Source organism: Struthio camelus, chromosome 10, assembly GCF_040807025.1.
Source record: "Struthio camelus isolate bStrCam1 chromosome 10, bStrCam1.hap1, whole genome shotgun sequence".
NCBI classification, from domain to species: domain Eukaryota; kingdom Metazoa; phylum Chordata; class Aves; order Struthioniformes; family Struthionidae; genus Struthio; species Struthio camelus.
In genome coordinates, this window is record NC_090951.1 from 8,844,862 (window position 1) to 8,916,950 (window position 72,089).

Genomic DNA, 72,089 nt, shown 5'->3' on the forward strand with positions numbered 1-72,089 from the left:
CATTAAGCCTGATGACATCAGCCATAAGAACTGGCACTGGTGGAAAGCTCAGCCTGAGCAGCAGTTTCAGGAGGTGAACTGCACGGTCTCCCCTTACAGAAAGATGGACAATTGCCAGCGAGACTGGAAAAACTTGTCATGATGAACTGCTGCTTTTTACTGTGTAAGACTTTTGGACGTTGGTCTTTTCTGCTGTTGAGATGAACTGCTAGGCTCAACTAAAAGTGTTCAGTAATATCTGTTCTTTTCCACATATAATTAAACTAAAATAAGCTTGTACTTTCCAACTGTGTTACTTGTGTGTCAGGTCTGTAAGGAAGGACCCTGTGTGTCAAATGCATGCATATGTATACAGAATGTATACATACACATACAGAAGGACACATCGAAAAAGGAGCATGATCTCCTGGAAGTAGAGCTCTCTAATACTGCTCTACTGCTTGGGCATTGTGGCCAGGCTAGAACAAGCCATATAGGAAAACTTGGGAATTCAGCAGACTTAATGCACTTCCAAAGCATGCAAATAATATTTCACTAAGGACTAAATGAACAATTAATTTCTTCAGCCTGCTTCAGTAATTCTACAAAAACCCCTTTCCACATGTATGAAACAGCATCTTACGCACATAGAGAAGCATGGAAAAACAAAAGACATAGCAAATGAACTTATTTCTCCTACAGGTTGGAATAAAAAAAAAGGTTTATTATCTTTTTTCACATATTTAAGTAGAAAGAATGAGACAATGCATTTGTAAAACAAAGATAAATAGAACAGAAAACCCCTTGAATTCAGGATCCTAGGTTTCAGCTCTCAATGAGCGACTGTACTTTTTGAAGCCCTTCTGAAATGTGGGTTTCGCATTTGAAAAGGTTCTTCAAGCTGTCTACTGTTGAGAAAAATAAGAAAAATAATTATTTGTTTCAATGCTAAACTGTTGTTTAAAGCATACTGACTCTTCAGAGTGAGAGAGAGCGCTACAGCTGGTGACCCTATTTTTATCAGGCCTGATCTGAATGGAAGCTTTTTCATTTTCCTCAGTGAGCTTTTAGCTGATGTCCAGAGGTATTTTAACACAAGATTAGCATTCAGGAATTTGCAAAATATAATCTGGCTGTGACCAGTTCTAGCTGTAGCTTTAGCAGGTCTTCTCAACTTTCTGTTTTTAGTAAAATTAATGGGAATTCTGATATTTACGCTCCAGGCATATTGTAAAAGCTAATTCATTGATGCACCTTGTGGATGGAAAGAACTGCTGAATGTTATTATCCTTAGTTTCAGCAAATATTCAAAGACTCCCATTCATGGGAGATTTCAAGGCTAGGAGGACTTGATCTTGCCTCTGATTAGCCTAATTAGTCTGCTTCCTCTTGTATCATTTTCAAACCTTTTAATTGCAGTTTTATGTTGTTTTGAAACAATAGTTGGAGGTACTTTTGAAACAGATTTTTAAATAATGTTCATTAGCATACCTGCGTATGTTTTCATATGTATATGTATGGGTAAACTAGTGAAATCACCAGTTTAGTATTTTTTCGTGATTGTCAGTCTGTGTTGCAAAACAAAGAGGAAAGGATTTGGCAGAATTCTTGTTCTCTCATAACCTTTCACTTTCCATTTCCCCTTTCCTTGGAGATTGTCATAATGCAGCTCTGTGCCTTTTCAGCTCGACTTTGCCAGATGTCTACTTCTTGCATATATTTGGAAGAAGTTAAGCTTAATTTAATTGTGCCCCAATTCAAGAGAGTATCCCTGTGCTGGCAAGTTGATTAAGCGTGGCGGTAATTTTAATTATCTTCTCATCTCTCACTGGAGTGCAGTTAGTGGAGCTGATGAAGTTAACCCCATAGATAAGTACCCTTTTTTAAAATGGGGCCTCAAACAAGAGGGATAAAGCTTTCTTTTCAACATCAAGAATTAGTCTTCACCTTTCTGTTTCTTCTCCACTTTGCCATCCCATCTGCAGATCTTCTTCTTCTTCCTTGAGAAGCTTGACATTACAGTTGAATCACCTTTATTACTGGCTTTTTTATTTCTCTGCTAGTTTTCCACTTCTCTGTGACTCATTGCTATCTTTTACATATGACAAGGCTAAGTTGGCTGCACATGCTTTTTTTTTTTTTTTTTCCCTTTGCCAGCTGTTCCCCTCTCCACCTGACTAATTCTGTTGTGTAGGTTCAACAGAAATGGCACAAAGCCAGCGTTTAAAGGATGCAAATTAGTGCATTCAAGATCTGAGGAGAGCTACTGTCCGTTTTACATGTCACATTCATGGTAAAATCATAGGGATGTACAGGGCTAACGTTTTGTTTAAGAATCAAACATATGAAGAGACCATTCTCAAACGTTGTATTTAAGTGCTTTGTAACTCCTTTAATTTTCCTTCTGAAAGCGTCCTGTCGGAAGCCTATAAGAGAAACAGCAGCCCAATTTAAACGTCGCTTTGCTTCCCAGTAATGAATTTCATAGTCAGTCGTTCTACACCAGTGACAAAACTCACAGCTCTGCTAGCTTGTTTCTGTTCGTTTGGCCCTGTTTTCAGTGAGGTGCGCACAGAAGCTGGAGTACACTTCTGTATACTTAGTAGTTTGGGTTTTAACGAACACAAAAAAACAACAGCCTGGAGAGACGAACAGAGAGGGACGCCATAAACGAGAGGTCATTCACTAAACAAAGGCACAAGGTGCTTACTATAGCAAAATTATAACCTCCCAGTATGCAGCAGCTGAACTTCTGGTATTTGTGGACTTGAAGCCATGGACAAGAAGCCATTTGTGGACTTCTTGTGTCTCTCAGACTATTAAGAAAGAACAGGATTCCTGCTCACATCATGGATACACACAGTCAGTATTAGGCTGCAGAGGCATTCAGCTTGCCCTGGATCTCCAACAACACAAAAACGCCTCCTGGAGAACCTAGCGCAGTTCAATTTAAGTCACTGCAAAAAGTAGTCCCTGCTACCTTCTGTGCTCCCTTCATGGGCATGGCAAGTCCCTCGCGCCCTGACTGGCACGATGCTGGTGGTGATGATACCCCTCCTTAATCCTGTCTCATTTTTTTACAGCGTTATTAATGGGACACAGCTGTCTGGGCTTGAAACTACTCATTTCACCCCTAAATGCTGTTATGAAAATGATTCACTTTCATCCGCAGTACAATTCTGGCTTACCTGTGGTGACCCAAAGCCTTTTTTTAAACAGCAAAAGGAAACAGTGTGTACCAGCTAAGAGGAAAAGCGTAAAGGAAAGTATTTCCTCCACCAGAAATCTGGGCAGGAACAATATCACTACTGACAGCACCACCTCACCCCTGGGATCAAACTTACAGTCCTGCACAGCACTGAAACTGCCACATGGATTTCCTGAATTCTTCCATTTTGCATCTCATTTACAGAAAGCTATCTCCAGTTATACAAAGACACAAACATAGTCTGAGAGGTTGCTTCAGGCCTGAGAGAGATTTGTTCCAGTTATTGATTCCTCATTACAATTTCTGCAGCCCCTAAGATATCCTCAGAGAGCTAACATTAGAGTACTGGCCAGGCCAAATCTTGCTTCACTTATAAGAGCTGATGCGTTTACCTCTTAAGGGACTATCGATCTACTGCAAATCATCTCTTTTTTTGTTTTGTTTTGTTTCAAGCTAGCTGAAACTCCAGAGGCGAGACAGGACAGCAGAAAGGCTGGCCAGAGCTTGTGAAAAAGATCAGGATATAATAATATTGCTTTGAAAACTTATAAGGTGAACCCAAAACTCAATGGCAAACATAATACAGAAGGCAAGCTCACGTATGAAGAATGAAATTTGTATACCGCACCTCTTCATAAGAGAGCTCGAGCAACATCTGGCACAACTAACCTTTTAAAATACCAGTGGTGTTTATTTGTTTACAAAGGACTTAAGAAGCTAGAAAAGAAAGGGGACATGCTAAAGGATAAACCCATAGAATAGCATCATAGCCTCTCACTGGTAAAGATTTCAGAGCAGGTGGTGTCGGCCTGTTACTGTTGCTATCAGCCAACATCAAAAGCAGTTGGCAACGCTCTCATCATGCAAAAATTCCAATCAAATTTCTCCGTACTTTCTAATTGCTGCAGCGGCACCTGTTGTGGTCCTAAATGACTACCTTGTCACAGCAGACAGGTCTGCCTTCTATTTAGCTTTTATTAGCTCTTAAATATTCTGCTTCCTCTAATTGCACATCTAATCTTAGCAAACAGATTTAGGAGTCCACATCTATTCTGGGCCATCTGACGTTTTAATCCGCTGCATGTTTAAAGTCATGCTGCCACCTCTCACCTACACTATGATTATGCCCATTCCAGCTTCACACCAAAACAGGAAACTTTCATTTCGTTTCCTTTCTATACATATTATCACTTGGCCAAGCGATTCATCCAGATAATGGCTTGTTCTGACGACTATGCTGATGATATCCATATGCAGCTATTTATCAGGCACTTTATACACAGAAACGTCATTTCCAAAAGCCTGTTTCTTTGCTATCGAGTCCCATATGAGGTGTTTTCACATAAAGCAGTTATGGATTGTACAGGTTGCTCCACCCTTATGTTCACTGGTACCTACCAAAAGCAACCGGCAATCATTTTGCAGAGACAACTGCCAAGCATTAACTGTGGTACACCTAATTGACATATGTCACTTCACTCAGAAATACTAATGTATCACACTTCTTTTCCTGATCCGGACCTGATTCAGATCATCTAGAGAGCAGTGTGCGCTTTCCCACTGGCTGCAGCAGATCTGGATCATACCCCTGAAATGTAGATTTTTTACTGCTGAAAAACAAACATTTATATACAGTAAGGTAGGCATAAAAGGAAACTACATTTTGCTTTCAAGGAAATATTTTAACAAGCATAGTGGTCAAGATGGGGGATAAGTAAATGAATACATTTAAAATATATTAAAAAAATAGACATATATTGCTGTAACTTCCATTCCTCATTTTGCTGAGCCCCAGTTGAATTTTACTCCAGATATTTAAATCTTTTGCTCATCATACCATGCATTATCTTTCCAAATTAATCCCCATGTACGTCTTTACTCACGCGATCCAGTCAACGATGCAGAATTGCTCTCCACAGTGGTACCTAACTTACTTAACACACAAATCCTTCTCGCACTATGACCCTGAAATTTGCAACATTTTCCTGTTGTGTGCTCATGATGGATATCTGATGCCCTGATAGAACTGTATCTCAAGCTCTAGCTTTCATGAGGCTAGCCATGCTAACCTGCAAATTGGTACCTGCAAATTCAGTTAAATTCTGTTAGTTTCAGTTGTGTTTCAAGATACCCTAAAAGTTGCTATAAAGATGCTTGAAATTACAGGTGATAGAGAACTGCAGTTGTGCATTTAAAAAAAAAGAAAAAGTTTCTACAAACCTCAGAGCAACAGGATCATTAATTTTTGTCCTCTATAAAAGTAAGGCATTTTTCCAGAGTATGAAACCTAAGTTACTTGCAATTTCCCGTAACTTAAACATGAGGCTAACTATAAGCGAACACGACAGCTGAATCATTGTCATCATCCAAGCTGAGAAAACTACAAAACCTGACAAAACTGACAGTACAGGGGCGTATACATTTACTTCACAAAAATAATATGCATTATTATTAGACCCATAGGTTAAAAAAAAAATACATTTTTGCTCCCACTCTGATTTACAAATTTTCCTTACTCCTTCAGTTTATTTTGTGTTAAGTAATTAAATACTTATATATTTTAAGAAACTGGTAGGTTTCACATCCTCCCTTGTTCCTACAGATAAAAGTAAATTTAATATCTACAATCATAATGCACACTCACTTCTCAAGGAGAAGAATCTTAGGTTTTGAGAGAATCCCCAGCCAATTTACACTATAAAATCGCCCTGCTTCCTTAAACTCTTTTGTGGACCGCTCACTCACAGAACACAGATGCAGAAAGCATTAATTGCTTAATGATAATTTACACAGTTAGATGATTATATCCCTTTTGTCTCTCCCTGTTCCTCAAAACACACTGTTCTGTCACAACATTTATTTAACATATTTTCTAACCATGCTATCCATTTCTGTCATTAACTGACTTCTCTTTGTATGAACGCTCTTCTATCAGCTCAGCTACTCTCTGTCATCTAATGCTGACTTAATGATAACCCAGACATTAATATTACTACTGCGTTTACTGACCAGTGATTTTACTATGGTGTGTGACACTGTAAGTTGAACCAACGAGATGATGCAGGCCACATCCCATGTAGCATGTATGTGCACAATAAAACGTTACAGAAATATGCACGATGTCATGTAGCTTCTATGCTCTGAGATCATGTAACAAGTTCAAAAGACAGTGATCATTCATTTAATCACCACTACTATTTGAGATAGGAAAGTAGAGGAGAAGACACAGTCCACGGTCTTCAAAATACATACATAAAGTGGCAGCTGAGTCACTATATTTAGGCTTGGGACTTCTTGCTTATTAACAAAATTGGTGCTGATCATCAGTCAAGTTGCTGGGTTTTTTGTATTGTTAATGTTCATTTTCTCCCCTATCAGTTTTAATTAATTTTCACGACGGCTAAGTAACTTTCGTTCTAGCTGTGGAAAGCATCATGGGTACACCAGAAGCAGGGGGCCTGGGAGTGCTTTCTAGCTCCAAAGTTAACGAGCCCTGGCTGCGTCCTGATCTCTCTGAAATCGGATCCAGAGCATATCACACTCTTGTTTTTGCCAAGCTGCCACTGGCAAGAAAGCCTCAGGCAGATGAGGAGGTGCTCCAGCAGGTGCCCTGGTCTGGATAACTGGTAGTCAGAACTGGAACGTTTTACAGCACACTCTCCTGCAGTTTAGACACAGCTACTAAGTACTGAAAATTTTGTATCAAACCTCTGCCAATTCAGGAAAGCAGTTAAGTTCAAAAAAGAGTGTGATCTAACATATTATGATTTGGAAGAAAGACAATTTTCGGTAGCAGAAGTAAGACTACACTTCAGTCTGTTATCAATGTTATTTTTAGATGTCCAGACTGAATTTAATTGAAGTCATCTAAGCTCTCGAAGTAAAGAATTCAGAGAAGCGTTTTTACAGATTCATACACAAAAGTACAATTGCTCCCCTGGAGCAGGATTTTTTTTTTTTTTTTTTTAAATCTTTAGACTTACCCAACTCTTCAAATCATTCTAGGTTGGTTTCTCTTCAATTGTTACTCATTGTGACGTTGGCTCTGAATTGAACACTGGAGTCAGGTGACCATCAGCATGGAGTGCTATTGTGATACGCTGGGATAGAGGATGGACGTCCTGCTGAAAGGATGGCCATAGCAGTTACACACACTGATCCAAAACGTTTTCACATGCACATACAACACACAATAGCCCACCATGAAGAAAGACGGCTTTAGACACATAGAGAAACGATGTCTATAAAATCTGTCTGTTACAGACGAGACCAGCTGTTTAAATGACTGCATTATGTACGGAACAAATAGGGGTGCCTCCTCTGCATAAAAGTGCTTTTTGTTTGCAGCTTTAGCATGACATTTTTTTTCTGGTGCTTTGGCCGTTTAGACAGCTGCTGTAATTTTGAGTTGACTATGTTTTACACAAACCATAGCCTTTACAGGGTTGTATAATGCTTTTTTGTAATTTATTTTGTTACCTATATGGACAAAATTATTAGTGAATGCTACCTTATTTCATAAACATTATGCTTTTGAGGAACCTTCAATGTAATCATATAGAAGCCAATGTAGAATGTATTTACTGTATCCTGACACAGCAATTACAATTCTAAGCTAGAAGTATACAACACATTTCAGAAAAAGCAGAAGGAAAAACATTTAAGGAGTTAATAATGAACCACTTGTCTTCATTTCCAGATCCTTTAATCCAGCTATTGTGCAGTTTTCACACAGTGCTAAATTGAATTACTGCATCATTTTTTACAATTTCTTCATGCAGCTGACCCAGTTTATAGCAGGTTTGAAAGCATTATCATTGCTTAAGGTTCAAAGATGCTGCAGTGTATTGCATTACAAGTCAATCAGTGCAGAAGCATTTTGATGTCATTTTGCTTTTGGATATAGAGGAGCAGCTCACAGGATGAAGGATAGTATTTGATTTTTGTCATGACACTGTCACAGAATACAGCATGCCTTTTTATATAATACGAGTATGGTCTCATTTTTATTATATTTTTTTCTGTATACCTCTGGCCATAATGAAGTGAAACCTCAGTTTATGCCTTTCAGCGTTTTTATTAACTTGTGCAAGAAGAAAATTGGAAAAGTTCTAAGATTTAGCATTTTATTATTGTGTAGCAGATATGTTAGTTCCATACCACTACAAAAACTGAATGCCGAGTATCTGAACATTACTCCACTTCTTAAATGCGCCAAGTGAGAAATTTTTTAATCTGAAATTTTCGTATTCTAACCGATGGTGCTTTCTACCGCTTTTTTAGCACATAAACATTGTGCTCAGTTTAAATATATTTAAAGCAAAGTGTTCTAGGTAAAGCATTTCATTCTTTTCAAGGTCATTCTTTATGCTTCGGGTGTTAATTTGTGTTGTTCTTGAAGCATTCCTATTATTGATAGTAGAGTCCTTGGTATATGTTATATTGAAATATTGCTAATGTATGAACTGTAACATTAAATTTTTAATCTAATCAATCAAATGGCATGCATATGCAGTAGATGCTTGGCTTTTACTAAGATTAATTACCATGTGCTGTGCAAACGAACTCTGTAAGGTGAAATACTGCATGCCTACAGACACACACAATGAGAAGAACAGAAAAGAAAGCAAATTGTGCAAAGGGATGAGCACTGTAATAAGTTAATGACTACTTCCATCATTCAAAACATATGCATAGCCTTTAAGACAACACAAAACAAAGATTAAACGCATGCTAAATCAACTATCTATTAAAGCATTTAGAGCTTTTCTCCAGATTCTACAGGAAAATTATGCAATCTGTTGCAAAACTAAACACTTGTCTCCCCAGATGGTGCTCAGAGTCTGTCTGAGCAAACACTCCCTCCATGCTCTGTGTAACAAATTGTGCATATTTTTCTTCAGTGTGCTTCATTTTATGTATTTGAGGACATTTACACTGAATACGCTATGTAGAGATGACTAAATTTGCATTGTAAAACCCAGTGATGTTGTATTACTGTATATTCCTGATTGCAGTCATGAAGTGGAAGATACTTCATCATGGAAAATGGCATTATCTCCATTTATGCTGGCTGGAACTTACAAATATATCGTACTTACTGCAGATACTGATCTGGGTTATAATTTTCACAGGCCATTGATAGTCCTCCATTAAATAATAAGTAGCTAATTGCTTTGTTTGAACTGTATTGCAAAGTTAAGCTTCTGTGACAGTGTTTTGAGGGGGGTGTTTTACTATGCCAAATAATATTTATGATTTGAAACAGGAATAAGATTAAAGCTTCAGTAATACTTTCATAATTTTATTAAAATGTACATTATTCATGTCCTAGAAATGTAGGGATTACCCTTCTAGCTGAGACTATGGTCCAGCTAAAGACATTAAAACCCAAAAAAGTCATCTGCAATTGATGAGACTTCAATTCAGTTTTTTTGTTCTTTCCACTTTTTTTTTTTTAATTAATAATTCTTTTGCTTTGGTGTCTATCTGTAAAGTGGAGATAATACTAGCTCCCTGCTTCACGGGAGCAAAGTGAAGATAAACACACTACTACTGTTAGTGAGTTACTCAAAGACGTGATAGGTGACTAAATACGCACCTGAGATTAATGGACATTCTTTTTGTGGAGAAGCCCACTGGGACAACCATTTCTAATCAGTTTCTCCAACCTTATCCTGCAGATACAGTAATGTCGTTTTCCTTTTGATATTTAGTCACCTATCTGGTTTACCAAGAAACAAAAATACAAGAGCGTTCATTTACTCTCGGTATCATTAAAAAATGTCACATCTATGTCTTTACCTTTTAAAAAGGCAAAGGTGCTCACACGCATAAACTGAATGTAAAACATAGCACAGAGGGTACTTGAAATATATTTGCCTGATAAAGTACTTTGCGGTATGTCTTTCCTTTGCCTTGTTAATTGTTTTTAGTTCCTGTCACAGAAGAAGCATATGTATTAAATGAATGGAAAACCAAAAAATTTAAGTAAAAGAATATCTCTTTGTAGTCCATTTCTGCAGCTTTTTATTACAAGAGTGTTTGGCCCCGTTAATCAACCTAACTTTTGTTAAACCCATGGGCTTTACAGCCACTTTATTATTCTCACTTCCATATTTTCCCTGTATAAAACAAGAAAATTGTGACGTATGAAAATAATAAAGTTCTGACAAAATGCATTTGTCCAGTCAAGAGTTGGATGCACGGAAATTAGACATATAATAAGAATTTAGATGGAAAGTCCTTCAAGGAAACTTTGATGTGGCTGAAGCATACTTTTTCATGCTTTCAGACTGCCGAGGGAGACTGCCAGTGCATCAGATAGCAATATTCCCTATGATGCATCAAAGCAGGATTATTTTCAAAGTTAGAGCAGGGCTTTGGTCCTTTTAAGGTCTGAGTATCCAGAAGGATGGACATTCCACAACTCCTCTAGGCAACCTGGTCAAGTGCTTTAACCACTGCCTTGTGAATAAAAATTTTTCCTTGTATCCATGGAATGTCTCTTGCTACAACTTTGTCTTCTTGTCCTTTTGCTGTACGTTTGGAGAAGGATCTGGCTCCATCTTCTCTATAGCTCCCTTTTGCATCGTTGAAGACAGCCAATTAGATCCACCTTCAGCCATCGTTTCTGCAGGATGAACAAACCTACTCCCCTCAGCCTGTCCTTGAATGTCAGCTGCCCCAGGCCCCGAACCACGGTGGCGGCTTTCTGCCGGACTTGCTGCTCTCTCCTGTCCGTGGGGCCCAACGGCGGACACAGTGCTCCCGAGGCAGCTTCAGGAGTGCTGAGTGCAGGAGAAAAAAAAATAATCACTTCCCTCACCCTGTGCTCTTAGCAGCAGCAGTACGCTGCTGCCTGCAGCCCCGTATGCAGCTGGCCTGGGCTGCCACGTGGATGCCTCGCTGACTCCTGTTCAACCTCCCGCTCACCAGCGCCACAGGGCCTTTTCTGCAGAGCTGCTTTCTAGCTAGTCAGCCCCCCTACCTGTACCCCCGCTGCGCGGTTGTTCCGTCCCAGGCGCAGAACTGTTGTGCTTTTGCCCAATTAGGCTCTCCTGCCCAGTTCTTCAGCCTGGTAACGTCTCTGTGAATGATAGCTCTACTCTCCAGGGTAGCAAGCACATCAACTGCCTCACCCCATTTGGTGTCATCTGTGAACTTGCTGAGGAGGTATTCCATGCCATTGCCTGGGTTGTTTAAAGAAAAAATTAAAACAGGATCATCCCAGTGTCAACCTCTAACTTATATCACATAACTGGTTGCTTGCTGGACTTTCAGCCACTGACCAAGACTCTACGAATCCAGCAGTACAGTCTGCTTTCACCCCTGTAGTCCTCCTATCCAGTTCATATCTACTTGATTTGGCTACACGAATACTACAGGAGACTTTTGAAAACTTTGCTGAGTCTAGGTAGGTAGGCACCCACTGCTCTTCCCTGATTCACAAAGCCAGTCGTTTCATTGTAAAAGGCAAACAGGTTGGTCAGGCACAATTTGGCCCTGGTAAATCCATGCTGGCTGATGCCAATCATCATCTTTTTCCTTAACGTACCTCAAAACGTCTTCCAGCAGGCCACGCTTCATAATCTTCCCCTTGGCTGAACTGAGGCTAAACGGCCACTAGTTCCTCAGACCCTCCGTAGTTCTTTGAAGATGGGTGTAACATTTGCCTTCTCCAGTCCCTGAGTCTTCTGACTTTCCAGACATGATAGCAGCCTTGCAATGACATCAGCTAGCTTGCTCAGCATCCTTGGCTGCATTCTGTCCAGCACCATGGACTTGGAGATATTCAAAATCTGACTGGACAAGGCGCTGAGCAACCTGCTCTAGCTGGCCCTGCTTTGAGCAGGGTTTGGGCTAGATGATCTCCAGAGGTCCTGTCCAACCTCAGCTATTTGATCGTTGTGCTTATGTCCAGCTTATTTAAGTAATTGTTGACTTTCTATTAAATCCTTGCTGCCCTTGTATAAGCACAGCTGGAATTGCACTGCAAAGCAGATTGCCCAGTATCCTGAATACAGCACTTCTAATTCTTCATAATCTATGCAATTTGATATGCCTGTTTTAAATTTATGAAGCTGCAAACCAATTTCCTCTACTAATAAACACCTTTCTTTTCATTCCTATTTATCTCCTTTTAAAATTACTGGACTGCATTGCTCTCTTTCTCTTGTCCTTGTCTTGTAAGAAGGAAAGAGAGAGAGAGAGAGAGAGAAAAAAAGGCAGTTCCTACTAAAAAAAAAATTGGACTTGGGGAGAATCCAAGATCAACAGACCAGCAAGCCCACTCATTGTTCTTTATTGTTTTGGCTCTCTTCCAGCCCCTCTAGGTTTCCATCTCTTTCCAAACTGCTTTTTCACATATGTTATAGAAAGTAATACGATTTCAGAAAAGTGCTTTAATTTTATAACAGCTTGATCTGCAAAAGAAGTTGTCCAGTTTTTAAGGGAGAAGATCAGGGGAGCTTGTTGCTCTGTCTTTCCTTAATATATGTGTGTAAACTTGATTATTCTTAACAGGAGATCCATATGTGTGGTAGCACTGGGGGAAAAATGGATGCCTTTGCATATAATTAGTGGGCATAATTATCTGTAAAACTGTTTGGTTTTGGATTGCTCTGGCAGCACAATAAATATTTAAAATCCAGCACATATCAGGCCTGCTGACATCTTTGCAGTCAGAGCACAATAGTTCAGCTTTGCATTTTGTGACAAAAATGATCAGTCTTTCTAATGCAGCAGAAAGAAGCCAGAGTGCTGGTATAAGAAGGCATTGTTGAGAATATTTTATCTGTATTTCTAATAGATTCTTTCCAAACGTAGTAATCTTTGAAAATTACTGATAGGACCTGCAATAGTTACTAGAATAATTCAACCCTTCTGCTCTGTGGGGCTACAGGTTGGAAGCAGGTTTATAAATTAAGAGCTTAAGGCATAAAAGCTCAATTAATGTAGTCATTATTGGAACAATTCTCCAAGTTTAAAACAAAAAGATTAAAATATATCCTTTTCTCTATAGGTGTCCAAGCATCTTCTTAATGTTCTCTTTTGCAGAGCAGTACTTGCTGTGTATCTGTTAGAAACAAAAAGCTACACACTTTGGCACAGAACTGTGCCCTGCCAGGGCTTCCTTTCCTGCCACTGTACAAAGGACATTTCCAAGGGGAAGCTTCAGCCTGCAACTGCTCAGGTCCACTAGTCAAACTGCAGTGAGAGGGACATCAAAGGAAACATAAGCACAGTTGTCAGGACAGCATGAGCATCATCATCCCATTTGGAGGGAGTCCGAAAAAGGTCTGCTCTTGCTGCTACTCCTTTACCTGCTCCTAACGGGTTCCTACAGAGTTTCCAGAATTTGGATGGAGGTTTGCTGGAGTCGCATTTCAGAGCTGGAAGACGGATTGGGCATCGCAGACTTACACCTTACATTTATTATCAAAGAAATGTAAGCAACTGATGAATGCAGGTCAGGTTCTCCAGGTGAACTGGGTACCTTTCCAGGCATAGTTGTAGGCTATTACATTCCTACATTTTTACAAAATGTAAGAATGATAGCTAACGCGCAGGGAATGGGGAGGAAAGCCTTACAGTAATGTTGCTTAAGAAAGCCTGTTATGTTAGGAATTTTCAGGGACATTCACTGGACTTCAGGTCTGGCATCAGGCTCTGAGAGAAAGCAGACATATTTCGTGCCTGTGACAAAATTACAGATTTTCAAGGCTAAGTGTTCTTTTCTTCTCTGCTTTCATGGCTAAGCTGAAGCAAAGCGATCATTCATATGAAAACTGCACAGTCCAAGGATTACCTGAATGTGTAAAGATAGGTAAAAATACATATATTCAAAAATATTTGAAAAAATCTAAATCTTCAAACTTTTCTGTGTATTGTACTTCAAATAATATGTATATTGTACTGTTTCTCATAAAAACATGTAAATATGAGAGAGCAGCACTGGTTATTGTTAAGCGTGTTGTAAGACTTACATCTTCAAGAGACGAGAGAATGCTGTCAGCAAACCCCGATTCTCGTCTGCAGAGCCAGACTGATTTATACCAGCTCAAAGCAGAAACCAACCAACTCAGCAGAGCGTATCACTACCACAGGTAAATTAGTAAATAATGTGTAAAGCTGCTTTATATCCCAGCTGTCCCCATGCTCTTTCTTTTAGGGCTTTTCCATTTGTAGATGCAAGAAGGTTTCACAGTGACATATATTCTCACTTTGACTTCTGCTTCTCATTGCTTTTACTGCATCTCTAATAACAATAACAATCAGATAAAGTTGCTCATTTGACTTTCAGAGCCAGTGCTCAGTACGGCTGGAAATGTGCAGTTTTTGGATGTGGTCTGCCTTTCAATATTAGAAAGTGCATGTCACCATTACTAATTAAGTAAGTATGACATTTGCTCTCTTCATTGGTTCAAACTATGCACACCACAATCTCTGTAGCATATAAATACTGCAATTTACAGATGAGTGAAGAACAGATTCACAGTTTTATGTGCGTTGCGGTTACTCAGGTTTCTGTTTGGGGCTCTCTGCTTATTTGTTTTGTAGAAACGAAAAGCTACCTACTGACCAATTCTAATACACAGTTACAAAGCTCTGCAAATAAGTAGCAAAAATGAGAACCAGTCAACCTGACCCTTTCTCGAAGCTCTGGTCTGATGTTTCCGGAACATGTGACTAAAAAACTCTTCTCTGTTATGCGTCTTTGTTACCAACTAATGCTGCAATAACTGGGTTACACATTAATATATAAAAAATTATATATAAAATATATATTTTATATATATAAAGGGTGTGTGTGCGCGCACACACACACACACAAAAAAAAAGGGAAAGATATCTGCACAAGTAAACCAGCAATGTGTTGACTGGCTAGTTAGGAAAGTGAATCGTAATTTACTGCCTTGGAAGGTTTGTGTGTTTATCAGCAGGCCACAGGACGCTGGGAATTTTCCCGGTGGTTTGGTAGCCAAAGTCAAGAGAAAATAAAACGTGAAGCAAGTAGCTTGAGGGACTTTCAAAAAGGAAGCATTTGTAAAGCCTGATTGCTAGCACAGATAGCTACATGTGATAAGCCTACTTTTATGTCTCTATTTACATATTAATTGTAATTCATCTGTGGCATAATTAAGTAGGCTCAATGCAAGGTTTTCTCCAAACATCAGCTGCATCATCAATAAGCTGAAGACTTTTGAGGATTGGCACTGGGTTCACTTAAAATGCTGCGATGGTCCTTATTGCTTGGTTTTTGTGACATGTAACTTGCTAGTTTAAGGACTCTCTCACTACAGCTTTTCAGAGATTCCTTTACAGAGCTATATTAAATAGAAATGCCCACTTAAATGAGTGTAAAATGAACAACCTAGAATAACACATTATTATTACTATTCTTACTACTTCTGCAATTACTATCAAGCATATGAAATGCCACAAATATAGGACAGTGCAAGTCTCCCAAAGAGCTAGCTGTATAAAAAAAAAAGACAAGCACATACTGAAAGGAAAGGCTTGCAAAGATAGACAGACCCTCCTCACTCATAAAACCTATTAAGTATATGTTGTATTTCAAGCATGTAAGTAATTTCATTGACTTCAGTCAGATTTTTTGTAGTAGATCTATAGAGCAAAACTGTATACATAGTATTTCTTACCCAGGCACTAACAGACACAAGCGAAACTGTTAAAATTTGAAGGAGAACAAAGGGAAACTATGTAAACAGGAAACCTTAAAAGACAAAACAGGGATTTAAGGGAGAGGTGAATGACAGGGACAGTGAGGCAGACAATGGACTAAGACTCAGGCTGAAAGGGCACAGTATGACACTAAAGGGGATGAAAAAAGATTGACATCTCTAGAGCAGTACAATGCAAATTACAAGCGATAGCTATCCTGTCCATGGTACAAAGAACGTGAAGTCTCCTGGGTGCTGATCCCGCAAATATTTGCACGTGCCTATGACTTTTTACATTTCCCATGGAATTCATTTTGCCTCTTTCTAATCAAACCCTTGGAAGAATTTGCTGTCTGTTCCTAAGCCAACTGTCTAAGCTCCTTTTGCAGTCCACCTGCTTCAGACATTTATCTTAGCAATAGACGATTTGCCTTCTGAAGGTGTCTTTCCTTTCCATTGACTTCAGAGGCTGCAGCTAACTTGGATGTGATACAGGTTCGTGATAGTCGACCTGAATTCTCTTAAGTAGTATTTCAAAAATATATTTAGAATCAGTTCCACATGCAAAAGCAAACTTGAATGCACTGGGTAGGGGGAAGGCGAGCAGAGCTAGAGCATCTGTGAGCTCTTTCTGCCCTTCTCCCACTGTCTCACCTCACCCCAAGTTCCACAGAGGAGGCAGAGCTCAGGCTGGGATACCTCGCTGAAAACTTTGCCTTCACCTGCTTTCATGTCCTTGTTTTCCTCTAGAGGTACACAGTCTGATCTCTGTTCTTGGTCTTTTGTTCGATGAGACATTTAGTGTTCCTACACAGTCCCTTGTTTCTAACTCACCAATCATGCAAATTTTAGTGTCAGCACTAATAAATAAGAATTAGAAATTCTGTTGTTTTTTACAAAATCCGTCATATGTATACGAGACTCTCAAATGAATGGATGTTACATTCGGGGGTGGTAGAAGTCAAAGCTTCCTGACCTTGTGTTTTTTGACCAAGAAGATTGAACTACATATAATAAAAAACTGGTACATTTAAAAAAAGGTTCAATAATTAATATAACAAATTATTCAGAATCGCAGAACTATTTACATTCAAATACTTAATATTTAAAAATTAATAGAAAATATTAGCATGTTAATAATTGAAATCACAGGCATGTATAATGAGATGGCACTTACCACAGTACATTAACCATTATCTGCAGCTTGACAGGAAAATGTTTAACCTCAGAAAAAACAGACTGTGCATTCTGTAAGCCCCTAAGGCTTTGTCACTGTTAAGCCAATGTGCTCCTTGAACACACCACATACGTGTGTACAGCCTGTGTAAGCAGAAGTACAACATGCACTCTCACAATATTTTTCTTTGACTAAGAATAGCTCTTTTATCCATAGATCTGGGAGGGAAAAATAAAAGCACTGAAGAGTGACTTCACTACAGAATAACGCGAAAAATTAGCACTACATAAATGTCATTTTTCTGAATTTTTCACTGCCTCATGTCTTGTTTCCTTTACCTTTCACAAATTTTTGGTGTATCAGTTCAGCAAGCTGGCAACAGAAACAACATCATGATTTTTTTTTTTTTTTTGGTTAAATGCTTCAGGACTTCACACCTATACTAAAAGTCTTAACTTCCATCCCTATTTTTTAATATTTGTTCTCTGTTTCCTCAATTCAAATGTCCTTTCTGAGAAGATGGAGTTCATGCAGAGAGAAAATAACAGTCGGAACTCTTACGTCACATGCAGTAAATCTGTCATTTTTTTTTTTTTCTCCCCAGTAATGGTGGGTTAGAGAAAATAATCTCAGATTCTGGTACCTAAAATTTAATTCACATTCTTCCTATTGCTAAAACTATAGAAGGGAGCTGGGGGCGGTGGGCAGGAAGAGACACATTTTTTCTTCCAGTGCTATATGTTATTCAGAGCTATGAATGTTGAAATATTCATTTTAGAAAGGTTACTAAATTGCTGTGGCCCAGAATCAAGAGAAAACGTCTGACAGCATAATTATAAAGGGTCTCTTACGACTGTGCAGCAGACAACTGGTGCTACTGTTGTTTAAACAGGCAATCTAGAAAAAAAACCAAAGTAATTGGTAATATTCGTTAGTATAGGCACTTTCCAGTCATGAACAAGATGGGCTTGGAGCTTCTGTTTATTGCTGCAATCTGAAATGAAGTGAGGTGGACTGCAGGAAAACCTCTTGAACAATTGGTAAAGATGCATAAATTACTGTGAAATGCAAGTCAAAAGGAATTGGCATTCAGAGAGGCCAGGCAGCACAGACAGTCCATTATCCCTTTAACCACGTAACCGACCGAGACACAACCGCTTGATCAATCTGGAGGCAGATGCTATAGCTAGAAAACTATTTTCAACAGTTTGACATCTGGGTACTGTGATTGCTCAAAGAAAAGGGATTGGTACAATGTGATGAGGTGAACTGCAGAACTGCAGCCTGCTGTGGTCTTCAGCTTATAATTAGATATGCTTTCTTCATAAGCAAAAGCAGGTGAAGGAACAAATGTGATTAGAAAATGCAACTTGTGTTTGTCAATTATAAGCTATATGGCATGGAAAGCTAACTGTGTACTGAGTTTTGCCCGTTAACTCCTAGGAGAAATTCTAATAGCCTATGCTAACAATAGTTGACACATGCATTTAGGACTAGGCCCTGATTCAGCCGGGCACGTAAGAACAGTATCCTTCAACCACGTGAGCTGAAAGAAGTCCTACGGCAAAGACAGCATGCATACGCCTTGCTGAACCACAGACTACAACGGTACCTTGTATTAAGAATAGTAAGCAATAATACTGTCATGTTACCTGGCCAATTTTAATCATTTGTTCTTGTCTTTCCCATGCAGAGCAATGTTTGTACATGCTCTGTAAGCGCTGAGCAAACTCTCTTCTCACGTATAGTGACATCATCTGAGTGGCATTACATACGTGAAAAAGCAGAGATAAGACTGGTCCATATAGCACAACTGACACAAACCCATTATGGCTTCAGTACTGACTTATTCCAGTTTAAGGGCTGATCCTGTTGTGAAATATTTACATGGAGAAGTAACTCAAGTATAAATTTTTTTCGCTAATTTGGAAACGTGCAGTAGATCTACAGAGCAAAACTGTAGGAATATTATTTCTTACCCAGGCATTAATAGTCACAAGAGAAACAGGTAAAATTTGAAAACTGCAATTTTCAGGCACTGGTATTCATGTAAAATTGAAATTTTACATACTGCCTATGTCCAGTACCTAGGTTATTGTTTTGCTGTTGTGGAAGTGAGAAAATAATATTTTTTTTGAAATATTATATGTGGAACAATAGAAAGGGGCCAAAACATGCATGTTTCCATCTGCTATCACGTGAAAACTAAATGCTGCCTAAAATGGCAGCGTTCTGCACTTTGGGCTAGAAATGAAGGAAACACCTCTGCCCTCTGTTTTCCCCTCCCTCCAAAGGGCCGTGGTTTCTGGTGTCATACAAGGTCACTGTTCTATGCAGCTCAGTATCTTGGCTCCTGAAAGGACCGAGAAGTTCTTGGTGTTGAAGAGGATCTGATTCCTACTGCATGTGAATTCCTCTTAATTTCTGGTAAGCATTACTAAAATTAACGTACCCTTCCAAATCATGTTGTTGACTTCTGTTATTTCTTCGTTGTGTCCAACTCACTTTTCTGCTTTTAGATGAACGTAGACTCGATTTTGCTGCCATTTGATATCAGCAGCATTACTCAAGACTTAGAGGCATCTCTTTTACCCAGGTACACCTAGTGTGCTTCAGTGTGGCTGTGAGCAGAGGAAGGACACGGCAAGCTAAGGCCGTGTAAAGAACCTGCCAGGGTAAGAAAAAGATTAATTGATGATCTTCAGTCTCTGCACTTCAGTAGAAGTGTAATGCTGTTAAATCATAAAAGGGCTAAGCTTGGCCATTTGGTTTATTAAAGGTGCATATTCAGACTGGTGGCTAGGTGATTTTTATAAATGAAATCATGTGGCAAAAAATTATTATGGAGAACAGCACCAGACAAGCGAGCTGTATCAGACACCCAAAGCAAGAGGTAGAAGATTTGTATGAAGCATTTGCACACAACAGGACAATATGACGGGAAAAAAAGGTCAAGGAAAATTAATCGCGACTGTATAATACAAAGGGCTAAATTTTACTTTAAGAGCTGGTCTTCAAACTGAAACCTAGATTACATCACTACCTGAACTTGAAGACAAAGATGGTTGTTCAGGTTTTTGGGATTGGGGGAGGGGGGGTCATTAAATACACATTTGGGCATCACAATAATACTTTTTTCTTTTACTGAATATAGAAGACTAAATAAATGAATGCAGACTTAGCCTTAATTCTGAACTTTGCAAGCAAATGAAAATGAGGATGTAATCATACAAGTGGAGGTGTTCACAACTGGCGTTTATCACCCAGTGAGTTAATAACAGACAAGGAGCTTGTGTACATCAGTCGATTTACAGACACCTACATTTTCAAAACGACAAAACTGGCCTACCAATTTAATTGCACTGTTTTAGTAAAAATAAATAATGATTATAAATAATAAAACCAGAAATTAAATAAATAATGAAAATAAATTATAAAATGATGTGACAAATAATACTTAATAAAAAGCATATAAACAGTTACTTCTGTGCAAATCCTCATAAAAACACTCATATTTAATGGATTTAGCTTATATCTGATTATGGCCAAGTTATGCTGTCTTGGTATGAATGGATCTATGGGTGTTTGCAGAGTTCACAGTGATTCAGTTAATGCAGCCAAGCCAGTGTATGTTTAGATATATACATAAGTAAACAGCAACGTGCAGTGACCCTATCGTATGTGACACTTCACAGTGTTAATTATGATTTCACTATAAAACACTTCCTGCCATGGTTCTTCACTATTTTTGAACATTTTTGTTCACTAAACACAGCAGTGAAAGAGGAGACAAAGGTTTTTGTCAAAAGCTGGGCATCTTCTATTAGCTATCAAATAAATTTGATCTTCAAATACTTAATCACATTTTAAAATTATTAAAAGAAACATTAAAATACTTTAAATACTTCACATGTTCCTTAATTTTTCTTTTTTTTTCCAAGCAGAACTTAACTTCAGGTTTTCCAAGCAAAGATAGTTTACTTCTGAGAGATTTACTGTTCCAAGTGCTTCTGAAAGGGGCATCATCACCTTTCAGTCTTGTGACTCAGAATCCTTGATTTTATTCCCATTTCATTGATTCGATATTGTTGAATTAAGGACGTAATGTCCTTAATGCAGAGATGCACCAAATGTCTGTGATCCCCCCATCCCGTCTCATGTGGAAAATGACTAGTAGTTGTAATAAAACATGGCTTTAGTTTTAGGTCCTTATCTAGACCAATAGAGACTAGAATTGTGGAAAATTCCAAGCCTCTGTGCTTCAAAAGTCAACTTTTCTTGAAGTGCCTACATCAAACTGACGGAAACCGAAGCATCCACAAAAATTAGTTACTTCTGAAATGGCAGCGTTCCTCTTGTGTCTGAAATGCACTGAATATTTCTATTGATATCACAGACATTAGCCAACCGGCACATATGCCAGCAATAACAGTTTAGTATTAATGAAGTGTCTTTTTTTTTGCTGGTAATGAAATTCATTCTTGGCATTAGAACTGTGCCTTACATTGTGAAAGTAAATAGAAGATGAACAGAAATGGCATTTATTCATTAAAATTGCAAAATAGCAATTAAATCTTCTCCTCCTCTCTTTCTGAATAATCTGTTCCACAGTATCTAAATACCATGCAGTGGGAGACAGTTGTGGGTAAAGCTGATCAGAGGATAACAACTCCATTTTGTGGCAACCTCTGAGATTTCAGAACTTGTTTACGTTCAAGCATGGTCATGTTCGCAAAAACAAAACCCTTCAAACACATCCATAGCAAACAACAACCCTGGGGAAGGTAGGGCGTGAGAACTGAGTCATGCCACAGAAAGGTGGAAATTTCATTTCCTAGCAGTCCAAGTGGGACCCTGTTGCACTAGCTACTTAGGTTTAACGGATTATTCTGCCAGAGAGCAAGAGGGCTCCTCATTCCAGCCATTACAAATCAAGACAGTTAGATAGTGATCCAGTAATTTACCTGCCTAGTCAATGGAGCTCTGCTCCAAACCCAAACTATTCCCTGACAGAAATTTTAAGGAAACTGGGAGGTGTCCAAGAAACATGTCGGTCACTCAGCGATGAGCACGTGCTCTGACCTGAGTAAAATACAGTTTGCTAACAGTCCTCATCCATGTAGTATGTAATGCAATATTTCATGTTACTATAATACTTCAGCTGAAAATGCTTGGCACTAGGAGCTAAGTGTCATCATCCCTATAACACAATTTAAGAAACAGAAGCACAGAAAAGTAATTTTTTGAAACCAACTCAGCAGGTTGCGCAGATTCAGCACCCAGGAAGCTCTAGCAGGACACAGACTCATCAATGTAAATGTTTCACGAGCAACGTTTCACTCTTCTTTTTCACGTATCATTTGCTACGCTTCCCTCCACATTTCTCACAGTGACATGGATCTGGAAGAGCCACTTCGGTCTGCACTTTAAATGTTCCCTGTACTAATGAATGTCTTTTTACTTAAAAATTCCAAATCAGGTATAGACCAATGTCTCCTGACTCCAATGTCCACTTTCTCAGTGTTGATGTGTGCAGAAAAGCACTGCAGATATGTATCTCGCAGGTGTCTAAAGGGCAGCAATGAGCAGTTTCAGTGAAGTGCACAGCAACATCAGCTACCCATGAGAAGGCCATTATAATGCTTAAATGGGAGCCAGGGGCACTGTTTTTCTAAAGACACACCCGGATGCTGAACACAGAATTCAGAAGATGAGTCTATGGGGAGCTACCTGCAAACCCTGATTTTGTGTCATGGTTGATTACTGGGTGCTAAAAGGTAGGTAAGGCAAGGAACAGCTATCTATGCCTTTCTTGGTAGTTACTGGTAGTAAAAGCTCAGCAATATCCCTGTTAGTGACCAATACAAAACCTGCTGAATTACCCACAGGCTTCGGATCAGGCTCTGGTATTAAAAGTGCTTTGTATTTTTGAAATCACTAGTTAATAAATAAGGGGCCAGTAGATGCTACAAAAAAAAAACAAAGCAGTATAGTTCCTGGAATTTATTGACTAATAAAATTTCTCGTTATTGTGGACTGCAAATGGTTTCCTCTGTGCAGCTCTTTACATCAGCTTCTAACAGCTCCTATAGAGAAGAAACCCTTTTTCATTACATTATTAGTGTACCTTGGCCCAGATAAATGGACAGAGAAATGTGGTACAATCAGGGAACATTTAAAACAATAAACCCCAGAGAGCAAAAGGAAGAGCGTGTGAGGAAGTGCAAACAAACAAAAGACAGTCAACAGTCTGATCAGAATAGAAAATTTGGCACTTGTTACAGAAACAAATCTCAAAAGCTTTTTCAGCCTTATATTTGGCTGCTAGTGAATAAGATAAACAGGCTGGTGGGAGGTGAGCTGAGGGAATACAATGTGAATCAAAGCAGGCGGTGTTATTGCTTTGCAAGGCAATGGTTAGACTTCACGTAGAGTAGTATATCTAGCATTTGTCATTCTTCCTTAGATAAGATATAATTTCTCTAGAAGGAATGTAGAACTGAGTAACTTAAATGATGCCAAACTTCAAAGATTTAAAATGTGAGGTAGAAGTGAGAAAAGATATGTTTGCCCAGCCTGATAGAAATAAAGATGATAAATTTCTCTTCAGACTGCAAGAGATTTAGGAATTAGAATTACGGCTTTCACTCTTTTTTCCTACCTTGCTTTTCTCATTCCTCTTTATTAGCACATTAAATAACACCATTCTGGGTAAATGGCACAGAGGCAAAGTTCTGGAGGGATGAGCTTGTGAAGTAAAACTGTATGCGAAGCAGTCATTACACGTTCATGGGCAATTGTGAGATGTCTATAATATACTCTTATTTAAAAGTTCCCCAAAAGATCTGAAAAAAAAAAAAACAACCCTGAAATATTGTTTCAAGGCTTTCAAGCACTGTATTGGACTGTTTAGTCTTTTAAATATTTTACCCATATGTTTTGTCCTGAGACTAAGTATATTTTGTTTTCATTTAGAAAATTTTGACTTATCAGCAGCTTGAAACAGTTTTTTTTTTTTTCAGTATTTTTCCTGAAGCAAGAAGTTCACAAAAGCTATTTTGTTTCTAAATGCTAACATTTTCTGAAAGATAAAAAAAATTCTCAACAGGTCTATTTTAGAGCCACTCTATGCAGCCTGACATGGCTTGATCCAGAGGCCACTGAAGTTAATGAAATGACTTTTGTTGCTTTCAGTAGGCTTCGGGTCAAGCCATTTAATGACCAGAAAAGGACGGAAAGTCCTAATATAGTACCTGCGCTGCAAACTGACTGCTAGCAGAAAGCAGCAGAGATGCCCCGTAACTCAGAACAGGACTGATCTGTTAGCACAGTGAAAAAGTAGGTTTGCAAAATTTAACTGCGGAAGATAGGATTTCAGCAATTGCTTCTGAGCTACATGTTGCAAACTAACAAACCTGTGTGCGAACAGTCATTGCAATGCTGCTGAGGGGCCAGGACAGAGGGTCATGGCTCCCAGGCAGGACATTACCCCGTGTTGGGGAACCGTACCCAAGCATAGAGAGGGCTCTGGCGGGGGGAGGGTGTTAAAGGAGATGGAGTATGAACAGAACGTACGTGAACGGGAAGACCTAGAAATCGTGACTAATTAAGCACTTTGCATCTCTTGAGTGCCAAATTTAAATCACAGCATGAAAATGTTATGAGCTAGCAATTTATTCACCCACTCTTATTATGACCACACCTTCTAAAGGGCACATTCCCTTTGAACAGACTGTGGCTACCCACCATCTAGGCAGTGATAATTTTTTCACTGGTGAAAAGCAACAATAAGTTGCTTATGAAGTGGGGAAACAAAATCATTCTTCCTCCCTTTCTACAAGGGCTGTCAAAACTGCCCCCCTGAGGCCTGTAGAACAGCACAGAGCAATAGGCCCTTCTGTCCAGGCGAGCCTGCCCTTGCGCAAAGTTCATTTTGTCACTTGAAAGCAAGGGAACACTCAAAATAAACATCTGTTTTCATATCCCTACGTGTCCCAAGACAAAAATCCCACTGAATAAGCTCACCAAGTACATAACTCCTAGGCAACTGGCCTAAAACTGCGGCTGTGTGAAAATTCCTTAATAAAAATTCAAAATCTGGTAAAAACTGCCTGGTGTCTAGTTTGGTCACAAATCTGAAACTGAGGCAGGACTCAGCTGTGCATGAGGCTTAGATCAATTTTCAGCTTTGAATGGAAACCAAATAAAACCAGGAGAAATTACTGTGGTGATGTTCTGAGCTTTGGTTTGGATCTCCGTGCATTAGACGGTCAGCTTGGAGAAAACCACGTAGCTTTGCTGAGCTTAGTGAAATCATACTGATTTACCACAGATGAAAACCAGGCCTGGGATGTGCAAGCCTGAAGAGCAAAAGCAAGATCAAAAAAGGGGTCAGAATGCAGAGTTAACAAAATGAACAGAAGATCCCCCCGACCCTGCACAAAGAACTTCAGAGTTCAGTTAGTCACATATAAAGTACATATAGTTGAATGCACAGCTACCGAAGCCTGTCAGTTTGGCTTGCTGAAGTACGAAGCCTTAAGGATCTGTGAAAGAAACCACTGCTGATAATTCTTAAATAGGTTCAATTCATTTTATATTTAGAGTAAAATTAACACCGGGAGAAAGGCAAGTAAAAAATGGTCTGTGGCTTATTCATTACCTGTGTTCACAGAAATATTAATGCATAAAAAAGGGAAAAACTCTCAGCCATCCCATAGGGACCCATAGGGAATTGTTATCATCTTACCAGAGGCCAATACCTAAAGAATAGCAAGGTTTAGGGAATAACGAGGGCTTTCTAAAATTGAAATCACATGTCCGGTAAGCAGACAGTTTTCAAGACAATGAACAAAGGCAGCTGGAGGATATTACAAGACTGCACAATCTATGTTACAGCACACAGAGTGAACAAAGCACAAAACAGTGAAATGAAAGACTACAGTCAAATTAGCACGTGTGAGGGCCGGTTACATCTAGCTGGTACCTATATACGCGGTCAGATAAAGGTACTAAGATCTTTCCCTGTTTCATCCAAGTCCACTTGATTCCAGAACGGCTTGCTGTCAGTTTTGCTTGATCTGCCATTTCTCCAAAGAGAGAGGGAAGGATCTCTCTAGTCAGGCAGGAACCCAACTATGTCACCCTCAGTGGCAAAAGTCTGACGCACACTTTCCCCCACATGCTCAGTGAGCAGAGAACTCCTGCCTGTCTCAGAGTAACCCTCTGGCTGCGACTGCTCCACGCCGTCTCTGACACAAACTTGGCTTCTCATGCCACAGTACGACTTGAACTGAGAACTTCAGAATATATGATGCAAATTGACTCTGCTGACTTTTTCGTTTCCGTGTTAGCAGGACTTAGGCACAAAACTGTTTTGCTACAGACCCACGGTCACGGACTGCGTGAAATGATTTTCATGCATGCGCTTGCATGGGAAAATGCTTGTATTATGAAAAGCAAAGCCTCAGGGGGCAGATTCTCAAAGGCCTGTACAATGAGTGAAATGCATAAAAACTACATGCAATAGGGACTATGTATATTGGAGTGATTTGCCCAACACTTAGGCCTTTTGAAAATCTGGCCTCGTGTGTCAAAATTCCATCTCTTTTAACCTACCTTTTAAAAATGGCTGGATTCCACAACTTCGGCTCAGAAGCCTGTGATTTCTGGCCACCGAGGCAGCCATATTCCACCAGCAATGGAGTCAATTCTCGTTAAGGGTCGTGACTGTTTGCATAAACCGAAATGACAGTTTATAGGTAAATCCTACCCAGTGTGGTACCCAGTGTGGAGTCCATTCATTTTAAATGTTATGCTCAGAAGGCCACAGCAGCATAATAATGTGAAGGCAGGCATGAAGCCTCCCATAAAATTGCACCCACTGGGTCAGTGCCTTTGCATAGCGTGCTCTGGATATTTACAGAATGATTATACACTAGGCGGTCAATCAGAGCTCAGTCTGTCTGTCATAAATGGTAGACCACAGGTCACAGGCCACAGGTGTGGATTTCACAGACCTGCTTGTCTCCACTCTCGTAGGGTATAATACCTGTGTACCTTTATGAAGAACTTGCTCTTACTCATTCAAGCCTTTCTTAAAGTGAATCTTCTGCACGCTGCATCTATTATGTTAGTTTATTAGGATACTCCCCTGATGCTCATACCGCCTGGCAGAACTGTATTGTCATTTTTTCATGTTTTTTTCATGGTTCCTGTGTTTATACAGACAATGCAACTATGAAGTCTGTTACTTACATTTTTCTACTTATGCTCTCTTACCAGTTGATGGCAGATGATTTGGGGGAATTTTAAAGAGAAAATAGTCACTGCTAATGTCCCCTCCATATTCTGAACTTTTTGAAATCCAAGAGTCTTTCCCACTGCATGTTATTTGTTAGCAAAACACGGACACCAGGGCAGCTCCGCCCCTTGTCTGAACTGTGAGAGCCGCTTTTCTCACCAAGAGAGATACAGACACAAAAAATATTGTTCTCTATTTCAGATGGGAAGGGGGAAAAATAGAAATCAGAAACACTCCATTAGAGTAGTTCTGCAAATGTCAGGTGTTACACGTTTTGTGGTACACAAAGAGCAGTGGCAGACTTTCAATGTAAAATAATCGTTCTACACAAAGGGGTCAAAAAAGAATGAAAAAAGAAGGAGAGCAGGAAAGCAGGGGGATGAGGAAGCAGTGGGAGCACAAAAGGCCCAGGCTCTCCATGGAAGCAAAAGGCCGACTGCTTCTGTGGAGCGGCAGTATTCCTAGAGGGAAGACCACACTAACTCTAACAGAGCACAACTGCAAGGGTGTCCAGCACAGACAGTCAAAGTGAATTCATTCAACCTGAGCTGGTCCTACCTCCAGTGCAAAACGGAGCACTGAGCCGACCTTGAGCCTCAGAAACTACTCAGCTATGGCAGTCAGAGGTCTCCCAGATTGATTAAGCCCTCCTATGAACTGAACACCAAATACGTAACAGCACAGGTATGGTATCAGACGGAGGCTGCTGTATTCTTCCAGGGCCCGACCTGTACTACGTACACATGATGAAGCCCCGTGCTGCACCAGTTCAGCCTTAGGTAGGAGATGATGGCATTGTATTTCATTGCAGTGGATATGCCTAGGCTTTGAGGTTGTTTTGGGGGGGGAGGGAGGAGGTTTGATACACAGCAGCACCTTAAGCAAAAAGACATTAATGGCAAGGAACTGCCTTAAACAATACATCTCATCTCTACCACAAATACATCTGAGCATGATTACAATATTCCTGTGTTCCCCTGTGATTTCAATTCCATTTTAACAGACAGTTTAAGAATCATGCTGAGGGCTTGGCAAACCTAGGTTTTTTGCATAATTCTTAGTGAATATTTAAATCAAATCTCTAAAGCAAGCGAAGTCATGCTTAAATATGTAGGAGGACAACCGGATTGCACTGGTCTCCCAGCGGAGAACTTGAAAGAGACACAAGCAACATTACCATTAAGCTAAAGATCTCCGCTATGTATTTAATCCAATTTTATACACTCAGACTGTTCCTCTCAGGGTTATTTTAGCTCAGACAAAATCAACACTATTCACAACTATTCCTGTGTGCAGCGAACTCACTAATTTTGGCATTACCCTGCATTATGTAGGGCTTTCAATTCTTTCCTGTGGATCTTGAGAGAACTTGTCCTGACTGGAGTTAAATGCACTGTGTTAGCCTGCATGCTGAGTAGAAAGTAGTTCTGCTGGTAAAGGATGAATTTTAGCTGGTATATTTTCTCGGACTAGCCCCCTCCTCACACCTGTAGTTTGTGTTTCATGCAGGACTGGAGTTAGCAAGGATGTTTTAACTGCTTGCAAGGATGACAAGCCCGTTCTCAAGAGTCTGGACTCCAGTCTGAACAGCCTGCCCAGAAGCCATGTCCACGCAATCCAAACCGTTTTCTACGTATCACTGGGTGGCAGCAGGGACTCTGCAATGCTGTGGTAAGACACAGGATATGCTCTTCTCCTGCATGAGGACTGCAGCTGAGTTTTGCCTGTGACATTCAGGAAGTTAATCATAGCCCATGGGTTTTTGTAGTGGAACAAAAAATCTTTTCTTATAGAATTAGCCAATTGTCAAATTTTAGCTAGATGCTCAGAGGAGATTTTTTTACAAGACCAGGAGGAGATTATTATTGCAGTCAAATTTTTCATGAAATTGTGAAGCATGTATCATCAATATTTAATGTGAATAAAAATACAGCTTTTATACTAAAATGCACATATACAAATTAGCAGTAAAGGAGACTCTTCTGCCTCCTGAAGGATTTAAAAACGCAGTATCAGAATACTAGTCACTTCTGCTGAGGGTTTTAAAACTGGAAGTAAATATTTATTGCAGAATACTAATAATCTGTTTACATGTGGAAAAATATTTCAAAGACCTGTCACACACTTCTCTTTCTCTCCAGAGAAGAAGGCATTTTCTCTCCATAAATAAAAGATGCAAAAGCATCCCCAAAAATGGGTGTGCATTGCTACAACTGATGATTAGGCACATTCCTGTTAAAAATGGGACAAATCTTGCATTCCTCACCAAAGAAAAAATTCTCAGCGAAGTGAATGCATACCCACTTACCAGATCCGAAAGTCTTATCCAGGATTCAGGAGGCACTCTGAACAGTACTGGAGATAGCGTGAGCTTGCAGTAGTCACTGACAATCAACTGGGCAGGACACTTCAGCACTTGCATGAAAGACTGCTGAAGCCAGAGACGAGACATGAGATGACTCCAGAGTGTTCGGGATCTTCTAGACACAGAAAATTCACAATCACTCACAACCACAAAGGGTCAGGAGCAGGAAAGAAAAAGAATGCTATTCTGAAGTTGTTCCTTCAGTGACAGGGTCATTGAATTCTCTTCTCTCCCTCCTCCTGCTTTTCCATTAGTTCAGGAGATAGTGAGAAAGAGAAAACAAGACCGATGCAAAAGTGATTTCAGTTGTCCTGGCACAGCCAAGACAACATGGTACAAAGCCCTACTTCAGCTGTCAAAGACAGTGTGTAGGATGCTACCAAGGTTGTTAAATCCTTTGTCTCAGCAGCAAGGAAACGTTCTTTGTCCAGATACTTCCTGACTTCACCTAACAACACAGATTACAGATTTTTGATAGAAATGGAAAGATCCTATCATGGCCACTCTCTTAGGGAATTTGCCCCGAAGAAGTTCCCAAATCTCTATAGTTTTTTTACTATAATCTTGTGTGCACTGTGGCTTATATTACAGTGAAATGAAGCATATATGCAAAAACTAGCTTTCTCCTTTTTCATAATTTATATTATAGCTTCTTTTAAGTGCAATGTCCCCAAAATTGGAAGACTAGTACATGTTGTCCTATTGATATTCAATACCTATTGACTCATTTGAGAGGGAAAAATTTTGCCAGAAAATGCTACCCACTTAATTCAGGATGAAGCTTATAGCTCAGAAAACGTTTCTGTCAACATATTTATGAATACATACATCAACAGAGGATAACGCTAATGCTTTACAATGCATCACTTAGTGGCAATTTCAGCTTTTATTAGTCAGTCTTTAATAGAGTCATTTTTAAACTCTATGAACAGGAGCAAGGTGAGAATCAGACCCTAAACAGCAAACAAATCAGTTTAAAAATCTGAAGTGGAGACAAGGCTCCTACCTGAAGTTCTTCCAGTAAATATTTGCCATAACTAAATATTTGTCATAATTTATTATGATGACTTATATAGGTCAAAGGAGGTGATGATTCCCCTTTATTCAGCACTGGTGCAACCCCATTTGGAGTGCTGTGTCCAGTTCTGGGCTCCTCAGTAACAAGAAAGATGTGAATATACCGGAGTGAAGGGCCGGGCCACTAAGATGATTAAGGGACTGGAGCATCTGACACACCAGCAGAGGCTGAGGGAGCTGGGACTGTTTAGCCTGGAGCAGAGAAGGCTTAGCAATGCCTTATCAATGCGTACAGATAGCTGATGGGGGAAGGAGTAAAGAAACAGACCCAAACTCTTCTCAGTGGCACCCAGTGACACGAGAAGGGGTGAACGGCACAAATTAAAATATAGGAAGTTCCATTCAAGCATAAGAAAAAAATGTTACTTTAAGGATGGTCAAACACTAGAACAGGTTACCCAGAGAGGTTCCATCCTTGCAAATACTCAGCCTCCAACACAGCCCTGAGCAACCTGCTCTAGCTGACCCTGCGTTGAGGCAGGTTGTACAAGACGAGCTCTAGAGCTCTCTTCCAGCCTCAGCTGTTCTCTGATTTTGTGACTATGTGTAAAATAGTCTCTCTACTATACTTTCAGGAGAACCGAGATATTAATTCTGTTCCACATGCTCACATGTTTATATTTTTTCATCATCTCAAATCAGAATGAAAACAAAGTCATGAAATATTTTGATAGTCAAAATGTTTCAGTCTCTAACAATATGCTGTATTGTTCCCTTACAGAACAAGATGTATTGCTTTTACTAAACTTCTCAATACATCCTCACTGAAAACTCTGATGAAAGTAGTATGTCCCATGCATGTTCTGTTTATTGAGCAGGGATCTTCCTACATAAAACGTTTCAGCTGAAAATTGTTCAGCCTACTCTTAAAGGCTGGTTCAGACCACTCATTTCCAAACCCTAGAATCCTAGCATGCTTTATCATTGAATTTTTTTTTCCGTAAGTGCCTTATAACTAATGACACTTAAAACTAATCCACAAAAGGCCAGAGCCAAACATAGGAAGATTGTTATTGCTGCAACTGGCTTTGTACCACCTTTGCAAGTAGTTTTGCTTTCTTTTTTTCCAGTTGTTTTTTCCTTTGATCTAGGTGATAGTTACATGCTTTCTCTTTCAAAAAAGAAAATAAACAATAAAAGAGAGTAGAGATTGCGAGCAGTAGCAATATAAAATATGGGTAGCAGAGCGCTTAGCACAGGTCTCCTACGTAAGCATGTCTTAACTAAATCTTTTTTCTTTGCAGCTTTCAATACCAAGAGAAAGAACTCCACGCCAGCCTTGCAACAGCATTTCTGAATATTGTCTGACTGCGGCGTTATGACTGAGCGATTTGTTGCAAGCTGCCAAATTAGGGACCACGATTATTACCTGAGCCAAGATTCTGAAGAACAGGTTCTGGGTAATGGAATTGGAGAATACCTGCAGTTCCTTTCATTCAGTGTGACACAGCATTGTGCTGCAACTGTTGGAACAATAGTAACATCTCCAAAAAGCCTTCCTTTGCGTGCGCAGTGCAGCCATGTCAGCATGCAGAGCTCAGGGCATACTCTCCTCTACTGTTACACAATTTCTTGCTTCAAATCGCCTGCACTAAAACTTTACATGTCTTTCTCAATTATCATAGAGCACTGCATGCAATAATCATTTTACACGTTCTTTTAATTTGGTTGTAAAATGTGACCTGTTCCTTTCTGTAATATATATTTATCCAATCAAGAACTATATAACTACTAGTATTTACCATTATTTCACAGATACGAGCTAGGCATTGGCATTTTATTGCATGCCATCAATAAGTCAAGAAAACGCAGAGTCAAAGTCATCTCCCCTGCAATTATTCAAGTTGAATCTAGCCTAAAGTTTGACTCAATTATGCTAGGCAACTACAATTAAATAAATGCATTCTGGCCATGTTCACTGATACTACGCAAGTGTGTTAAAAATACACCTTTAGACTGTCAGTCTTTTTCAGAAAAAGTCATCAAATGAATCATATGCAATCTTATTGTGACACCAGTCACCATGTACAGCTGTGCTCGTTTCCCATTTCGGTCTGTATCTGCTGTGCTATCTCATGTTTCTCTTTTAAGATCATAGTTAGACTAAAGCTACATCTACACTTCTTCCATTGAGTAATGTCAGTCAGGGGTATTTCCACAGTACCAAAAGCTGTGGTGTGGACACAGTCCCACTGAGAAAAAACACAGCTTATCTCATTCAGGGCAGTGGCATAAGCAACTCTGACAAAAGCACTCTACTGATACAAGTTGCACCCACACTAGGAGCATTTTCAAGCAGAGTAGACTGTCTCTTTGGTGAATGTCTGAATGACCGGGATTCAATGAATTCAGTCTGCTGGTTTAATCATCAATTTTCCCAGTAAAGACCAGGTACTGACAGGGGACATGATAAGAACACCGATTTATTGCTCCCCTCTAGAGCTATACCGGTATATTTTAGCAGCAAATCTTTCCTAGGAGGCCTAGCTGAAAGGGCTGAATAAAGCCCCATGTATTAAATAAGGCCTCGTCTACACAAACCAGTTCAATTTCTTTAATTATAGTGTCAACTATATTGATAAAAGAGTTCCTATCATGCTAGAGTATACTCCTATATATTTAATATATTCAATCAGCTGGTCTAAGGCACCTTCACAGTGGCCTAACTGAGAAAATACTACATGAAAAATTATGTAAGATTGCATTATGCAAGTGGACCACACCAAATGAACGTCTTAACAGTGAATGTTTACCAGTTAGAACAAAACAAAACAAAAACTCCTACAAAAGACAGATAAGACTTCATTTTCAACATGCAAGGGGGAGAGACTGGTAGGAAATCAGGTACTACTACAACGTGTAAAAACTAACCTAATTTTTACCTCCTAAACAGTGGAGCACTGCTCACAAAGCAGTCTCTTGCTCAGAAGACAGGCAAACCCATAAAAAGACCAGAAGATTTGCACCTTAGTACTTGGAAAGGAAAAAAAAAACTTTTGAGCAATATGCTGTTTAGGCTCAGATACCAGGCAGTGACGGTCAGGGCTGTCTTAAACTCAGCTTTTTAGCTAAGACAGATATGAAAAGGGAAAGAGGATCGGCAGGGTAAACTATGACTGCAGTAGGTCACAAGAGAACTCACTAAAAGATGGAATATCTATCCTAACTCTGTTCTGTCACTGTAATTTAGCAAAATAGGCTATGCAACTTGAACTCAGTTAAGTGCAAGACTAGATAGTAACTGTGTAACATGGTTTTCAAAATCTTTTTTCTCTTTTCAAATAGTTAAACGAAAATATTTCATTTTAAGAACATGGTCGAGCACTGTCCTTCGGGAAAAATACAGTCAAAACCACTGGGCAAACTGCCTGTCACCATACATGAGCTTGTATATGCAGGTCTGGACCCAGTCCTACTGCTAAGGCAAAGAATCATGAGATTCCTCTCCAAGACTCAGTTTGTGGGGTGTGTGGATTCAGGCAAATCAGAAATTGTACAGTGTCCCTTCCTAACTATGACATTTACTGGGTGCTGAAACAAAATTACATCAATAGAAACAATTTTGATATCATAGCTGTTTACCACAACCACATTAATCTCAGACAACAGGAACCCTAATGAGAAGAAATTTAGTTAGTATAAGTGACCTAAATTATACTGGATGCGAATCTGCACCTCTCCGATTTTTGCTCTATCTTGCAGTGATACAGTGCTCTTGTAAAATAAAGCAAAACATGAATAAGATTGTATTTGATAATGTGTTTCTAGAGAATATAATATGATAAAATCTCTGGATAGCTCCTCAGCTGGCAGAACCCCTTGGAGTCCTGCCATTTACACCAATTGAGGATATGGCTGATTACCAAATTTTTACCCTAGGCAACGGAAAGTGTGTTTTGCAATGCGTCACCTACACTTCAGACGCACGCAGAGATCCATAATCATTTATGAATGGCAGTTAATTCTTCCTGTACACAGTGGCAGAAATGATTAGTGGGCAAACTAATGAATGGAGCTCTCTACCAGCACTCAAGACAAGCGTGGTGGGGTCTCTCATTATTAGACAACTTCAGTGAACTTCTGACTTCAACAGGTGATTAGAAATTGTAGTATTAGAACAACAATTCACTGAGTCACCACAGCATCCCTCTTTGCACTAGTGAATAAGATGCACAGACTATTCAATATCATGACACTTTCAAATAAATTACCAGATACTTTATTATTCATCCAGGGCTAATTGCATCACTATGACTTGGCGTTAGATCTAATGTTTGCAAGGATCTGCAACATGAAGCAGAATGACAATTGCTATTACAACATGGATGCAATAGAAGAAATGTATCCAGTCTGGACTCCCACATTGACAGGTTAAATCAATGCAGCTCTGCAAAAAGTAACATTGCAATACACACACACACACAAAAAAAAAAAAACTTTGGGGAGGGAAATGAATCTTACAAGGTCACTAAATTAACAAAAATAAATGACAGGATATGGTTAGAGACGTGCCAAAGTGCAAACGTTTGAAAAATACCCAAACTCACGAAAATATATTGTACTTAAACACTGCACAATGTGGTTTAGCAGTTAATGAAGCCAAATACAGAATATAAGGGTAAAGAGGAGGCATCCACTACCCTGACTTACAAGAACAAAAATAGCAGTACTTGTAATTTGCATTAAAAAAGGAAGCTGTATGCAAGGCTTCCAGACACTTTCCATGTTTAGCTCTGGTTTCGCCTTTCCTTTGACCCAATTTTAGCCTCTTGATCAAAAATTCCAATTCTCTACTTCAGGTTCATTTCTTATTAAAACAAACCAAAAACCCAACATCGCTTTCAGAGGGCATACTTACTCTGATGAATCTTGAAAACAAAATACATGTCTCAGGAAAAGAGGGAGGACTGATCCCTTCCTCTCTCCTCCTCCAAACAGTAAGGAAGTTACGCTCTTCTGAGAGACAGCATCAGGCTTTAGGCACTGTTTGAGGCTTAGAAGCCTACTTTGACTCCTACAATATAAGACGAGCAGAATTTAGGCACTCATGTTCAAAAAGTCAGCAGGAATAGTAAAGGCCACCTAAGTCTGGAGGGCGTCTAAAACACAGTAAATGGCTCTCTGGCCCAAATCCTAGTCAGACCAGGTACAGGCTAAAATGCCCTGATCTGGGAAAGCGCGTGTCTAGCTTCGCCTAAGCAACATTGTGAATTAGGCATTTATTTTTGCCTTTGTTTTGGAAGCCCCAATTAATGCAGCATAGCATATATGCACTTAACAGGCAAGGGACCGTATTTCCTGAAGAAGGGGGCCACCAAGCAGCCCAAAGTGAAAAACACAAGGACACTGAGTGAAAAGGCATTACTATATTGTTACCATATAAGGTACTGAGAAGTGCTGACATTCTCTTTTCTGGACTGCTTGATTAATTATAATAAATTCAAACACTATTACTACCTTAATATCCTTTGATTTCCCAGTTGCACAGTGGTCCAGCTCCAAAAGGAATATTGTGGACTCTGGCAGTTAGTGTCTCCTTTCATTCCCTCCTTCCCCCATCTCCCTAACCCAACCTTTTCTCAAGGCTCTTAAGCGTACAAGTGAGTCTCCAGACTTGTAGCTCAGAGTCAGATGTTCAACGGATAAGAGCAAGAGTTAGAAAAAGTGCACAAGAGAAGCAGGCTGTGAGAAACACTCCTTTCCTGGGCTGTTTTGGCTGATTTTCAAGGCCGTCTCCTGTTTCAGCGTGCAGCATGCCTGAAATGCATTGCTAGGCATCAAACCTTTCCTCCTGATACAGAATGTAACCACCTAAATTTATCTGTGAATTCTACTCCTAAATTACAGGTGATCTAGCTTGTGCATCACTATGAAGCCTTTTCGTGTGTATGTCAGACCACTGGTGCCTAAAATGTAAGCCTTGGGGTGCATAATCTGTGGGTGCCTTTATTTTTCACCAGACTCATGCAATCCTCAGATGGTCTGGCATTAAGTTGATAACGTTCCCAACGCCAGTGAATGCCTCTAAAAATTTGGATCTTGGGCTGGTCAGTGCTGAATGGAGGCTATCAAAACACAGTAGCTTTAGTAACGCGAGCCTCAGTGCCGCATTCCACCATATATAGCGCCATTGCATCATCAGCGATCAGAGATGTGCTAAAATAAACGCTGAAAGATCGTCAACTGCTTTAGTATATCTCAAAGCAGACTGTCAGCATGTATGTTCTGTAGTTTCTTTTTCTTTCTCCAATATTTTAAGAATAACAGTACAGCCATTAAAATTCTGCTGTCTTCTGTATCTGAGGTAAAAAATTACCATTGGCTTTCTACCCTTCATTAATTTTTCACGATTATTTTTTAACTATTATAGCTGTAGCTAATGATAGAAAGTTTTCATGAATAAATAATGGTGCAGACTGATACGCTGGCACATCTCAGATGAGGCTACTGACGGCAAACTTGCTCTTTAAGCAAAACGCTTGCAGGGTTTCCTACTCTCAAGTTTATTTCACAACCGTTTCTTTGTATCTCACCATTCCCACTGCATCTAATTTTATTCTGCTTTAAACTAAGAAAGAATTTTCTTTTAAGTTTTGATGCCCAACAGTACTCGTTATCAATCAACTACAAATCTTGCAGAAGACTGGGCACAACAATAAGGAAAATCAAGGAAATAACAGAGGAAGGCATGCTAAAAATATATCAAAGGTATTACTATAGACAATCATCCAAGAATCGAGGACCATGATCCCACCTGTTAGATAAACAACAGCTCACAGGTCTGTCTGTATCTAGGTGAGAAATCCCTCATCCCTCTGATAACGCAGTCTGACGTTCTCAAAACAGTATTGCTGGTGCAATAAACGGTGGTCTTCCTTTTCAGTGATACCTAAACCAGTCACATGGGTCTTAACACAGGTATCAAAAGCAAAGTGGTTCAGCGAGGTGATCCTGTGGCTGAGAGCCAAAAACATCAAAGTGTTATTCTTAGAAAGGCATTTTTATCAGTGTGTGCTTTTAGGCAAATCACTAACCCAAAACCACATCAGTTTCCTTATTTGCAAAACTGGGAAATAATGATACTTTCACATTTTTGTAGAGTTCTTTGAAATCCATGGCTTCAAAGGTTGGAAAGAGCATTTGATATTAATTATTACTATTGTGACTTAAATTGAAGGAAAACTGAGAAGAGTCACTGGTTAATATTTAAAAGGCAGTATGAATTGTGTTCATCTCCAGGGCATGAGTTAAAGGGTGTTTTTGACCTCCTCTCATCACTTGTTATGGAAGAGAATATTTCAGATAAAAGGTGGCAGATAATAGTTATGTCCTGGCACTTTTCCAGCAGAAACACTTGAGTTTTACATACTTAAAATTCAGTGAAGTGTGTATGTTATTCTTCACTACATGCTCCATGTTTTTGTGCGATGGTACTGAAAAAAAGCCCACAATTGCTATACTTGTTATTTTTGTACGATAGAGATGTATGGTCAAATTCTGCTAGTGGTGCACATGCTAGCTCAGGAATGTCAGTGGAGCTTTTGTGGCTGTAAGTCACAATTTGTTAAACTGAACTTGAACTTTGTGATCTTCCCTAATGGGAAAAGCTATGTAAGGGCAGAGGGAGCATAACCTTAAAGCATGAACAATAACATGTACTCAAGGGTAAGCAGGTACCCTGAGGCCCCTTTGATGTACCTCTAGTGAAACACAGCAAAATTGAAACACTTTTGAAAACTCCAACTGCGAATATATATATACACACACACATATAGAGGGAGAGAGATATAGAGATACAGATATAGATAGATAGGACTTACCTATAAAAAGGGCTTGGCGCTGAGATTCACCAACTGACCACGCAATGGCCATATGTTTATGACAACTGTCATATGTTTAGCCTACAACATCCTGGGCGTTCACCTCATCTGACAAGTCCACCCATCCTCAGTCTAACTACTGGTTATGGAACGGCCAGAACAGTTATGTTTCTGTTCGGGCTTCTTGTGATTGGCTTATGGACATTGGTAAGTACGCACTGAACCAGCCTCACTACACTAGCAGGGAACACGCTGCAACTTCAGCTTACAGAGTGAGGAGAGAAACATGCAATACTTGTGTAGATGTGGGTATATAATGAATCCTTCTAGAAAAATAAGTATCGTTTCATCACATTTGCAAATCACAATTTTAGTGAATGTTCCAGAGATAGGCAGGATATACCTACTCCTTTTTGCCTTTGCAGTGTGAAGAATGCAATGGAAGCAATAGAAGCTGCAGAGGAATATGTTTTATCATACGGGACACCACCAAGAAACTCGTCTAGAAGAAAAGACCATACGTGGACTAAGAAAACAGCATGATGTATGAGTCACACTGCTGAAATCAACCGCTGGATTAAATAGTGCCATTTGAAGGGACAAAACCATTATTTTCTTTAGCTATCCAAGCAAGGGAAACATACTAACTCAATTGCCAGCACAGCTACCAGAAGGAAATTGTGAACTCCTTTTAGTATTCAAGACATTGCTCTATCGCCTTACTCATATGAGATTCAGCATCTCCTTTGAAAACAGCAAAACAATGACTTTGTCTCCATTTTAATTTGGAAGGAGTCCAAATTAAGCTATTATGAGAGATAAATGATATAATGAGAGCTGCATGCAATTTACTGTAAAAAAAATGAACAAGCAAAATGACCTCTCAAATGTGTGCCTTTTTCTTTTTTGCACTTACTGAAATTTTTATGTTCTAGGTAGTGAAGTCAAGTTTCATATTCAGCTTTCCTGTTAATGTTAACATGCACATGACAGGTTCCAACTAAGCAGAAAAATAGGACATTAGGATGCCAACCTAGCCTTCCGTTATTAGCACAAATAACTTACACAGAGTTTTTGTATTAACTATTTCTAGAATATACGCCTATGTACAATACTGTCTCACAGCAGTTCTTCTGATTGGCAGATGCTAGATATTCTGGCACTGAAAAGAAACTCTGCGAGTCTTCATCATTCTGCAGCTATAATTGTGAACAAAAATATACCACAAGCACTGGTGAAAACAGGGACTCCTGGATCCTAGGATCATAGAGCTTTCGAGCAGTGAAGTCTGCCAGCTCATGGGCAAAGTTATCTTCCATTTTACAGCTCCAAGTTTTTAAGCCTAAGTGATTCAATCAGATCTGTATTAAATGATGAACATATTATGTTTATGAGCACAATTATGCTAGTGAACATTTCTTCAAGGAATCTTTATTCTTCATTCATTAGCTGGATATCATCATCTGAAACCAAAGGAAAATGTTTTGAAAAACTGAATTAACCCCTTCGGGGCAATCACAGACCTCGACAGGTTGTTTTTCAATACTAACTCTCCTATTTATTCCCAGATTTGCTCCTATAAAAATTTCTGTCCGTAGTCATCACTTCACTGCCTTTTTCAACTTCTTAATTTTCTTTCTAACAGCAACTTCAACCCTGTCTGAAAAAAAAAAACAACTATAATCATGTTTTATTTCTCTAGCCCTCTGTATTCCCCTGCAAGACCTAACATCTTGAATCAGTGGAAGTGCTGTTGGTTCTGCAGACTATCCCAGCGGTATAATCTCCTGAAGGGAAATGAGAAAACACTAAAATAGCAGAAAAGTTGTCAGAGACTGTCAGCACAGGACTGAAAATAGCATGACTAGCCAGGAGAGTTCTTGGGACTGGCGTTATACTGGAAGAGACTTGTTAATCACCAACATTTGCTCTTGCTAGTGCAATGAAACAGAGAGTCTGTGGACTTTGGACCACTGCTAATTTTTTCCACTGATAATTTTTTAATGTATTCTGTAGTACAAAGAGAACTACTTACTAGGGATGACACTTATTGGTTGGTACTGTACAGCTCCTGTTTCACATTCCTGATCCCACATGACTACACGTATCTAACTATGCTGACACTTTGATATGTTAAGGGACACGCAGTATCATGGTAAGCCAGTAACAGTGTGCACAAAACACGGGTTTTTACAGGCCAGAAAGCTCTTTGTCCAGATAGAAGGAGGGTGCTTAAATGTGACTCCATCCATGTGCTGATATTAACAGCATCCAAGTGTACCAACACAGAATTTTTATCAGTGGATGTAAATCAGCATCACTCCAGTAAACGCAAGGCCACTTCACTTCAGCTCAGCAGCTGACACGACCGGCTTACAGCAGATACGCTTAAGATACACTTTTCCAGCAGCAAAATAAAGGAATACGTCCACTGATAGTTCTGGTCTTCGCAATAAGCCTCTTTGGGCTGCTAGGTTAAGCTAATTTACGTTCCAGAATCAGCAGTTTCCCACCAGAGGGTTTTTAATATACTTTATTAGCTTAATATGCTCAAACATTGCACTTGTGCATAGAAAGGACAGGGGACTGTCAACCATGGACCCAGCTGCCATGAGAACAGAGCTTGGCAGCCCTGGCGCCATGGCTGTGTCAGGGAGCGGGCACACCGCAGCCGACCTGGCTAACGAGCCTCTCAGTGCTTATAAGCTCTTGCAAGTCTCTCCTCCTGGTGTCATTGCTTCACTGCATCAAAACCAAAAAATAAAGCACGTGAAGCACTCTGCAGTGATGACCTGTGTGATCCCACAGAGTTCACGGTGGAGACTGATTTATGATGACTGACAACCGCTTATGATTGTGAAAACTGGTAGCCAGTATAGCCTATGTTCCTCTAAACCTTGCCTGCAGAATGGGGCAGAGAGAAATCATTTTCCCTTTTAGTATTCCTAAAGCTTTACTGTTCTCAGCTTTATTTAAAGAAACTTAAGGCCCCATGAAAAGGATACAGCATACATAAACAGGGCAAACATTATGTCAAGCTATTTTAAAAATGTCAGCCTGTTACTTGATGTAAGGTTCTGACTTAATATGCACAGGAAAGTGAAGGCATTTGAAAATCTGTTTAGTAGTTCAGAAAATGGGATCTGAGATTGCTTTAAGCAAGGTCATAAAGACCTCTCAACCTTTCCTTTTATTTATTTTTTTGCAAACACATTGACTGGCTTGATGGTGCATCACAGGCAAATATCTACATGCTTCAAATAATGAAGTAGTGTCATTACTTTATCTTGACAAACTCGCAGTGTAATTGCAAAAGATCTTCCAGACTGTAAAAAAGTGTCAAAACAGGAAATAGAATAGCACAGACCTGAGATGTTTTCCATTTGCAGGCCTTCATATGGGTGCCCTTTTTCATACTTTTAGCCATATATCGGAGAGCATAATTTGATGATAGACGTGAAACTCTGTATTAGTTTTTATTTTGACAAATTCATTAAACATCACATAGCCTGAAAAATGAACCAGGAGGCACTAAGCCAGCCCGAGAAGATTGTACTTCATAAACTGAATTGCTCACATGGGCAACATTTTGGTAGAAGTTATAGATTTTCTAGCATATCCCTGATAGATAGCACTAATATAACTTCAATAAAAACTCCAGATATGTCAATATAAAATTTTTTCTAGCATCGAAAGATGTAAGATACTTCAGCTAATAAATTGGAAGACTCCCTGTTCCTTAAGGTACACTAACTTACACATCAGATTCTAACAAGTATCGAAATCATCTAAGTTAGAGCAGGCAGCTGCAGGTCTGTTGTTTATAAAAGCTGCACTAAATCAAGTTATCAATGCACTACAGGTTATTATTAGAATTTAAGAACTAAAACAGATTTTTGTAAAATGTTAACATTCTCTATTTTTAACTGTTTGATACTATGTCACTTTTCAAACTGGCAGATGAATGAAAAAGATAATCAGTATCTGCTGCACGCAACTAATGCCCTTTCTTTGTTCCTAGCAGTTGACATTTCATTTACATGCCTAAGATTTACTCACTTTTTTTAAATTGATGCCACTACCAAACTGAATTGGTATCAAGAATGCAAACAGATACCTTGCTTTGAGAGAAAAACAGATATAGGACCCTGAAGACTGCCAGAGCATGGGGACAGGGCGGTGTATTTATGTGTGTATGTGTGCGTGTGTATATTTAAATATGTATGCATATGGGTATGCATGCATAAATGCACGGAGTTAGATTCTTTAAAGACTAAATTGTACATATAATTAATTACATTTTCTAAAACTGAAAAAAGATTACAAAGAAGAAAAAGAAGGTTACAAAGTTTCAAGTACGTTCCGGCAGGAACTGAAGACAGTACTTGGACTTGGCTCAGAAAATTCTTTAACTTACTGTGCAAAAATTTATTGCCGACAAGATGAAAGCCATAGCACGCGACATACCTAAATGGCCATACATGGCTTCCTCAGACAATAGCTACTCAGTACTTTTGCAAGGTTCAAGAGAGATTTCCTAGCCAAGATTACAAATAGATGGTACAGACTTTGTCATCAGACAGTACTTTAAAAATTGATTACTGCATTACAAACCAAAAGCTATATTAAAATATGCCTAAATAAATTATATTAATGCCCTATTAATACTACAGAGGCAAGCATTCAGAAGTCAGGTCATCTGAACACTGCACGAGCAATATGATACAGTTCCTTAATTACATGATCCCAGGTTAATAATAAAAAAAAAATTTAAAGCCCTAAGACACTGCAATGCATCTGACTGAGAGAAAACTGCGTTCTCTGCTAGCTTTCATACTCCTGACCTGTAGATTCCCGTATTTTAAACCTCAGCACCAACACAACTTACTGTATTTAATTTCTAAGTATGACAGGCATAGTTGCACAGATTTCTTTTGTATTGAGAGCTCTTGATTCTACAATTCTAACTCATATATTAAAATTTCCTTACATGCATTGTCTGTTTCACATAACAGTATTCCTATACTCACAGTTGGATAGGTTTTTAATAGTTTGTCTTCAACTACAGACAGACATTCACTGGTAAATATGCAAGATTACTGTGCCTGTCCATCCTTTAAAAAGCCATTAAGTATGTAAATTAATATTTTGACGGATTTTTCTAGTCTTTTTGTACTTCTTTTTGGTATTTGCCTCTACCCCACCAAAATAACATGAGAAGGGTATAACACAAACTTTCATTTGAATTAAAAACAAAGAAAAATATATTAAATCTCATCAACTAGTAAAATCACCAGGTTTTTAGGGATCTGCAAGCAGCTTTTCTGTGTTCAGTAGCAGGATGCTCCAAGCTTACTGAGAAACATTTCCCACAACGCTGCTTATCCTTATTCAGTAGCCTAATTCAGGTTTCTGAATACTAAGGGCTAACACTAAGCTAGGATCAGAAGACATATTGACACCTAATTTGGATATCTAGTTCTGCCGTACCTGCATGCGACTTCTGGCGTAGAATGTGGATCTCTAAGGAATATACGCGATCGGCAGCGTCTAGCTTCAGCGAAGTACTTCCAACAGCGCAGTACTAGGGAAAGAGATGCAGCCGCAGAGGGGTCTTACTGCCTGGGGAAAGCAAGATACTTTTCCAGTACCATTTAGAAGAATGCATTGTCACTTTGAACACTCGCACTACAGCACAAAAGGAGCCCTTCGGCTTTGCCAGTGGCCCTGTTTTTGGGCCACTGGCAAAGAAGTTGATTTCCTTCCTCCACAATTTATGCAGGTATGTGTACTCCCCATTAGTCCATGCTTTTTTCAGAGTATGAAAGTGATCCATTACATAATCCATCGCAGTCTTCCACAGTATTGCTTGTTCCTGTCCAACTAGTCAAAAAAAAAAAGATAATAAATGTGGATGATTATTAACTTATTATTATTGGACCGCATGATCATTGCTTTCAAAGGAGCAGATATTGACCTGACTCAAAATTCAGTGTCTTGATACTGAAAAACTGTGTTGAATAAATTGGAAAAACTTTTCTTTTTCTTTGCAGTTAAAAAAACTGACAATTCTTTTTTTTTTCTTAAAAATTACCCACAGACTCCCCCTCTCATTGCTCTCTGACCCAATGAATTGAATAGATGTGCAAAACCTTTTGGTTGCTGGTCAAGTACAAGAGAAGGGAAAGAGGGTGATCGATCCACAAACATGACTGAATACAGCACTGGCAAATAAACTTGAGTATTTTTTTCACTTCTATGAAGAAAAGTAAGCCTTTTTATAATTTGTTCATTAAAGGCATAAATGGACAGGGTATAAATTGGTCCTGTATATTTATGTTTCACCTCTTTATGTTTTGGCTCTTGACAAATATGTAACTAACTGACTAATCTAGCATCTGTACTGCGTTTCTTTCCAGAATGATTATTTTACTTCTGATAAACTCACTCAAAAGACAAAAATCAGCAGATGATACTAACACTATACTGCTTTCCAGACAAATATCCATGGTTAGAGCATAATTTCCACACTGTGGATCAAGTGCAAAATTTAAACTGAAATACTAAAGTACCTATACAAATTATCTTAGGAATCCCAGGAAGAGTCAAGGAAGTACCGTCCTGTACAGAAATACTAACTTACAGACTAAGTTAGGGCTACAGATTCTCCCCAGAAGCTGAAAATTCAAAAATGTTTTAATCCTTAAAATACACATTAATTTTATATGTTCTGTAGGTTTGGGGGGTTTGGGCCTTGGTTTTGTTTTTTGAGGAAAGGAATCATTTTGAAGCTAACAGCTCATTTGAAGCTGAAGCAATACTCAAAATCGGGGGACTGCAGTCAGAAGAGTTTAGAAGGAAATTCTGGAAGTAAAGTTGCTAGGAACAAATGACAGTTTGCCTTGCTTTGTTCTCTCGTCAGAAGAATGTCAAATCCCTCTTTTCTTACATCAGTCTTGTTTTGTTTCTAATAGCAGAGACATTTACTGAAGGTCTTGCAGGTCCACCCACATTGCTTGTGAGCCATAATGCACAGGAAAAATAAATCAGGTAACAGTAGAGGTTAATAAAATTTGAAATGTTTGGAGATTTGACTTGGCAGAGGAAAACTCCTCCAGTTCCTGAATCTCCTTCCATTACTGTTGTGTCCCGGCAGACCATTCCTCACTTGTTCAGAGGAAGCAGTTATGGTGGCTGAAGAGCCTGCACAGATGTTCACAACAGTCTGAACCATGTTCACTACAGGTGAGAAAATATGTCGTATTGCTCAAACGTCTGAAAGATTTTTAAAGCTGGGGGAAAGGAAACACCAACGAAAGTGGGGAAATTAAACGTTGGACTGGGGCGGGTATATAAGATCATAAAAGCACTAAGAATAGGATTTGTTGTAGTCAGCCTTGAAATGGCATTTCCCAAGCCAGACAACTTAAAAGGGGTAGATGTTTCATACAATATATACATATCTGGTACCACCAATGATGACAGAAAAACTAGGTAGTGCTTTTGTGTGTCCTTGTGCGTGTACGCGCATGTGCACTGGCACAGCTATACCTGACAGAACAGGCACAAGGAGTACCTCTTGGCTGGCCAAAGCTCAACCCCTTTTAACGTGGAGGAACTTAGCATCATTTTAAAGCTTAATTTCAGACAGACTCAAACGTAGTCCAGTTCAGACTTTGACAGCACTCAAAAATTGCACTTCCTGGATTGGCTGGCTAATGCATACTATGAATGAACATATTTCCTGGCTTTAAAACTTACACAAATTAGTTTGGACATCACAACCGTTAAAAATTTATGCAGACATAGAAAGGGAATAATGTTGCTGAATGTTTAATGCTATTTGTTTTCCAGCGCCCCCTAAGAATAAACAGGAATGACACGTTCCTTTCTGATTACAGGCTGCGAATGACAGCAGCCGGCTCCTTCATGCTGATTTCCCTTTCCTGCGAGGTTCTCTCCTAAGCCTTCTCATCTGCCTTAGTCTTGTCACTCACGAGACTTAACCATATTTTTATCTATTTAGATCAATGGAATATAGAAGGCTGAATGTATGTGTAGGGCCTTACTGGTACATTTTAATGGCCACTCAGGCATTCTTCAAAATGATGGTCAACACATTGATTCAGAGTAATTAAGCTGTAAATCAGATTTTCCTCAGCATACACATCTGTTCATCAGTGTTAATTCAGCTATACTTTTCAATTTGTAATCTATGTATGTTCTGTGGGAATGTAAGTACTAAGACACTAGCACGTGTAATCTCTCGCTGGAAAGCTGCTGCTGAGCAAGTGACCAGTGAGTTACAGTTCGTGTTAACATTAATGAAACTGAATGCCACTATGGAAAGGGTCTCAAGTTTAGAGAGAAAAATCAGCTTTCTATCATGTGTGTTTCTGAGGAACTCCAACTACGTAAGACCACGATTTGTTCCGAGTATTCAACGAAAAATAAGTAAGTTTGTTTTAACATCCTTATGGCTACCTTGAAGAGCTAATCATTTGACCCTTAGAGTGAACGCATGCCACTCAGGATGCAATGGTGAATTAAATACCCATCTATCGGACGAAAGAATAAAAGAGAGAGAGAGAGAGAGAGAGAGAGAGACAGAGAGAGAGACAGAGAGAGGAAATATTTGCATAAGCTAGATGAAATGATTTAATATGAGGGAGCAGAGGTCAACATATAATGCTATAAAGTGAGGAGCACTTCACAGAAGTGTAATGACCTATATTTGGCCTAAACAACCTATTGTATGACCATAAATATACCGTTACTGTGAATAAATGAGGTTTGAAGACATAGTAGGTAAACGGTAATAAATACGTAATATACAATCTGTTGTCATGAATAGAGAAAGCATTTAAATTATAGTACTACAGTGGACTCTAATAACATTCCTTGTTATTTGCCCTTCAAAATCTCTCTTGCTCTTTATAGGACTTAGACGTCTACTCCCAAAAAAGCCCCGATAACTGAAATAAGTGAAGCTAAAAAAAGAATCTTTTTCTGAATTTCCCAATGTGTGAATATGCACATATATAAACTGGACTGAGCATTTCTGCAGAAAGAATGTTTACCTTTAGGCTTGGCCAAGAATAGGGAGAATTTGTGAACAGCTCTCCAGAGACAGTCTCAGATTCAGTGCAAATACAGATGAAAAAGGTTACCTAAAATAAGAAAAAGCATTAAATCAACATAGGCCTGAAGAAGTGAGATGACTTCAGACTCAAAGTTATCTATGAATGCTACATATATTCATTTTTTTAACTTCACCCAACAACGAAATTATGATGAGGTATATGCAGAAATCTACTCATTCAAAGATACTCCTTCTAAAATTAACTGAAATAGAAATACTTTCAATAGCATGCTTCTGCATAAGATTTAGAGGGACACAGACCAAAAAACCGAGGCAAGTGATCATCCTGCAGAAAGCTAAGGGACCACGACGATGTGACGAACAGGAGCTAGGAAGCTAACTGAGGAATGAGCGCAGGCAAGATTCCCTAGGCACGACACGGGAGGGAGCGCACGAGTTGCTGCGGGGCCAAGCGGGTGCTCTGCCTCGAGTGCTGACAACCACCGAGATTCACTCACCTCAACAAAAATTGAAAAGGCACAATCTTTCAAAACAACATGACCGTGGAGAACAAGCCAGGGAAGGTAAAAAGAATGGGACGAGTGAGTGAATTTTTGCAGACTTTAAGCTGAAAGAAAAGCAGCAGAGTGGAGGTCTTACAAAAACATAGATTGCTGTCAGAGCTTGGAAGTCTCTGTCTAGCAGGCCTATTAACAGTCAACAAGAGGAACGTAAAATGGCAAGCATGGGGTCCGTTCTTCTCCTTCACCTTTCTCGTTTGCTTTCTAGATACTGAAAACTGAAATCCAGTGGGACTGGTTAACGAGAAGTATTTTGCTTTGCTGCATTTATTTTCTTCATAAAAAAGTACTGTTGCTCAAGCAGCTCCTACAGTACAGAAAACATGCAAAGTTTCTGCAAGAACACACAAAGCATGCGGCAGTTCTTTGCACTGCTAGCAAGTGAGACAGGTACATTTATAAGGGAGATGAATGCTAATTAAAGGATAGCTGCCTTTTGTGAGCAAAGCAGCGGTTCATTTCTTCACTGTATTTCTAAGTAGGTGGTTTCCTGACCAGAATAACCATTTGTTTTTCATAAACTATTACTTTTTTCAGCCTTTTTGTGAAGTTTATTTTGACTGAAACTGCTTTAACTGCAGTAGACACCACCAAAAGGAGGATAAGAGACAATGATCTTTTAAATCAGTAATATGTACTGTAAAGAAAGAGAAACAATTTCTGCAGTAAAACAGTAAAAGCTCTGGAGTTTTTTTGTTCTGTTTTTAATACGTTTGCAAAGATTTCATGGGAAGGTAACTATAATTACCTTCAAGTACAGCTTTGACCTTAACATGTACCTCAAAGGACAATTAGGTTTAGCTGTGAAGGGCTTTTTCTTTACACCTCTTGCTGAATAAAAACATTTCCTTTTACCGTCCAGAACTTCGCTACATGCCAAGCACAGTGTTTGTGGCTGTGATAGAGCACCAGACATTTAATGTTCTAGCTGTTGTAGCATATGCATATATAATATATAGTTCATACAACCTTCATAAATTTCTCTCTGCTGACTCCCTTCTAATAGCTCTAAAGCATTTGTGGTATCATTCGTTATTTATTCTACATACCGTTTGCACCCACTGTGGATAAACATGAGTAAAAATTCTGGAGGTAAGAACAGTTTGCCATATAGAGACTTGGTTAGCTTTGAATAATATATATCTAATACATGCTGCCAAATATGCATGTCATGGAGCTCTGATGAGGTAAAAACATCATTATTATAATACAAGCATGATGAAAGAGATAGGTTTGAACCAGCCAGGACGAAGCTGAACAATACTTAATTTTGTATCATGTCAGCTTACGTCTGAGCAGCTTATTTGTTTTTAAAGTAACTGGTTGAGCTGTGAATTTATAGGGATCATCCCAACTAATTTATGAAAAATTGTGAAATCTGCAAAAGCCCCTCTCTCAGAAGAAGAGAAGCATGCAATGAAAATTGCCCTGTAGTCTGTGTTAACAAATTGCTCTCTAGCATATCTTAAGTAAACTCGCCTGAGGTATGTCCTGTGGAAAGAGCAACAAATACATGCACACTGCGTACGTGCATGCATAGTAAACAGATATGAAGCTGTGTAGTTAGTAAAAAGGAAGCAAACTGCTTCCTACAACTAGGGCTTAAAAAAAATGGAGAGATCACTGCAGTATCTCTAAGGACCTGTGAGCCCAAGAGGCACAAGGACAGAGTAACGATGAGGCAGATGAGGTATGTCTGTGCAAGGCTTAAGAGTACTTTTTTGCCTTTTACAGCTAAAATTGTAAGTCTATCAAGAAAATGGGTTTTCAGTCAGAAAACATGATATTCATTCTGTTCCTCTTATAGAAGGAGGATAATCACAAGGGACAGAAGAATAATCAGATCTATCTTAAGAGCACTGTACCCTAACGGGGAGAGTCCACGCTTTCTTCTCCTGAGTTTGAGCTCTGAAAAGGCACTTACAGCTGACCTAGGAATCACCTTTTTCTTTTTTTCTTTCTGTGCCTATATTCTTCATTTGTTTAATGAGGCTAATATCACCTTTGTACCTTACTAGAATAAAACCATTAAAGACTGAATCAGTATTAGGCTAATGGACACCATTTTGTAAGCAAGACAGATGGTATGTCTTCTGTAGACCTATCTGAGCTGGGATGAGATAGGCCTAGTTCAAATATAACAAAGGCTTTCCAAATCAGATGGTTTTGGGACTTTTAGACTTTTTAGCGTTTTTCTAGCCTTTTCTTTCCCCTCAACCCCCCCCCCCCCCGGCCCCAACTAATAAAGCATATTTCTTTTGAAAGATTTATTTATTGTCATACTTTTTCATATTTCCTGTGATACCATTATTGACCATAAAAGACATTTAAAAGCTGGTTATCTTCTTCCAAAAGCAAGCTGTGTTTTGCTCAATGCACTACAAATCCAGTACCTGGCCAACATAACCTTCTTCATGACTATGAAGAGCTCCAACTCTCCTTATGCATTAATGTCACTGGTTTCCTTTTTTTGTCTTTTGAATCTGATACAATGCACATCTTAATTATTACTTAAATTGTGTCTGCCCCCTTGACCGATTGTGAACGATCTTTACACCTGCAGAAATTTGGGTCCTGCTGTAAAAGGAAAAGCAAGTATCTGAAATCTGAAGAGAAATATTTTTCTTAATGGATTTCAGGAAAAATGTGTGGCTTCAGGAAGTTAAAGTGGTATTTTACTGACCCGAAATCAAAGCATATAGGCACCTAATTCTCTTCTGAGGCAACGAGATTTAAGCGCCTAAATATTTCTAAAAACCTAGGCCTCAGAGAAAGACAAACGATCACATAGTGTGAATTAAGGGGTATTTTTCTTACTATTTTCCCGCTCATTGTTCCTCATTCTCTCCCTCACACCCCATTCCTGTCACTCTTTTTACAATTCCTTTGCTAGAAAACCAATAGTTCATTCCTCTCATTCCTTGGCTTCAATGACCTACAAATCACCTAAGGACTATATAATTTTATAAATACAAAGAGAGAGTGGTCATGGAATAGGTGGTATAAAGAGGAGGAAGGAAGTATCTCATGAGTAGTGACCATGGTTTCAGGAAACTAACTGCCTCTGTCCTGAGTCAAAAGGTATACAGGCACAATGCACAGAGTAGTTTTACACACTATATTTATAATAGGAGACTGTAGAGGAGGTGGAGATCCAAACAGCTGTTACTTAGGACTGAAGTCCAAGCCACACATGTTTTGGAGGATTTATTCTGGACTAGCTCTAGCCAGGTTCTGTGGACCAAGCACTCATCACGATTTGGAACAGATCTGCTGGTTTAGTTCTATCTGGCTGGAATCCAGTTCATACGCTCTGAGATTACTCATGGCATCAGCCAAGGCACAGCAACAGAAAACAATCAGGAGATGAGCTTTAAAGCACCCCCCTGTTGCAAGATGAAACACTCATGTAAGCACATCCCATGGCATTTGGTATTCTCTTGAGTTCACAGGGATCCCACGTAATTTTCCCAACCAATTTCTGGGAAAGGGACCTAAAGGTAAATTGATCTGTAAATACGAAATCATATTTTCCTGACTAGAGAAAACAGTAATTTGCATAGTAATAAGAACTTCATACGTCTTGCTCCAGACTGGAGGGACAGAAAGAATATGCATGGAAGAAATGACACAAGTTTAAGATAACAAAAAATATGAAGTTTTAAAAAAGTGTATGAAAATACTTCTTGAAACTGAACATACTGTTAATGAAAGGTGCTTTACGAAATGCTTTTAAAGTTCTTAGAGCTTAAAGGATTCTCAAACAGTTCTCACTTGCGACATTTTATGGATAAAACAGAAGCCTGGAACATAAAAATAACAGGAAATTAGGGGTTTGTGGAGGAGTTTGCTGGTTTTGGAGGGTTTTTCTTAGGCAAATGTGGAACATGCTCAGGTGAAGCTGAAACTGAATTTCCAGACAGAACTCTGCTGCAGCTTGCAAAGCCACCTGAGTCAAAGTGACAGTCAGACCAAGAACTGAGAAATGTCACAACAGATTCCCTTTAAACCTAAAATAATTTCAGATGCTCTCCAGACCACTACCATTTTGTAATTTTAAAGAGAGATGAGGACAATCCTTGCACAGGGACATTTCAGCTGTTGTCTACTCTTATCCACACCCACTTTTTAGTCATTGTAACTCTTTCATTCTATTGTCGTGTTTATTAAAAGCAAATCTACAAAAGAGGCTTTATGTAGAACATCTTCTAGGCCTATAATCTTAAGGAAACCTTCCTTTACTTTTTGTCATTTGCATTTTTCCAGTACTATGAGTAACCTGTGTAATTCATTGACAAGATTTTTTTTTCCTTTAAAGAAATTAGATCTATTTTTTGGACCATTAAGTAGTGCATAAACTTCAAATGGGACATTAGAAACTGCAATCAGTGACATCACCATGACAACCGATTAAAAAATGTCTAGAGAAGCTTCTGAAAATGTAATTTTTTAATATAATACATTTAAATGAGTTCATCAGAATAAAGAACCCTACGTAGTTTCATTGTGAATTGAACATCCGAGAAATAATTTGGCTATACGATGAACGTTACATCTTCTCACTGTGATTTCGATAGACTGGGGGAAGCATCAAAAGAAAAATCTGTCTTTCTTGTACTAACAGACAAACCTTGACTTTAGAACAAGAGTTATGAGAGTATGGTAACCGATCCTGCCACCACTTTTCACAACAGCAGTGCATTTATTTAAATGGCAGCTTTAGCAAAGAAAGGTGATACTTTTGAGCAAAGAAGGCAGATCGGAAGCCTAAGAAAACATCACGAAAGAGTTTAACTGATTCCTATTTTGTGTGTGTAAAGGTCTGAAAGCTAACTCTCCAAAACCCCTGCACAGATGCCAGCTGACTTTAAAAAGCCCTAAAGTTCCTCACTGCCCATATCTGTCACCTTATAAGCATCCATAAATTTCACTCTGTTGCATTAAACAAATTAGAGGCTTAAACACAAACAGGATTCATAGACCAAAACTCGGCCATCTTTTTGTTTTGATCTTGCTGCTGCTGATACCACAGTGTATTGCATTTCATGAATTATTTTTTGGTGCACACTTCTTCCTCTATTTATTGTTTATAGTCTGCCAGTTTTTTTATCTACAGACTACACCAGGTGAGGGCATTTAAGAATTAGGCACTGCATAAATCCCCTTTGTGCTTTAGCCTCCAGTTATTACAAGATGTTTTGCCTACTGTCCTGTCGGCTCTAAATGAATGAAATCAGAAGCAGCAGAAAGATCATTATGGCATATAATAACAGTAAAATATAAATAATACGTGCATAAAGAGCCTACCTGCAGTATATTGTGTTACAAGGTAAAATAAATCATGTGCTCAATAGTTTAAGAAAGGCGCTCATGAGAGTAAAAACTAATCAAAACAATTTTTTAATGTATCACAGAAGCTCATATAGGATAAAACAATTTTTACAGATAATCCGTTTGAGGAGGTTAGCTACACTTGAACAAGAGTAAGCCATGCAGCTTGCTCACTGTTAAGCTCCTAGCTCACCTTCAAAAGAGCTAAAATAATATAGGAATTTCTTCTGCCCATCTTCAGGTTTCCAACCTGCCTGTTCAAGTTACATGAAGCTATACTGTTACTACGGCTTGTTCCTGTCTTTTATGGTTATGTCTCCTGGTTTTGTCAGCTGTGTTCATTATGCCCTTTTCTAGAATAGATCTCTCGTTACTTACTGTCTGTTGCAAACAGAAGGTATGCTTAAAATAAAGTATTTCCAAAATACTCTACTGTAATAAATGTTGTGGTTGCAGGATAGTGGGGGGTTAACCTTCCATATAACATACAGCTTTCACTTAGAATGATATAACCTTTTTCTACAGCAAAGGGTTCACAACAGGGACAGCATCTCAGCTACTGAAACTAAACTGCTATTGTTCTATGTACACTGTCTGGATCCGTGATATTTTATATTAACTGCAAATCTGTCTCTTACACCATGCTGTTGCCTGCTTAGGGTCCTAAAACACTGACAAACTCAAGGGTTTGTTAGCGGAGAACTTTGACTAAGACTGCTAACATCATCTACTGACGCTGGGACGCTCACCTTCAAAAACTTGAAAGCAGTTGCAGAAAAAGGTGTTTAAAGCCTTCCACAGGGTGTTTTGAGTTGGTACCAAACTAGAGGCATTCCTAGTCACCAATGCCTTTTGAAAACCCAGGCCATTATACTTACAAAACACTGACTATTGAACTCCTTGTTATTCTTTTACTAATGAGACACTTTACCGGCCTGTCATCACCCGCTGTGATTAATTCTCTACTTGTAAAACTTTAGCTCTCTCTCTGCTGCTGATGTTAATGTGCTTTGTACCAAATAAAAATGAAGTTGATGTTTACGAATCCTATCTGGAGGTTGCTTTAAAAAAAGCTCTTCTTTGGCTTGCCTTAATAAGGCCAAGTGCAGTGATTTTTGTTCGAAATTGCTCTGCATAATTAAACGCTTTAACAGACTACTGTGGAAGGCGTGAAACTCACCATTGCTTAAAGGGCTTTAAAATACGGTATCTTTTAAAATATACGCTTCGTTATTACAAGCCTGTCTATGGTGCACATAAACAGCAAGGTTTGAAGACCACATGCACCCTTCTCATCTTAAGAGTATTTGTGAATTAGGAATCAGCATGAGAAAAAAGCTTTTAAAAGCAAGATCTACATAGTCATATAAACATTTTGAATAAAAATTGATATGAAAAAACTACGGGATCGCATCTGGCACTGTGGAGTGCACATCACATTATTCTTCTTGGAAAAGAGAGTGAAATTTATCTCAAGGATATTGGGAAACAAGTATAGCAATAGAAACCTGTATTTCTCTCCTCCCTCATTCACCTCTTCTTTTTCAGTTCCATGGTTCTCCAGAAAAGGATTTCTCCTTATCAAGGTGTTATCCAAAAATATAGTTCAACAAGTGGATATAAAACGCATGCAAAGGATAACAAAGAGCCAAGAAACATTATGCATTCTTCTTGCCTCTGCCTCAACCCTCAACCCAGTTCTGCATACTCTCAACCCAATCCAACCCACAATCCAAGATTGTGCAACACTCTTCATAACGCATGAAGGAAGTGATACAATTGAGTTGTGAAGGATGGCCTAGGACCTTACAAGACAGTATGAAAGTAAAAGACAGTTTTGAATTATACTTTCACTGTTAGGTAGTAATGGCCTTGCAATACAAGACTAGATGCCTAAGCATCCTTCTGTAGCAAAGGAAATTTAGAAGCCACTCTATCTCACAACTTATAAGGAATGAAGGAAGACAAGGTCTAATTCATCTAAAAAGCACAGTGGCACTATTCAGATTGCAGGCCTCTCAGGAGCTAATGTGTTTACAGAGCTTTTATACTGGAGACAGCTAGCTTTCTCCCTTTTTCATACTAAATACATTTCATTAAATTAAATAGGATGAAGCCATCTGCTTTCTATAAAAAATAAAATAACATCTTCTACGGCCTTGCAAATCTCAAGCATCTAAGAAAGGCAGCGTCTTCATACAGTATACAGCCCTTGCAAGAATGCTGATTTCTAATTATATTTCTTTAGTTTACTCGTATTCACAAAAAAAAATCCCTTCACACAGAGAGAATTTTGTATTTTAATGCTGTGATTTTACATGTATGTGTCTACTGTTTTTCTAGAGCCTGCTAATGATTTCCATTGCCATCGTGGGAACATGCTTCACTGCCAAAAATTAAAAAAAAAAAACAAAAAAAACCCAGATAGATGAAACTTTAAATTTACTATAAGACCAAAGAAAATGAGACAGGAAAGAAACTCCAGCATATAATAAACAGGTGTGTATAAATTACCCTCGCTTCACTGAACAAGAGACAATAGAAGCTAGATTAAAATGAAGAACAAATACACAAAAAATGGAAGCCACAATCAGAGAAAAACAGACTACTGACTCTCTAGACCTGTATTTTTCTTCCCTAAAGTAAACCCAGCAGAATCTTAAACCATCTCCTTCCACTTGAAGTCTGAAGCAATCTTCAAAAGCATTACAGAAAAACACCGCTTTACATCACGCTGCTGGAATATTTGTTAACCAAAACCATAAATGAGAAGCAATCGGAAGATATGCACATTTTGGGGCCTTTAACAGAGAGGAGTGATCTATTCTAAAAACACTATGCCAACCAGAATTTCTAAATTTAGTCAATTTTTCCTATATAGTCTGAAACGTCAGATGACATTTAGAACATGGCAGAGACATATACACCTAAAAATAAAGCGTCGGCATTGTATTTGCTTAATTTTATTACCTGTGTCAGTTTGGGTGCAAGACACAACAGTTCTGGCATTGATGGGCACCTCTCTCCGAGAAATTAAACTGACTCAGCAGAGTACTTCACAGAAGCCCAGGAACAGTGAGGCCCTTCCCTTATTTTTTTCCTGGTGGATCTAAGCTGACAACCTAGGGTACGTCTACATGGATGGGTACAGACAAATCTGAGCTCTTTCTGCCAGCTCCCAGCTGTATGAATTCAATAATTTCCACTCAAAATGTCACGTAGGTTTCTTAGTGCTTAGTCAAACTAACGCACCCTACCACATGGCATGGTACAAGATAAACCTTTGGAAGCACAACCTCTTGAATCCCACGGTGCTCCCTTGCCACTCCTAAGTATTTTTAAAGTACCATTTTAGGGTTGCATCCTTTGGAGACATATACGGAAAGCAGCTAAAAACGTATCTTTATTACCATTGCCTACCGCAAACGAGAGCCCAGATCTGAAATGAGTACTGAGAATCACCAATATGCATCATCACTGAATCCAGTATTGCAAGCCTCGAATACTACTTTCGGTCACGGTGCTACCGAAGTTATTTGCAATTGCAGCGAGTGTGTCAGCAGAAGGCAGTTATTGGACTGATTATATTCCATGTGAAGTCAGTTTAGAAGTGTCCATTAACTTCTGTGGGAAAAGCCAGCCCTTAAAACACAAATTGTTCAATTCTGTTTGCTTATTTTTCTGTCATTGCATTTTTATTAAAATTATTTATCCATCCTTACTAGGAACCTGCCACATTGATATTACCACCATTACTACCATTTACTTTTTTAGGTACATTTAACAAAGCAAGCCAAATGCTTCTGTGTTTTATTTTAATACTTAACAAAAACAAAATGATTCTTTATCATATGCATAGAGCCCTAAATAATTTGCTGCACTCAAAACTGTTACAAACCTATAACAAATAGGCAAATACTCTGGGGAAGGTCTGAACTCTGAAATTTTAGCTTCTTGTTACGCATTTAGAGCCACGCTTTTTGTGACAAAGGAAAGAGAAGCAAGCCTGGCAATCACGTTCATAAAACACAGTTACCTATTCACTTGTGTTCACTGTGAAATACCAAAAGCTGAGCTCTTTGAGTCCACATTGGATTAGCTGCACTACATCTTTTCGCTTCTCTACAGGCCCATCTGCAGCGGTGCAATCAGCCCATGGGGATCTTTCACATCTGAGCACTCCCAACTGAAGCTGGTGGGCGCCCGTGTGGGTGCCGGGAGTCCTGCCTACTGACCGCACTGCAGATGAGGTCAGAGCTCATTAGAATCTTTTTTGAGGTCTCTTTCTGCATTACACTGGAGCAGACACTGAAGCACTAAACAGCATTAATGTTTTAAAGAGATAAAGAGCAAGTATCAGTATCGCTATAAACTAAGATGACAACTTTGGACACACGAATAAGGGGTACAGGCATTGCTTTTTCAAGTTAAATTACTGCAAGTAGCTTCATTGTGAAACGCGAGAGAGACATGTACAAGTAATATTAAAATATATTACTAGAGGATACTATCCATTATCCCGTAGCACTTATACATCATAATGTGCATTACTTCTTACTGTCCTACTCAACACTGGCCTAGGTAACTAAGGGAAAAATGTGCATTAATCATTTACTGATTACTAATAAACTATTCATAAATGGCCATAAATTAAAAGTGTGATTTTTTAAAGAAAAACGTATTCTTTAAGGCATACATCTGATGGACTTAATGTAGATTCTATATATTATATATGTTTAACAGAATTTATATATCATTTAAGAATAAAGAGAACTTACAGGAGTAGGAATGATATATACTAATGAAGTGCTACTCCCCTAAGAAGAACAATTTAACACTCTGCAACACACAATGCACGTACAAAGCCATAAAAACAACATTACCACTTGCCTCTCCTGCATTTCAGGTCAGATCTTATACAGATGTTGGTAAGAATTTTAACGCGGAGTTCACAGGAGTAGAACCAGGTCCTTAAGGCAGGGATCCTATCTCAACTTGGAGTGCTGCAGAGCCAGTGACGGCTATTCCAGTTGCACCTTACAGGAGAATGAGGGTTAAGCACTGCAGATGTCTAGGAAAAGACTAGTACTCCAAACTCACAAATGTGGAAGCAAAACCCTCTAAAGGCTTAAGTGAACTTTTGCTGGAGAAGAAGCAGCTGTATAGCATTCCCCATTCATTGCCACATCAGCAGCGCTGTCTGTCTTCAAGAAAAGGAAACTGCAGTGAACAGCCTCAAATCCTAACTCTGGCTAGACTCAGCTTTAACTTACAACGATGCTTTAACGGAAGGGTCCTGTAAGTAGGAACTAATCACATTATTTTTGACAATTTTACCACCTAGCAGCCAAGTTTGGATTCAGCTTTGATCCCACTAGAATTATTTTCATGCTGGTAATGGCCAACATACTCAGTTTATTGTCATGAGATGAGTTTTGAAGCAACTGAAACGGAAGGTGTGGCCAGCAGCCGCATACGATCAACGCTGTAGTAGTCTGTCCTACGCTTGTTTGCATAGTATGTCCCTGACTCTGTCACTGAAGCTTGGTCTGACCTGCTGCAGGTACACTAACGATATGAAACCCCTCCCCCCAAGAGTCATTGTTAATTCAAAAGTTAATTTCACAGAACTAGTAGGTCAGGTTTTATCTTCCTCCCATAGTTTACCCATCATCGAACTACAGATTCCATTACAGTCAATGGAAAAAAGTTTCAAATGACTTAAGCGAGAGTTGATTGACCCTTCAATATACCTGAAAATAAATTTAATGTAGAACTGCCTTCTCCTCTCCTGCTGAAGATATATGCAAGAACAAAATATGTTAGTAAAGATATAAATGTCAGGAATGTCAACAGGATTTATGGATGGATTATATATCTTGCAGTTTTCGAGATATCCAAAATGGTTTCAGATCATCTTTAATGACAGGCAAAATGCAGAGCTTATCTGAGGAATGACAGGAAGACTGGCCCACCTGTGATTTGTTACCTGCACACCTTAAGAGGAAAGTTGTTCTCCTGCTATCGCAGAATCAAATCAGGAACCAGGTTAAGAGTTACCCCATGGTCTCCCAATACTCCTGGCACAGAGGAAATAATCTAGGCACTTTTCTTGGGGCGATCTGCCCCTTCCAACTTTTCTTGCTGAAACACCTGCACAGAGGGGAACAGTGTGTCAGAGAGCCATCCATTGCACGGCTGCCTGGACAGAAAAGGAAGCACTCAGGCCTACCCCCTACCCTGCTAATCGCAGCAGTCAGCACATGGGAAATTGAAATCTTGCCTTCCATCTATTGAATAGGTTGTCCACGCGTAATAGAATGCTGACGTAGAATACGTTTGAGTTCCGTAAGCTTGTAATTAAAAAAAAAAAAAAACCACAAAAATTTGTGTTTACTATAGCAGCTTGGAGGAAGATGATGCACCCAACATCAAAATGCCATCAGCAGTATTTTTATCAACTGCAGAATCATACATGAAATCCTCCTCATGACCCCTGCAAGCAGCTGGATACTATGGATAGCTTCTCTAAGATATGTGTGGGGTTACCTTCAGATGTAAAAGAGATTCCAAAGTGTTTCTTCTTCAGCCAGCTTACTCGCATGACTTTAAAGTGCTGATGGTGTAATTTCTCATTCTGTTCTTTACACAAAGTCTTTCCAGTGAAAAGTCTACGTGTTTATACCCTTTACACTCATTCTGATTGCCAAGATTTTGTGGAAAGAAAAATTTATAGTAACAACTCCTGGGTGAATCTCAAACTCCTGAAATCCTAGGGAAAAACAAAATTTAGGTGAAATATGTTTTTCTTTTTCACAGGTAACTGTTCTACATTTTTTTTTCTTTTTCTTTATGCTCACAAAGATTGTAAGACAAAAGCACCCTTTGGTGAGCAGCACCCGTTCAGCATGCTAGCTCAGGTAAATACTGCCTGATAACTAACCAGGCTTATATGTTTTCTAGTGGTTTTTCTTGAAGCAAACTTTGCTCTTTCTCGTATTTCGAATCTCCTAAGAATAATTCACCCTTCCAGTGAAGCACTCTGAAAGAGAGAAGAAGTAAGTAAATTATTCTTTCTTGAAACATACAGAACATCACACAGTAAAATGAAGCATATGGAAATCTTGACATTAATACTTTTGTAAGTAGATCTACACCACATTTCAGAAGGCTAAAAGGCTCATTTCAACTAAAAATCCAAAACATCTCCCTCTCATTTTTAATCTGCTAGTAGGTACGTTATATAGATGGCAATAATACTCAGTATTTTACATGCCAAATTCAATATGCAAATATAAACTAACCAATTTTTTTTTAAAAGTAGCTCAGTAAGCATTGCTAGCCCCATTTTCTAGTTGGGGAAACTGAGGCAGGAAGCAGGACGACTTTCCTGAAGGCCACCCAATTACATTTTGCATTCCTTACCTTCCTTTATGATTCTGCAGCCTCTTGTTTCTTCATGGTGTAAGCAGGGTCAAAACTCAATTTAAAGAACAGCTACCTGCAGCTTGTTTAATGGCACAAAACAAATACATACAACAGTGGCAGATGGTATGCAGTTTTTCACATTCAAGTAAATCTTTAAGTATTCCTATTCACATGCCCCACAGATCTTAGAAACTACTTCCTACTGTTACAAAGCTAGTGAAAACAAGAGAGACCTCATACGTGAAAAGGAACCTGTTAAAAAACGTGAACAAGTTTCCAAAGTATGTGAAGGGACTGTGTGGCTCAGGGGAATAGTTACTGAATTTTAGAAGGCTTGAAATCGAAGACTGCTTTTTGACTCCAGCCCAGATTTGCTGCGAATGAAAACCACTACTATCGTATACATGCTGAAGCGGGGGAGATGAATTTCATGTCTCAGTCTAGTGTCTTTTGACCAGTCATTCAGACCACAAAGTCACAACGACATCTTTCAGTAGCTGGCATCCTTACTGATGGAATCAACAGGATTTAATGGCCACGGAGAGTGAACCACCTTCACTCACACTTCAGGCATATTGATGAGCTGAAGGGACGCTTGTGCTGTCATTGAGTATACTACTGCAGTCTGAAGGTAAACACGGCGGTTTCAGTTTTCAAGGCTGACAATCTGACATTTTCAAGAATAAAATTCTGGAAAGAATAAAAAGCTGGGAGGGTCGGATGGAAGGGGATCAGCACAGGTCCAAATGACACTAATGAATGCCTTGTAAGACCATTTTTAATATCATTTCTGTTTGTTTAAAATAGAAGGCATGTGCCAAGCTTTCAGTTCCCTGATTCTCAGTCCTTTTTAAAATGACTGAGTTGTATGCAGACAGTGCAGGGAAAGCCACCACAAGTGCATACTGTAGCACTGCACTGAAATGATACCAGCTCTTTGCACACAGCAGTTGGAAGCCCAAATATGACATATTTCTGTATTTCAAGCAGCTTAGGCAAAACAAGCAACTAACCAGAATGAGCGATGAGCAAAATTCCTTCCATACAGCTAGTTTCAGTAAAATTAGTCATTAGGGATGGGAAATATCCATTAATTTTTTATTTTTACTTGACAACTAGATTCCAAACTGTTGACAAGTTTATCAGGAAACTTGGTGAGATTTATTATGATATTTCACAGCAACTGCATTTTACCTTATAGGAAAAATTGAAATGACTGCCAAGATTTGGGATAAAAAAAATATTTTTATAGTAACAGCTTCTGGGGGAAACTTCATGCTTGGAGATTTCTATTCTTCTACTGAGCAAGCATCTGAAAATGAGCGATTTACTTCCCATGGATATGAACACAGGTAGACTTCTTTGCTCTAATAACTGAGATTGAAGTGGAAGATTAGTCTTTGACTGTTTGCTTTTTGAGAAGAAAATATTTATCCACTAAAAAAGTTTTGGAAAAAAATTCAAAAAAAAATCCCCCAAACTTCCACAGGTCCGTTACGGAGTTGAGATACACGTCAGGAATCTCATAGACAGCTACGAGATGGAAAGGGAAAGCGCTACCAACCACTCCATTTTCTTAATAGCTCGTTGAGTCAAGCAGTCTCAAAATATTTTTCTTTGCAATGCTGGGATAATCACTGAAAACAACCATGCAGAAGTCTTCTAAGAGAATCGTTTTTCTTTCTCTCATTACTGGCTACCAGAAGTCTCAAAGACAGCCATTTTTCCAAGATTAATGTTACAACTCTGTTTTTCAAGCCCGGGAAGTTTATTTGTATGAGGCTATGCAATTCTGCATGCTTAGCTGAATGAATTTCTGAACCTTTTGGTACGTTCCCTATGCTTCAACTGAAGACTTCCTTCATTCAGTCATTTCACCTCTGGGCTTGCGACACTACAGATTACTATATGTCACCTATACCTGACAAATGCATAGCCTGAAGAAAATAAGACAACGCATGATTTCTATCACAACTAATATGCGTTCTAGTAGTCAATCAATGTGTTACATATCCATAAAGATATATAGGTTAGTTTGTCAGTAAGACGACCTTTCTGTCACCCACTCACAGAGCTGATGAATTTATCAGCCTGCAGGGTACAAACTGGGACTGCAACTATTCTCTCATTGCATAAAGGTACCCTAAGAGAAGAAGTTGCCTTTCGTAGGCTAAACGATAAAACACCATTTAACACAAGTACACGTGAACATGATTGCTTGCCAGTCTCATCCTTTTGAACGCTCAGGCTTTGGTTCTTGTCACTTTTTTTTTTCTCTTTTTCTTGACCACGAACACTAATTTCAGTCACTACTTTTAGCTAACCAAATAGCGTATGTAGGAAACACTCATTATACAACAGAATCTTCTCAGATTTATCACATTTTTAACTGAAGAGTCAACACAGTAACAAAAGCTACTCCTCTCTGCATTTTCTTTAGTTTCACAGTAACCAGCAAGAACAAATAATTTCTGAATAAGTGAAATCTTAAGTTTAGCCCTCATTAAGCTGGAATTACTAGCATACCCAAGTGAGTTTAAGCATTAAGTTCCATGGAGGTTTCTTAAAGGATGAAAAGATATTAGGAGAAACTGATGGATACTACTGCTCTCAGGGATGCACCTTTTAAAAGTTCATTTTCTGGTAAAGTCCAGATTTCATCACCTATTTATCCTCTGATATAAGTCATCTTTGCTCCCCAGGGACGAGCTAAGATACATAGGCTGGTTTTACCAGGGAAAAACAGAGAGAAATAAAATCACAGATGTCACTGACCGTAAGAAACAGAACGGATCAAAACTTCTTATTTTGATGCCTACTCCGCCCCCAATAACAAAGTTTAAATGTTGACGGTAACTAAGGCCTCGGTTTTTGACCAATATTAGCAAGGAAACTGCTGTTATCGCCTTCACTGGAAGTCACTCTGTAACACACTCTGTTTATCTGCTTTTGTATATATGTTATGAATATGCAATATATGTATAAACATATACTTGTATGGGTATATACATGTATATTGAATATGTATATACTCTCCTTGCTGCTCCATAGCTCCTCACTGGACATTTTTATGAGACAGTCTTCATCCAAAATCCCCATCTAAAGCCTGCTGTGATTTTAAAATATTGCATCATATCAACTTATCTCCTGCCTGTTTAATAACCTTTAATCTCTTGAAATGTTCCCTAAATGCAGTATACAGTTTTCAAACTGGATTGACCAGTGCATGTCTCATAGGGCACAATTAAAACATTGGCAAAGAGGCTTATGAACAATCCTATCTTGTTTTTTCAATGGCAAATTAGTCATACCTGAAGCACGAACACAAATCTTCACTTCAGTTGGCTGCCTTCAGAAAAGCTACAGTTAATTTCACATGAGCAAATTTGGGCTTATAATGTAAACATTAATGAAGTCTATACCATATTCGTGCTGATGGAGTGCACTAACAGGACACAGTATCTACCTTTCCAGATTGCCAGTATTAAAAAATGGTAACAATGTTTCCATGGTTGGCTGTTCTCTGAAGATAAAGTTATGAAATTATTCCCACAATACTGCAGACCGCAGAAAATATTTGTTTAAGTATCTAAACTTCCTTGTCTGAATAAATTAAAACAAGCAAACCCAGTATACACGCCTAGAAAACATTCACGAAAATGAAGGCTAGCTGTATACTTGAACAGACGTGAGTACTGCTGTCTAGAACACAGCGAGTCCTTGCAGACAGCTGAAGACAACTAGGTGCACACACCACAAGAACAGAGCCACTGCCTTTGACTTTCTGCAGCTCTCTATAAAGTATTTTAACATCACTAAAATTTCAGTGGCATGACTAGGATTCACCCAGATGCCACATCTGGAGTACTGTGTCCAAATCTGGGCTCCCCAGTACAAGATATGGATTTACTGGAATGAGTCCAGTGACGGACCGTAAAGATGATAAGAGATTGGAACATTTCTTGCACAAGAAAGGCTGAGAGAACTGGGACTGTTTAGCCTGGAAAAGAGAAGGCTCAGGGGGATCTTGTCAGTGCGTATAAATATTTGATAGGAGGGTGTCCAGAGGATGAGGGTCTTCTCAGGGGTGCCCAGTGACAGGATGAGAGGCAATGAGCACAGACTCAAACACAGGAAATTCCACTTGAACACAAGAAAACACTTTACTCTGAGGGTGGTTGAACAGTGGAATAGGTTGCCCAGACAGGTTGTGGAGTCTCCATCACTAGAGATATTAAAAATTTGACTGGATGGAGCTCTGTGCAACATACTGAAGCCGACCCTGCTTGAGCACGGGGGTTGGACCAGATGACCTCCGGAGGTCCCTTCCAACTCCAACTGCCTTGCAATTCTGTCAGAAGACACATTAATTACTAGAGGCTTGTCTATATGAACATGTGTAGAAAGATCCAAAGTTTTTGGCCCATGCTCTGAGATGATAAAACATAACCCAGTGCAGTGTAGTGCCAAACATATAAGCCCAAATATGCACTAGGTAGCCAAAAGGCAGCACGTGCTCCCTAGGCACTATGCTACATAAAACCAGACACCTGGTTTCTTTGTTATGGCTATCTTACATACACTAGCTTGCAAAAAGGGCACAGAGCTAGAATTTTTTTGTGACTACCATGACTGTAAACTATCACAACACAGTAACTGAGCACAACTTTCAAATATAGAGTATTGCACTCGCATAGAAAATTCTTCAAAAGGATTATATTGAGAAAAAGAATGGGGAAAAAAAAGGCAGGCAGTTCTATATGCTCAATGACATTTAGGGGACCCACCACCCCCGCATTAGACAAAATACGTAATTTACTGTGCTCTATTTGGCTAATTCTTGCTATTATTTAAACTGTGCACAAATAAATTTACATGTGCCAAATCAAGAAAACTCTGTATGTAACAAACAAGAAACATTTGCTGTGCTTCCCTAATTTCTGCTCTATGTTTCATGTTAGAGGGTCATGGGATTAAGTGCTTTTATCTTAATTTCACTGGCTTTTTAGTTTAGCATTTTGCCTTATTGGAGTATAGTTTTATAATGTTTCTATTAAGGCACTCTGAGGCTATTAGATATCTGGTGTCAAGAAACAGAAGTAATTCACCAATATTAAGAAACAAATCATTTAGGATTCCATTTTTGCCTAATTTTAGAACACATTCCACGTTAAGACTACGCCTAAAGACACAGAATCCATCCGTTCAGTATTTATCTGCCACTGCTCTGTGTAAACCATTTTTCATTTCCAGAACAACAAATAGCTCTTAATCTTGTCTTCTGTCTCTGCCTCAGGAAAACCATACCTTTGCTTGAACCTTTGCTTGATGGTTCAACAATATTCCAGCACAGCGCAAAAAAACATTCAAGGTCCTGTGTATATTCCCAGTTACATTCTTTACTTCAGTATCTGCTCTATACTTTCCTGTAAGGACATTTGTCCATATATACTTCCTGCCTACAGCTACATGTGCTCTCTTGCAAACCGCACAGCTAAAACCAGTGCTGCACAAGATTCTGAGAGCGTTCTCTATTTTAGTACCTTTTATTAGAGCATCCCATAGTAGCTAGGGAACCTTAGGCAATGAATTGTACCCATGCTGGATTCAATGCTGAATTCTGAATTTGAAGGACCAAAACACTACAGGGTTTAGTTTCATACCTATGCTTCCTATGTGGGAATCACAAAAGATGTACTAACTAAAGACACCCAGTTGAGATTTCTATTGAAATGAATGAGCTCCTTATTGATACAAACATTCTAGCTTTGTACTTGCTGCCTTCAAACTTCTTCAGCTCATGGATGAGATCAATTAAGCACACAGCATGGCAGAGTAACATTCTAATAGAGTTATTCTCTTTTGTATAGAGTCCACTACATATATACACATGCATTGCTGCAAGCAGAAGCGTCTGATAATAAACGAGTCTCTTGGGGGCTCTGGAATTACAGATCTAGAACTAGGACCTTCACTTAAACTATCTGCCTTGACACAGAAACATTGGATCTGTGAGAAACATCCACTGCAGAGTAACTGCAACCGGAAAGTGTAACTCAGGGAGTGAAACAATGACACCGTAGCTGGTTCACTACTGTTATTACCACTGGTTCTGATGTCTACATGCACCTTAAAAACATACTAATTTCCTGAGTTCTTAAAGAAATGTCATTAGTTCGTTGTCTGCAATATTACCTCACAATTTTTTTACAACCCCCCACAGAATATTTTAAGTATCATTCACTGACATAACCTGGTTCAAGCTTCGTCATATCCCACACACTTTTAACCTGACCATTCCCATATGCGCAGGCACAGGAAAGTTATGCAGCTTGAAAAGTAATTATTTCCTTCTCACTATATACATACATACAAGCACACACATATATATGTGTGTGTGTGTAGAAAAATATATACACGTGTTTATAGTTATATGGTTGTATATGTACACATACATGCATATATATAATACATACACACATGCAAAGTGCATGGGACACACACAAAGTGACTGGTCTGCTGCAAGTTTAGGCTCCAACATGAAGGATAACAGATAGAGAATAAAAGCCACAGTTTTCTTAATTTCACAACTGCACAATGATCCTATTGTGTACAAGACTTGATGTCTTTTTTTTACTTGGCTATTTCTGTTGTCAAACTGAGAATGTGATGATACTCATCAGCAACATAGAGGAGAAACCTCTGAAGGCACTAAAATGTCTCATTCACTACAGAACACAGAGACCTTGTGTAGAAAAACTACAAATAAAATACACGAACCTATGCAGGTAAGGAGATGTATGGCAGAATCTTTATTTGGTTACTGGACACAGTGACGCCATCAATCTGCTGGATTCTGTAGCCCTCACCTAGCCACTGCTGCTCATGTCCTCAAATCAGAAAGCAGCCTGGCAGATGGCCTAAATCAACACAACAGAATAGTCCTCAATGGATGTGAATCAATTCACATAAGCTGAGATCTAATACTGAATCTTGACTGAATTAACTACTTGGGTGGACTTACTGATTGTAGTGTCGTGCAAAGACAAGCCCAATAATATTCTGTAAGACTGCGCCTGTTGCACTGAGTTTAGCATTTAAAACAGATCTCAGAGAACAGACCCATTTTTGTTTGCCTGGTTCAATGCAATAAAACACAGAAAATTAGAATCTTGGGCAGAAAAAAAATTGCAAGGCTTTCATTTCTGTAAATGGGAAAATGATTTGAATTAAATGGACACGGCCGTTCTTTACAGTTGCTAACGTTCTAGTATGTCTGAAAACTTTATGCTTGAAGTAGTTTATCATAAACAGACGTTTCTGAAGCTCCCTCAAGGCAGATGAAGGCACTTTTAGAGAATTAGACAAAGCTTTGTTTGAAAGCAGCCTAAATGTCCTTAATCTCAATGAGAAAAACTGTCAATACGTAGTTTCACTTGCACTGATCATCTCTGATGAATTAAGGCAGTAATATCAATTCTTAATTCAAAGTATACTCATTTTTACTTTTTCTGAAACAGAATTTCCATCTCAGTTTTACCACTTACAGAGATTATAAAGTAAATAGCAAGGAAAACAGGTAGACTCTGTTTATCCATAGGCAATCACTGAAGACAACCTTGAAAAATCACTTTGATACTGTCTTTGTAGAAAGCTGTCTCCAATATGAACTCATAACAACCTCTGAGGTTAAAGGTTAGAAGATTTCTACAAGATTGACCCACAAGTCAATCTTCTCTGATCCACTCCTTACCTTTTTCTGGCATAGCGGAAGTGCTACATTTAGAGGCTTTGTTTAATTCATTAACAGTACAAAGAAATAAAATGATTTAAAGTTTGCCAAGTATTTATGTAGATACTTGAAAGAAGCCCTCCCAGTACCAGGTTCCATCTCTCACACCAGTGTATACTGGAGTAGTTGTACTGACATCAGTGAAGATACTCTACAAACTCATCAGTGTAACAGAGATCAGAGGGTGCTCTCTTGGCTCTGTAAGATTTTGACCTATTCAGAGAAAGGTCAATTTGCTGTGGAAGACAGTTTATAAAGTGGAAAAGAACCTAACCTATTCTGATGCTACAAACTGTTGATCTGACCAGGGTAAGGAATATTTTGCACACGCACGAACTAACAGAAGCACTCGCAGACCATCCTGAAGTACGTGTAAGCTGATCTTGCGGAGTGAGACATTTTCCAGCCTCAGGCACTTACCACTAACAGAATTTAACTGAGCTTCCTCACTGTGACACTTAAGCAGAAACTTAATAAGTCTCTTAGGCAGACATTTTCATTCCCTTACACACGTTATGTTCTTGGATACTTGCCTCAGTCAGTGGTTTACAGTGGTTTACTGACTTTTGAAAGCATGTAAATAGTTTAACATATAGACCTCAACTCTAAAAAATCCTGAAAAGAACTGTGATCAGAAACAAAGAAAACTAAAATGCTTGTTAACTTTTCCATACACAAATCCTATCCACAAAGTATTGTCCAAAGTCCTGACCCCGTTTCTGTTCCTCGTGCTTTCATCAATTTTGTATACAAAATTAGTCACTGAAATTCTTTCTGCTTCAGATAAACCATTGTGAAATTTGGATATTTGTTTCACGTTTTTATGAAGCTGAACTGAGCTAGCTGCCAGCGTAACTCACGCTATATTGATTCAAAGCCAGTGCTAGTTAATGGAGAAACCGATTCTCCCTGAATGTATGACCTGCTGATATCCCAAGGCAGTTCTTGTTTCAAACACCTCCAAACACACTGAATTATTTAGCGTGAAAAAACGTTACAAATGCTTGGTACAGCTGCAGTATCTATACCTATGTATATAGGTATAAACCCGTCTTTCAACACTTTTGTAAACATATGCATGGAAATTTGGCTGAACACACAACCACCATGTTGTTTGAATAAAGTTATAAATCGAAGCTAGAAAGAACTATGTAAGAATACAGAAATATTTAGACAATTTAGGTATTTATCAATGTACAATCTTTAAGGAAGATATAGATATGTAAGCACATTGTGTTTCTGTTGTGTAAGGTTCATCTCATTTCACACATTACGGGTAAGGACTCAGAAATGTGCCACAGAACATCACTGTTAAATACACAGCAACCACATGTCCTTCAGTCTGTTTCAGAAGAAATTACTTGCAGACTCATCGGGCCAAATCATTTCAACTGTAATTTGATTAACTGTAATGGAGTTACACTGGTGATAAATTTGGTCATTGTTAGTCAACTGCCCTAAGGTTTCAGGAAATGCAATTTACTGATCCTTTTTATGTCATTAGCCACTATTTTCAAAGGAGTACACTATGGCATAGAGTATTTGCTTTCTGAAGAACTTGAACAAATAACAGCGTTTGGGATAAGCAGTCTAATTTTTCTGTAAAGTATAAAATCCAACTCTTCTTTAGACATTCAAGTAAAATATCAACCACGACCATTTGTATACTTATTTTCAAACTGGCCCATGGATAGTGACACATATATGTTTCAGCGTTAAGAAATGATAAGAGACTTAAGAACAGATATACTGTGAAAAGATAGCTTCTTAAATTCGTTATTCAATCAGGTGTGAAACAGTATAATATCTTAAAGGGATACATTTGGTAGCATGAAAGACAAGTGCAGTGAGGCTTGAGCTTACTAAATTCATTGCATTCTTCAACCTTAGAGCTGCAAATAGATTATTTTTTAACCTATCAGGAGGATGGCAGATATTCCGCAAGCAACTGGCATTGTGAAGCAATTTAAATCTTGTCTATTTGTTAGCTGGTTTAGCGATTGCTGAACTGTACAGTTTAAGTTTCTCATAGGACTTCTTTTTCCTCCTCCTTCCGCTCAGTAACTTACAGGCTAATAGCTTGCGTTTCTAAGCCTGGCAGAGACAATGCATCCACTGCTTAAAATGGATTTGAAGGTACAGCTTTAGGAAAGCTAGAAGATTGACTTTCGAAGCAGAGTTTCCAGGGCAGGATAAAACACGTCTACAGTAAAATACAGAAATAGCTGTTATTTTCTGAGCTGCAGATTTGCCAAACTGCACTGAATTATTTGGTCAGCCTCTGGGAAATTACTGCAGCTTTGTAAACAAGCCCACTCTAGACTAATATGACAAAGTATCTTTTGAACATCCCTTGCATTTTCCTGATCACCTGGAACAAGAAGGGCTAAAGTGTTATTCCAAATCACAAATTTCTATTAATTATCTTCATGAAATGAATTTATTTTGAAAATTTTTAAAACTTTTATCATTTCTATCTGGCAATATTTTAATATTGAAAAGTTACGGAAATTTGTTGAAGCCCGGAACTTGCCTGCATTATTAACTGATGTATATTACTTATCTTCCTTTGAAACTTGCACTTAGTACAGAGACAGATGGATGCACTGAAGCATGATATTAATCAAAAAGAAATCAAAAAATACACCGTAGCATACGGGCATCTTAGGCCAACCACATATTTGAGTGTGAATTTCTAATCTGGGCAGAGAGTTAGGAATCCCCTCGGTTTTGCATACAAAATCACACACATTTGCATGCAGATAGAACACTTTACATGGTATTTATCAACAAGGAAAGATCCTTCATCTAGTCTACTAATGTGGCTTGTTCTGATGCTGCAGCTTCTGATGCCCAAAAGGCTGTTGCCTCCATATGCTCACTTGCAACTGCCACGACAAAATCTCTGCCATAAAGAGACAGAAAGGGAGTACAATCTCCGGCTTCATACAGGAAGAACAACAAAGTCATCACTGTGTAAAGGATGAAAATACTGATGCAGAAGGTCCCAACTCTAGTTGGCAACCCAGCTCACTGGCAACCGATCTCTAGCTCTGGTAAATCAAATGGGAATTCCAAAAATGCAAACAATACGCATGCTCGGGCATGCTCAGGTGTAAGCTAATAGATAACATTTTCCAAAAATATTAGGAAGTCCTTTGCATCATTTAGGATGAAATTCTTGTAGTTTCTTCCTTCACTGCATCACAAAAAGAAAATACAAAGCAGGTATATTTATGTGCTTTAGGACTCACACATCT

General features: G+C 38.9%; 1 long non-coding RNA gene across 1 annotated transcript; it reads right to left on the bottom strand.

Moving 5' to 3' along the window:
- Positions 1–29,669: 29,669 nt before the first annotated feature.
- On the bottom strand, positions 29,670–59,936 carry LOC104140851 (uncharacterized). The gene is made up of 8 exons (XR_693403.2): positions 59,849–59,936; positions 59,599–59,762; positions 58,500–58,645; positions 47,696–47,785; positions 44,106–44,237; positions 37,550–37,752; positions 35,654–35,809; positions 29,670–29,833 (listed from the first exon to the last, which is right to left on the bottom strand). It is a non-coding gene; the product is annotated as an uncharacterized lncRNA (long non-coding RNA).
- Positions 59,937–72,089: the final 12,153 nt, after the last annotated feature.